Source organism: Theropithecus gelada, chromosome 3, assembly GCF_003255815.1.
Source record: "Theropithecus gelada isolate Dixy chromosome 3, Tgel_1.0, whole genome shotgun sequence".
NCBI lineage: Eukaryota > Metazoa > Chordata > Mammalia > Primates > Cercopithecidae > Theropithecus > Theropithecus gelada.
The window spans coordinates 14,642,849-14,704,991 of NC_037670.1; the positions used below are offsets into that span (position 1 = coordinate 14,642,849).

The following is a 62,143-nucleotide window of genomic DNA, read 5'->3' on the forward strand; positions in this document are numbered from 1 at the left end:
TCTCTGCCAAGGCAACTGTATTCTTTTTCAGGGTCAGCATTCTATATCCACACCGGGGTGACCATGAACACGTGCCTGTTAGACTTCCCACTGCAGGGAGGACAACTGGCCCACAGCCCGAGCTGCCTATTCTGAAATCCATCACCATGTTCACGCCAAGGCCATATGTCTTGCAGGCTGCTCCCAGCCCATGATGGAGTGTGCCAGGGACACTGAGGCAGGCCCGTTCCTAGGCCATGCAGGACTCTTCTGATGAATAACTTTGCCGAGGACACCCCACCTGCTTTGGCAAAACTTTCTTAGTTTAAGATTTTTTATTTTTTATTTTTTTGAGATGGAGTCTTGCTCCATCCCCCAGGCTGGAGTGCAGTGGCACGATCTTGGCTCACTGGAACCTCTGCCTCCCAGGTTCAAGTGATCCTCCTGCCTCAGCCTCCTGAGTAGCTGGGACTACAGGCACCTGCCACCATGCCTGGCTAATTTTTGTATTTTTAGTAGAGACGGGGTTTTACCATGTTGGTCTCAAACTCCTGACCTCAAGTAATTGGCCCGTCTCGGACTCCCAAAGTGCTGGAATTACAGGCATGAGCCACCTCTCCCTGACCTAAGATTTTTCCTACTTGTATTAGTTTATTTTAGGTGCCGAAACACATGACCACAAACTGAGTGGCTTCAAACAACATAAATGTATCATCCCACAGTTAGGAGGCCAGAAATCTGAAATCAAGTTGTGGGTGGGGTTTGTTCCCTCTGGAGGCTTTCAGGGAAAATCTGTTCTGTGCCTCTCTCCAGCCTCTGGCAGCTGCCCTCCATCCTTAGAGTTTCTTGGCTCCTCCGCCTCCATCTTCGTATGCCTTTGCCTCTTTGTGTTTGTGTGTCTGACATCTCCCTCTCCTTCCTCTTATAAGGATGCCAGTCATCGACGTTAGGGTTGACCCCAAATCCAAGATGATCCCATCTTGAGATTCTTAAATTTAATTGCGTCTGCAAATAACCTATTTCCAAATAAAGTCATATGCACGGGTACCAGGGATTAGGAATTGGATACATCTTTTTTGGGGGACAATATCCAGCCCTCTTTGTGACCCAGCCATCCTTCCTTTTACTCCTCCATAGGGACTGTCCATACCCCCCAGCTTCCTCAATGCCCCTCCTCCCTGCCATCTTTCCTTGCAGGCATTTTCTGCAATAAATGTCTTGCGCATCGAATCCCATGTAATTCCACATTGCAGCCTGTTTCTCAGAGGATCTGAGGTGACACAGATAACACAGATATGATTTTTACTTAAAAGGGATTATATGTATATTGTCCTGAAGCTTGTTTTTATTTCACTACCGAGTGTCTTGGACATCTTCCCATGTCAGTACATGCAGATCTACTGATTGTTTGGAAGAGCTGCAGAATCTTCCATCTTCATTTTTTTTGCAGTGTTTCTCGGTGCACATCTCTGTCTAGTTTTTGTAGTGATTGCCCTGGGTATTACAATACACATATGTAATTTATTATAATCTCCTAGTAAGACCTCATTTCAATTTTGGTCTTTTTCTCTTTCCCACTTTTAAATACCTTGGTCTTGAGTATTGGATGGTTTCATAATTTTTGTTCCAATCGTCCAATATGATTATAAAGCTCAGGAGGAGAAGGACAGTCTATTGTATGTGACCCAGATCCCTGCTCTCCTCATTGCTCCTTCTCCCTTCTGATGCTCCAAGATCCTTCCCTTCCCTTCCTTCCTTCCTTCCTTCCTTCTCTCTCTCTTTCTCTCTTTCTCTTTCTCTCTCTCTCTCTTTCCTTCCTTCCTTCCTTTCTCTTTCTTTCTCTCTCTCTCTCCCTCTCTCTTCCTTCCTTCCTTCCTTCCTTCCTTCCTTCCTTCCTTCCTTCCTTCCTTCCTTTCTTTCTTTCNACGATCTCAGCTCACTGCAACCTCCACCTCCCAGGTTCAAGCGATTCTCCCGCCTCAACCTCCTGAGTAGCTGGGATTACAAGCATGTGCCACCATGCCTGGCTAATTTTTGTATTTTTAGTAGAGACAGGGTTTCACCATCTTGGCCAGGATGGTCTCGATCTCCTGACCTCATGATCCACCTGCCTCAGCCTCCCAAAGTGCTGGGATTATAGGTGTGAGCCACCGCGCCTGGCCAGATTCTTTCTTTTATCATTTTCTTTCTGTTACAAAAACTTTTTTCAGCTAAACGTTAAGGGTAAGTCCACTCGCAGCACATTCTTTTTATTTTCCTTCATATGAGAATGTCTTTGTTGCCCCTTCATTCCCAAAGGATGGCTTCACTAAATATAGAACTAATGGCTCACCTCAGACCTTGTTATTGTTATACCTAGAAGTACAATATGAACCTTTTTTGGGTATATCACCCTTATCTCTACCTAAAATGCTCAATCTTTTCTCCAGCTTCTTGAACACATGGAACATGACCTTTTCTGGCCATTCTACAAATTCTGGCTCAGCATTAATTGGTTGCTTTTTGTCCTCATTTTTGGTTGTGTTTCTCTGCTTCTTTGAATGTCTGGTCATTTTTGACTGGGTGCCTGGCATTGTGAATTTTGCCTCACTGGGTTCTGGATAATTTCGTATTACCACAAATGTTCTGTTTTATTTGGGGATATCTTTAAGTAGTTTGGGGGCTCTGCATGGTGGCTCATGCCTGTAGTCCTAGTGCTTTGGGAGGCTGAGGTGGGTGGATCATATATATATATATATATATATATATATATATATATATACACACACAAAAAAAAAAAATTAGCCAGGCATGGTGGTTGTATGTCTGTAGTCCCAGCTACTCGAGAGATTGAGGCCAGAGAATCGCTTGAGCCTGGGAGGTTGAGGCTGCAGCAACCTGTGATCATGCCATTGCACTCCAGGCTGGGCGACATAGCAAGACCCCATCTCAAATAACTGAATAAGTAGTTTGGAAACCATTTTGTTACCAGAAAAGGGGTCTCCATCCAGACCCCAAGAGAGCGTTCTTGGATCTCACATCGGAAAGAATTCAAGGCAAATCGCAGAGTGCAGTGAAAAGAGAGAGGTTACTGAAACCTACTTCCTTAGGGAGTAGGGTGTCCTCAGAAAGCAAGAGGAGGAATGCACTGTCTTTGTTCTAAGTTTTTCTTATATAGAAGTCTTGTCTATGTAAAGACTAAAGCAAGCTGTGTCTACATGTGGGCGGGCAAACAGCATGACACAATTCTATTGATTTAAAGAAAACTATCCTTGACATTTTAGTGGATAAGTACATCAAAGCATAACTGTAATTATTTTGAATGCAGGTATTGTTGTGGGTATTGGGACATCGGGACTTTCTGTTGTTGTAGGTATTTGTCCTTGCAGGCATTACTAATCTGCTTTCTCAGCTGTAAACATCTTATGACCATGGGTCGTAACCGGCAAGGAACGTGCCTTGTTAGTCTCATGATGGAGCTGAACTTTTAAAATGGCGCTACTCTGGCTCTCTGAGGCTCTCGCTTCCCTAACCATCTCATCCTTTCAGGGCTTGCTCTTTAAGATTTGGTAGGTAGAATCAGAGAAGTGTTTAGTGTGGGGCTAATTTTCCCCCACTACTGAGGCAAGACCCTTCTGAATATTCTCCCTGATATCCTGTGAATTATGAGGATTTCTACTGTGGCTGGAGGGAGCAGAAAGTACTCCCATTCCTGCGTGAGCTCCTTGAATTGTTCTTTCTAATCCTTTTGGGTGATTCTTCCCCTGGCCTCAGGTAATTTTCTTTCTTTTTTTTTTTTTTTCTTTTTTTGAGAGAAATCTCACGCTGTCGCCCAGGCTGGAGTGCAGTGGCGCGATCTCGGCTCACTGCAACCTCCACCTCCCAGGTTCAAGTGATTCTCCTGCCTCAGCCTCCTGAGTAGCTGGGACTACAGGTGCCCGCCACCATGCCCGGCTAACTTTTGTATTTTTAGTAGAGATGGGGTTTCATCATGTTAGCCAGGATGGTCTCGAACTCCTGACATTAGGTGCTTCTCCTGCCTTGGCCTCCCGAAGTGCTGGGATTACAGGTGTGAGCTACCACGCCCAGTCAGTAATTTTCTCACATACATGTGCTGGCCAGTACTCAGCTAAAGATGGCTAGAATCCCTCCTCTCTCTCTTGTTTCCTTGTGCCTGGCACTGTATTCCCCATGGGAAGGCCTACTTATTTAAGGGACAAAGAATAGCTCTTGGCTGCCTTTGAAACCAAGAAATTGGTCTTTAACTGGAACAAAAACTGAGACCAGGGCAGATAGAGCATTGTCTACCCACTGCGGGTCCAGGAGCTTACTGTGGAAACAAAGAGACCCTCCAATAGGGAGAAGGAAGGCTGAACCTGGGCTTTAGACATTGCCCGGTTGCTGGGTTGGGAATGGAAGGGGCACGGATCCGTCCTGCAGGCCGTGTGTGATGAGTAAACTGAGCCAGAGTTCATGGCTGAATTGCCCAAGGAGACACAGCTGGAGGGGACAGAGTGAGGCCTGACCCAAGCAGCCTCACTCCGGGGCACCTGCTCTTGGTCCCACAGCAGACAGCCTCTCCGAGAGTGCATGTTGCCATGTAGCCTTGGTATTTCACCAAGCAGCATCTGCCATCATCCCCATAGGTCTCTGCTGTTTGGGAGGCTGAGGTGGGAGGATGGCTTGAGCCTGGGAGTTCAAAGCGGCAGTGAATCAGCCTCAGAATCATCTTGGAGTTCATAAGCAATGCAGAATCCTGGGCCCCCACAGATTCCCTGAGTCAGAGTCCCCAGGGCATGGCCTGGAAACCTGTAGGCAGGTTATTCTGGGCTGCGCTTTGACAGCAGCTGGATCTTAGCCAGTGTGCTTCATGGTGCAAAAGACAGAACACCCGAAGCTCCCATGGAATCGGCTCAGGGCCTTCAACTAGGACCGGGCTGCTGGGCGTGGTGGCTCACGCCTGTAATCCCAGCACTTTGGGTGGCTGAGGCGGGCTAATCACTTGAGGTCAGGAGTTTGAGACCCGCCTGGCCAACATGGAGAAACCCCACCTCTACTAAAAATACTAAAATGAGCCAGGTGTGGTGGCACATGACTGTAATCCCAGCTACTCAGAGGCTGAGGCAGGAAAATTGCTGGATCTTGGGAGGCAGAGGTTGCAGTGAGCCGAGATTGCACCATTGCACTCCAGCCTGGGCGACAAGAGAGAGACTTCATTTCTAAATAAATAAATAAATAAAATAAAAATTAGACTGGTGTGGTGGCACATACCTGTGGTCCTAGCTACTGGGGAGGCTGAGGCAGGAGGATCACCTGAGCCCAGGAGTTGGAGGCGTCAGTGAGCTGTGATTGCACCACTGCACTCCAGCCTGGGCAACAGAGCGAGACCCCGACTTTAAAAAGAAAGAAAGAAAAAAAAAACGAATGTGGAGGCCAGTGGTGTCCAGCACACACACACTATTAATTGCTATGCCAAGGTGGGCGAGAAGTCAGCCGGGTGGTCAGCCTGGAGGAGGGGGAATGAGCTGGGGCCTGAGGATGGGGGCAGAATACAGACAGATGGAGAAGAAAGGGCATCACCATTGAGCCACAGCCTGAGCAGAGACTGATGTCCTGGGATATTTCCAGGGACCTCCCCCAGCAGCTAGTACACAACAGGCACTTAATAATTACACAGCTGGCAATGGCGCCCACATCAGCAGGGGAGCCCCTTCATTTCTTCCTGCTGAGCCAAGTTGTTGCCTCATATTTACAGTTAATCACTCACATCCACCCAATAGAATAGCCTGGAAATCACTCTTGGAGCAGGGCTCCAAGAAAAGACGTGAAAATTTCCATGTTCCTGCAGAAAACATGATTGACATTCCAGTTGGGCTGGCATCAGTCTCATCTTTTCCTCTGCTTCCCAGCTCATTAGAATTTAATATTGGGTTCATCCTTCCCTCAGCCTTCGCCTGGGCGTGCTTCTGAATCTAGCCGGATCCGGATCAATGGAGATGGAAATGGGGAGGACATGCTTGTGCTGAAAAGGAAAGGTCGTCTGGGTCTGAAATTGCAGCTGGAAAAGCTGACCTGGCCTGTGGTCTCCAGGCACTGGGGAGCTGGAGCCTTAGGGACTGTGCTTGCCTGGGGCTCAAAATAGAATGGCCACTCCAGGCCAGGTACGGTGGCTCATGCCTGTAATCCCAGTACTTTGGGAGGCCGAGGTGGGCAGATCTCTGGCCAACATGGTGAAACTCGTGTCTCTACTAAAAATACAAAAATTAGTTGGGCGTAGTGGCAGGCACCTGTAATCCCAGCTACTCGGGAGGGTGAAGCAGGAGAATCGCTTGAACCCAGGAGGCGGAGGTTTTAGTGAGCTGAGATGGCACCACTGCACTCCAGCCTCGGCAACAGAGCAAGATTCTGTCTCAAAAATAAAAAAGACTGGCCAGGCACGGTGGCTCACGCCTGTAATCCCAGCACTTTGGGAGGCCGAGGCAGGCGGATCACGAGGTCAAGAAATCGAGACCATCCTGGCCAACATGGTAAAACCCCGTCTCTACCAAAAATACAAAAATTAGCCGGGTATGGTGGCAGGTGCCTGTAATCCCAGCTACTCAGGAGGCTGAGGCAGGAGAATTGCTTGAACCCAGGAGGCAAAGGTTGCATTGAGCTGAGATTGCACCACTGCACTCCAGCCTGGTGACAGAGTGAGACTTTGTATCAAAATAAATAAATAAAATAAAAAAGACTGCTCACTCCCTCAGGCCTCTTAGCTGCTCCCCCAGCCTAGAAAGTGAGTGTCAGCTGGATTGATCTAGGGGTCATTTTCCCTCTTCATTCTCCTCCACTCACTCTCCAGATACTCATGGGAGAAGTTGCTGAGCCCTGGCACTGGGCTGGGCTCAGGGAGTGCACAAGGAACAAGGCAGACCCAGTCTCTGCTTTCAGTCCCACATATGGGGACAGAAAATACACAAGTAGGCCAGGAGTGGTGGCTCACGCCTGTAATTCCAGCATTTTGGGAGGCTGAGGCAGGCGAATCACCTGAGATCAGGAGTTCGAGACCAGCCTAGCCAACACAGAGAAACCCCATCTCCACTAAAAATACAAAAATTAGCCCGGCATGGTGGCATGCGCCTGTAATCCCAGCTGCTTGGGAGGCTAAGGCAGGAGAATTGCTTGAACGAGGGAGGTGGAGGTTGTAGTGAGCCAAGATCACGCCACTGCACTCTAGCCTAGGTGACAGAGTGAGACTCCATCTCAAAAAAAAAAAAAAAAAAAAAGAAAGAAAACAGAAAAAAGAAAAAAAGAATACACAAGCAGTCAAGAGACACACCAGAGGCCAAGCATGGTGGCTCACGCCTGTCATTCAGCATTTTGGGAGGCCAACGTAGGAAGAGTGCTTGAGGCCAGGTGTTCCAGACCAGCCTGGCCAATGTAGCGAGATCCCAGCTCTGTAAAAAACACAAAAAAATTGTCTGGGTGCAGTGGCTCCCACCTGTAATCCCAGCACTTTGGGAGGCCGAGGCCGGTGGATCACCTGAGGTCAGGAGTTCAAGACCAGCCTGGGCAACATGGTAAAATCCCGTCTCTACTAAAAATATGACAATCAGCTGGCACAGCAGCATACGCCTGTAATTCCAGCTCCTTGGGAGGCTGAGGCAGGAGAATCACTTGAACCTGGGAGGCAGAGGTTGCAGTGAGCCAAGATGGTGACAATGCACTGCTGTGTGACAGACTGAGATTCCATCTCAAAAAAAAAAAAAAAAAAATTAGTTGGAGCCAGCTATTTGGGAAGCTGAGGTGGGAGGATTGTTTGAGCCTGGGAGTTCAAAGCTGCAGTGAACTGTGATTACAACTGTGCACTCCAGCCTGGGCTACAAAGTGAGACCCTGTCTCTAAATATAATAATAGTAATAAACACACCAGATGATGATGGGAAGTCATTGTGCTCTAGAGATCATAAAGCAGGTGTGGTAATAGGGAGGGAAGGATGGGGCACAGGAGAGCGGGAGGTCTGGGAAGGCCCCTCTGAGGCTGTGTCCCCTGAGCATTTTCCTGGGTGGCAGGAAAGAGGGAGTCAGTACATGGAGATAATCTCATTCTAGGCTCTTTGCACCTTCCAAGTGCTTGGCTCCAAAGCAGGTGAATGAAGCAGTGGGAACCAGGTGAGTAAGGAGGCAACAGTGAGGTGCAGCAAAGGAGACAGCTCAGGAAACCCCACAGGGGGTGTGAACAGAGCACACAGGACTGGATTCTTGCAGGGTGATGGCAGCTTCGGAGGGAAATTCCAAGGACAAGAGTGCCCAGGGTGCCCACTCTACCCACTCCAGATGCCTCCCTGCTCTGCGGGGCAGGGACAGGCAGGGTGCAGGGTTCAGCCGGATTCCCGGCCACTGACTGACCCCAGGCTGCCCTGGCTCTGAGCTGGTGGCCTGGCTCCTGCAAGCTCGTATCCTCACTGGGGTCCTCCTCCTGCCGCTTCTCCACCTGGCACGGCAGGGCTGGGCACCAGGTCTCTTTGCCTGGTCCAGGAAATGTGTCTCCATTGGGGCCTGAGGTCCCATTTCTGGGTCTGGTCTCTTTCCTGCATTTCCTTCTCCAACCCTGAGGCATTCTAGGTTCTGGAGTTGTGTACTGTAGAATAACTGTGTCATCTCCCATACACTGAGTATTTGCTGTATGCCGGGTCCTGGGGGAGTCCTTTCCTTACCATGATAGCCAAACTTACAGCAGGAACTGGGGGCCAGAGATGGCCTCAGCCGTCTCTGCCACCTGGTATTCACAGCCTCTCACGTATTGTAATAAGGTTAGTCTGTGTGAGCAGTACAAGACAGCAGAAGTGAGGGCATGTCTTCCAAGGTTAGGTTATAAACCACATTACGCTTTCTCAGATCGCTCACCCTGGGAAGCCAGCTGCCCTGTCACGAGCAGCCCTTTGTGTGTGTGTGTTTTTTTTCTTCTTCTTCTTTTTCTTTTTAGAGACAGGGTCTCTCTCTGCAGCCCAGGCTGGAGTACAGTGGTGCAATCACGGCTCACTGCAGCCTCAACCTCTGGGCTCAAGCAATCCTCCTACTTCAGCCTCCTGAATAACTGGGACCACAGGTGCTCCACCATGCCTGGATAATTTTTTACTTTGTGCACAGATGGGGTCTCCCTGTGCTACCTAGGCTGGTCTGGACCTCCTAAGCTCAAGCGATCCTCTCGCCTCAGCCTCTTAAAGTGTTGGGATTACAGGTGTGAACCGCCACGCCCGGCCATGAGCAACCCTTTGGAGAGGCCCAGGTGGTGAGGAACTGAGGCCTCCTGCCGACAGCCATGCACAGAAGCCATCATGAAAAGGGCTCCTCCAGCCCAGTCCAATCTTCAGAGACTGCAGCCCTAGCCAACTTTTTTTTTTTTTTGAAATGGAGTCTCACTCTGTTGCTCAGCCTGGAGTGCAGTGGCACAATCTTGGCTCACTGCATCCTCTGCCTCCCAGGTTCAAGCAATTCTTGTGCCTCAGCCTCCCAAGTAGCTAGAACTACAGGCTTGCACCACCATGCCTGGTTTATTTTTGTATTTTTTTGTAGAGACGGGTTTTCACCATGTTGGCCAGGCTGGTCTTGAACTCCTGACCTCAAATGATCCACCCACCTCGGTCTCCCAAAGTGCTGGGATTACAGGCATGAGCCAACGCGTCTGATCCTGGCCAACATTTTGATTGTGACTTTATGAAAGATCCCTGAGCCAGAACTACCCAGCGAGGCCACTCCTGGACTCCTGACCCACAGAAACAGTGAGATATTAAACGTTTGTTGTCTTTAGCTGCTAAGTTTTGGAGTCATTCATTACGTAGCAACAGATAGCTAATACGCTCAGCTCCTTCAGTCCTCAGGAGAAGCCTCCGCTACGCAAAACGATTGTTCTCCCCTGGTCCAAGCAGAAAATGGCAGCTCACAATCACCCAAAGAGGAAGTTGTGCAGATAAATACAAACTTGAGGGTTTGCATCTGTTGGAGCCGGTGCCGCATCAGATCTCTGGGCTTTCCATCCATCAGCAACCACACCACCCTACTCAGCAAGCGTGACCTGGGCTGAAGGCTTAACTCCTCGAAATAAGCCCACAAGGGTTCATCGCCCTGATTTCACAGATGAGCAACGACATCAGACCACCACGACTCACTCAGGGTCGCACAGCTGGTGAGGAGGGGCGCCCTGCAGGAACTCAGTCACCTGGGGTTATTGGAGGCTGGTGCCCTGCTGTGCAGGAATGGCACCTCTTCAGGGCTGGGAGGAATGCTGGGGTGTCTCCCCAGAGTGGGTCTTTGTGGTCTCAGGCTGTCCCCCAACTCCAAGGCTGCCGGGCCTGGTGAAAACCTGAAGCTTCCCCTTTCACTTCCCCAAACCCTCAGCTGGCAAAGAGCCTACAGTCTGGGGTGATGAGATGTGGTCACCTGCAGGACCGGGGTTTTAAAAAGCAGCTGTTTACCGTGGTCTTGAATTTTAAAGAGGTTTCAAGTCCAACTTGGACCCTCAGATCCGGGGATGCCTGTAACCATGGCAGCAGCTCACAACAGCAACAGCAAATATTTGCCGAAAGAGAAAGCAGGGAGGGAGGGAGACAGTGAGGGAAGCAGGAGGAGGGCTCAGCCCTGGGCACCTGCAGATGGCTGGGGGGCTATTCCTGGGTTCCCAGGGGGCACTCAGATGCCTCCAGTAACAACTCCTCTACCATCCTGTGCCTGGGTGGAGGGTGTGTCTATGGGGGTGTCGGGAGGTCTCATGCCCCGTCTTAAGCACTATTTCTCCCAGGTCTCTGCATAAAATATGCCCTCAGGACAGCATGTCCAGAGCCAGACCTCAGGTGGGCCTCCCTTGATGTAATTGTTCATGTGGACTTAGACAAGTCCTTTCTTTTACCAGAGCCTCAGTTTCCTCATCTGTGAAATGGGAATAGCAAACTGGCCTGTGTTTTCAGAGGTGTGTGGCTGAAGTGAATTCCAGGCCAGGCATGGTGGCTCAGACCTGTAATCTCAGCACATTGGGAGGCTGAGGCCAGAGGATCGCTTGAGGCCAGGAGTTTGAAACAAGCCTGGGCAGCAAAGTGAGACACTGTCTCTATAAAAAATAAAAATAGATTTTTTTTTTTTTTTTTTTTTTTTTTTGAGAGGGAGTCTCACTCTGTCACCTAGGCTGGAATGAGTGCAGTGGTGCAATCTTGGCTCACTGCAACCGTCGCCTCCTGGGTTTAAGTGATCCTCCCGCCTCAGCCTCCCAAGTAGCTGGGATTACAGGTGCCCACCACCATGCCTGACTAATTTTTGTATTTTTAGTAGAGACAGGGTTTTGCCATGTTGGCCAGGCTGGTCTTGAACTCCTGGCCTCAGGTGATCCACTTGTCTCGGCCTCTTAGAGTGCTGGGATTACAGGTGTGAGCCACTGTGCCTGGCCAAAATAAATAAAAATTTAAAAAATAAAATGAATTCCAGCCATCGCCGTCTAGAGCATCCTGTTGAGGGATTGCTGTAAAGATCCCATGGCTGGCTTCCAGGACAGAGTGATGTCGTGAGCTCCAGGCCACATTCCAGATAGCCCAGAGAGGGAAAGTGGCTTGCCCTGGGCCACACAGTGAGTGCAACGGGACCCAGAACTTAGCTACCTCATCCTGCTGCCATGTCAGGCCATGAGGGCGCCTCCTGCCCAGCTGTCACCAGCTGTGTGGTTGTGAAGGATGGCTGAGCCAGGCTTCCCTGCAGATGTGCTCAGGGCTTAGCTACTATCTGGGTCAACGCCCTGGGTGAGCCACGTGCATGGACAGTGTCTGCTGAGCGAATTTCAACAGAGAGGAGATGGAAATAGAACCCTGTAGGCCTAAGCCGCCGGGAAGGGACCTTGGGTTCTCCCAGTGGGGCGGTCCCTACCACCACAGGTTTCCAGGTTAACTGGTTCACATACAGACTTTGATGTATAAATAGGCCAGATGCTGTATTTATATTTAAATTACATCTCAGGGGTGAAAAATAGACTACATCCTATTATTAAGAGAATGAGATGTGCAGAGCTAGCATGTAGAAATACTACGGAGAGATCCAGGATGGAGCATCCATTTTTTCGGAAGTCTGGGGCCTTGGATCCTCACCTGTAAACCGGGGGTGGTGTCCATGCTCCGAATTCCCCCCACCTGGGAGTGAGTCCGAATATTCTCATGACACACTGGTCTGAAAGTCTCCTTGGAGGCATCTCCATCTGCCTCTTCTCTGCTGAAAGCTCATATATATTTCTCGTTTTCATTTCTCTGTTTTTGCACTGGACATCCCTAAAATAGAACAGGGAGGTAGGGCTGTGAGGAGAGATCCCCAGGCACAGACTCTTCTTGGAGGTCCCCAAGGAATGGTCCAGGCTTCAGGAGCAGGAAGCTGTTTGATGAGGCTTCAAATTTACCCTCCACATCCATGCCATAGAAAGACCTGCAACAAAGTGGCCCTTTCCACTGCAGAATTAAACCAACAGCCCACTAGGGGTGGAACACCCTCCTCATCTATGCCACATCTGGATTCCTGAGCTCTACAGGAGGCCCCTGCTTCTAACAAGCAGCTTGGGGACCAGCTGAAGGGCTGCCCTGGGGAAAATGAATACCGTCTGCAGCAACTGAGCTAGTCCTGCACTTCAGGGTTGCTTGCCTAAGGAGAAGATGCTAGGCATGGTCATCTCCTGGGACCTCCCTACCACACAAAGCCAGCTCAGAACAGGCAGGAGATCCGGGGCCTATAGAGCATGCACCCTGAGGAAGGACATCAGAGAGTTCCTCCACTCAAGCCCACCACCCTTGGGGGCAGACAGCTTGCTCAGTCATTTCACTGTCCCTGGACAGATGTGCAGATGCAGAGTAAAAGATGGCAGACAGACCACACTCAGTTGAGGACTTATCCCCAGACTGGAAGCCACTGAACACTTGCTGGGATAAGGCTCCTGGAAGCCTCTGTCAGGCCCCTGGGGCAGGTGGCAGCTGGCAGACCTCCTCCCTGGTAGGGCTCTGTGGCCTCAGCCAGACCTTCCTTGCCTGCTGGTTGGGGCCTCAGGCCCCACCAGCCAGCTGACCTCAGCCACCTACCACCTGAGAGTGGAACTCTCTCAGCCTATCTCTGCCCCATTCAGCTGTAACACCGACCCAAGCCTTGACCAAAGGCCAACACACATCTTGACAAAGACATCATTATTGATTTGCCCAAAACCAGTAATCAATAGCCACAATAAGTGTAAATGGTCTAAATTCCCCAAGTAAAGGGCAGAGTGTGTCAGATTTCAACCCAGCCATTGCACTCCTAGGCACTGACCCTAGAGAAAATTTTTGCACACTGCATTAGTAGATATGCACCATCCAACAGTCCCTGAGTAGGAGAATGGATAGAGAACCATAGTATATGCCGTCAGAAAAGACTAGATAGCAGTGAAAAATGATGAATTACAGCTACACACATCAGCCTGGAGAAATATCAAAAACATAATATCAAGAAAAAGAAAAGCAAGTCACAGAAGAACTCACAGAGTTTGATCAAGCAATGATATTCATGGCCAATTCTCTCATCTCCATCAAGTCTTGGATCAAATGTCATCTTCTCAAAGAGTACTCCTCCTCCATTGTGAACCCCCAACAATCACATTTCCATTCTCCCTTTGCCAGAGCACTTGTCATCTTCTAACAAATTACATAATTTACTTACTCATCTGTCTAGTAGTTGTCATCATTCTCCTTCCTCCGGAATGTTAGATCCGCAAAGTGAGGAGTCTTTTTCTTTTTTTGTTCATTGATTTCAACAAAGTACCCAGCAAAGTACCTTGTACAAAATAGGCACTAATTAAATATTTCTTAAACTGAGTCATTGGTACGCAAACATTCGTTTATGATTATTCTTTCAACTGTGCATATGCGTATACTTGGTCTGTTGTATCTATAATGTCTCATAATAAAATATACTTTAAAGATGATAAATAGGTGTGATATTTCTTGCAAGATCTGAGTCTTGAGCTGAGACACAGACTCTCCACAAGCTATGCTGCCCTCTTAAGCACGGAAAGCCAGAGTTGACCACATTATTCCCAAAGGGCATGATGGCTTGTGTATGATGATGAGTGACAAGGAAATGGCAACCCGCCCCCCAGCTGCAGTCTTCTGCGATTTATTTCTGCTTGAACAGGGTTTTAAAATGTGCCTGTGAATATTTGCACTGACAACTACAGCGAGCAGAATCGCTTTGTAGAGAAAAGTAAAACAACCTGGTAAATTTGTCTTGTGCTTCTTTGAGAAAACAATGGGAAGCTCGCCGTTCGTCAAGGCCAAAGTCATATAACCCAACGTGCATGATCCCAGCCTTGACAAGCTTCTTTCCATGTTGAAATTCCCAGGAACAATCAAATCATCTGTGTGACTGCTCAATACCAACCCCTTGCAGAGTCATCGGCTGCTCTGTGAGCCACCAAGGTTGAGGTCAACAACTCTTCTTGACTGGTTCGGTGTGTAGCTGAAGGTAGAGCTATGGATGATTAAAGAAGTCACTATGGAAACTGCCCCTCCCTCAGCCTTAGCCAGGTGAAGACTTTCTGATATAGCAATTTGCTTAATTGGCTTCACTGTCTTGTCTCTCATACTGGACTGTGAGGTGAAGACCGTGTCTCATTCGTGTAGACACTACACACAGTAGGATAATGCATGTTGAATTAAATTGGCTTATGCCTGAATGTGCTTCCTACCAGTGAGCAGTCAATGGTCTAAGTAAGGATGAACATGACTGTGTCTGTGTCCTTACTTTCAAACTGTAGGGAGGCTGGGAGTACCTAGAGGCAAGGACTATGCTTTTAATCCAGTTTTCAAAAATTCATCTTTTATTTGTTTTAGAGACAGAGTCTTGCTCTGTTATCCAGGCTGGAGTGCAGTGGTGTAATCGCAGCTCACTGCAGCCTTGAATCCCTGGGTCAAGTCATCCTCCCGCCTCAGCCTCCTGAGTAGCTGGGACTACAGGCACGCATCACCATGCCTAGCTAGTTTTTGTATTTTTGTAGAGACAGGGTCTTGAAATGTTGCCCAGGCTGGTCTTGAACTCCTGGCCTCAAGCGATCCTCCTGCCTTGACCTCCCAAAGCCCTGGGATTATAGATGTGAGTCACTGTGCCCAGCCTACCCCATTTTTTATCTCTCCAGCCCTGACCTCTTCCCAAATCCAATTACCCACTTGACAGTTACACTAAAATACATTCTCACACTGAAGTCCAAAACAGAACTCTTTCTTTTTTCCCACCCCAAAACCTGCTTTTTGCCCGCTCCAACTCCCCATCAGTAAATGTCATCTACCCACCTGGTCCAAAACCTTGTTTTAGAAAATGAGACTGTGTCCAGTGGCTCATGCCTGTAATCCTAGTGCTTTGGGAGGCCCAGGCAGGAAGATAATTTGAGGTCGGAAGTTCGAGACCAGCCTGGACAACAGGGCAGAGACCTGTCTCTACAAAAAACTTTAAAAATTAGCCAGGAGTGGTGGCACACATGTGTAGTCCCAGCTACTCAGGAGGTTGAGGTGGAAGGATCCCTTGAGCCCAGGAGTTCGAGGCTGCAGTGAGCTATGATCACATTACTGCACTACAGCCTCGGTATCAGAATGAGAGTCTGTCTCTAAAAACAAACAACAACAACAAAACCTGAGATATAATTTACATGCCATCAAATTCACCTTTACTTTTAAAATGTATAATTCAGTGGCTTTCAGAATATTCACACCACACTGGCCCTGTCCTCAAACTACCATAAAAAACCCAAACCAGACTGCTTTTCCTGCTCTCTCAAGCCATTTTTGGACCTACCTGGGACCCACCTGCTCTACTCAGAAATCCTCATTACGTGAGTGTATTAGTCAGGGTTCTCTGGAGGAACAGGACTCGTAGGATAGATGTATGTATGAAAGGGAGTTTATTAAAGACTATTGACTCACAGAATCACAAGGAGAAGTCCCACCATAGCCGCCTGCAAACTGAGGAGCAAGGAATCCAGTCTGAGTCCCAAAAACCTCAAAAGTAGGGAAACCTACAGTGCAGCTTTTAGTCTGTGGCCAAAGACTCGAGAGCCCCTGGCAAATCAACCACTGGTGTAGGTCCAAGAGTCCAAAAACTGGAGAACTTGGAGTCTGATATTTGAGGGCAGGAAGCAGCCAGCACAGGAGAAAGATGGAGGCCATAGACTCAGGAAGTCCAGTCTAGGCCTTCCACGTTCTTCTGCCTGCTTTTATCCTAGCTTCGCTGGCAGCTGATTAGATGGTGTCCACCCAGAATGAGAGTGAGTCTGCCTCTCCCCACTCACTGACTCAGATGTTAATCTCCTTTGGCAACACCCTCACAGACACACCCAGGAACAATACTTTGCTTCCTTCAATCCAATCAAGCCGACACTCAATATTAACCATCACAGTGAGTAATCAGCTTTTTCACACTCTCGTGGTGTGTGTACATGTGGGGTCATCAGACTCAACATCTGAACACATTATTTTTTCCACTGAGTGTTCACACCAGCAGTCTATTTTTTTTTTTTTTTTTTTTTTTTTTTTTTGAGACAGTCTTGTTCTGTTGCCCAGGCTGGAGTGCAGTGGTGCAGTCTTGGCTTACCGCAACCTTCACCTCCGGGATTCAAGCAATTATCATGCCACAGCCTCCCCAGTAGCTGGAATTACAGGCGTGTGCCACCAGGACTGGCTAATTTTTGTATTTTTTAGTAGAGATGGGGTTTCACCATGTTGGTCAGGCTGCACACCAGCAGTCTTAACAATATTAAGTCTTCCATTAAGTAAACATGGATAACCTTCCATTTATTTTGGCCTTTAATTCTTTTTAATAATGCTTTATGGCTTTCAGAATATAAATCTTTCCCTGGTTTTATTAAATCTATTCCTGGCTGGGTGTGGTGGCTCATTCCTGTAATCCTAGCACTTTGGGAGGCCAAGGCAGGAGGACTGCTGGAACCCAGGAGTTCAAGATCAGCCCGGGTAACATAGCAAGACTCCATCTCTACAAAAATTTTTTTTAAATTTAGCCAGGCATGGTAATGCTAACCTGTAATCGCAGCTACTCGAGGCAGCAGGATTTCTTGAGCCCAGGAGGTTGAGGCTTCAGTGAGCTACGATCACGCCACTACACTCCAGCCTGGGCAACAGAGTGAGATCCTGTCTCAAAAATAAATAAATAAATAAATAAATAAATAAATGCATCCCTAGGTATTTGAATTTTTGACACTGTTGCAAATAGAAATGCTTTCTTAAGTTAATTTTAGATTGTTCATTGATCATGTATACAGGAGAAATACAGTAGATTTGGTATATCGCTCTTATTTTCTGCATCCTTGATAAACTTATTTATTAGCTCTAGTAAGTTTTTTTGTGGATTCCTTATGATCTCATAAAGAAGATAGTTTCACTTCCTTTACTTTTATATGACAAGAAAATTGTTTTACTTCTTCCTTACAATCTGGATGCATTTTATGTATTTTATTTTCTTGCCTAAGTTCCTTGACTAAAACTTCCAATGCAGTAACAAATAGAGGTGATGAGAATAGAAATATCTGGTTTAATTCTGTTTTTTTTTTTTTTTTCTTTTTTGAGATGGAGTCTCACTCTGTTGCCTAGGTTGGAGCACAGTGGCGTGATCTTGGCTCATTGCAACCTCCACCTCCTGGGTTCAAGTGATCCTCCTGCCTCAGCTTCCCACGTAGCTGGGATTACAGGCGCCCACCACCACGCCCAGCTATTTTTTGAATTTTTAGTACAGACAGAGTCTCACCGTTTTGGCTAGGCTGGTCTTGAACTCCTGACCCCAAGTGATCCACCCACCTTGGCATCCCAAAGTGCTGGGATTACAGGCGTGAGCCACCATGCCCGGCCTCCTGATCTTATAAAACAGCATCCAGTTTTTCACCATTAAGTCCAATGTTAACTTTGGGTTTTTCCATAAATGCCCTTAATCATATTGAAAAGTACCCTACTTTTCCTTGTTTATTGAGTGCTTTTCCCATGAAAGAGACTTGGATTTTGTCAAATGTTTTTCAGTGTCTATTGAGATTATCACTCGGTCTTTTTTCCTTCTTTTTATTAATGTAGTGTATTACACTGATTGATTTTCTTATGTTGAACCACCCTTGAATTCCTGGAATAAATCCCACTTGGTCATGGTATACTATCTTAATTCCTATTAGGTTCACTTTGCTAGCATTTCATTAAGGATTTTGTGTCTATATTCATGAAGGATATTGGTCTAGAATTTTCTTTTCTTTTCTTTTCTTTTTTTTTTTTTTTTTTGAGATGGAGTCTAGCTCTGTCGCCGAGACTGGAGTGCAGTGGCACGATCTTGGCTCACTGCAACCTCTGTCTTCCTGAGTTCAAGCAATTCTCCTGCCTCAGCGTCCTGAGTAGCTGAGACTACAGGCGCAGGCCACCATGCCCGGTTAAATTTTTTTGTATTTTAGTAGAGACCGGGTTTCACCATATTGCCCAGGCTGATCGCGAACTCCTGAGCTTAGGTAATCCGCTCACCTCGGCCTCTCAAAGTGCTGGGATTACAGGCGTGAGCCACCACGTCTGGCCTAGAATTTTTTTCTTTTTCTTTTTCTTTTCTTTCTTTCTTTTTTTTTTTTTTTTTTTTTTTGAGACGGAGTCTCGCTCTGTCACCCAGGCTGGAGTACAGTGGCCGGATCTCAGCTCACTGCAAGCTCTGTCTCCCAGGTTTATGCCATTCTCCTGCCTCAGCCTCCCGAGTAGCTGGGACTACAGGCGCCCGCCACCTCACCCGGCTAGTTTTTTTGTATTTTTAGTAGAGACGGGGTTTCACCGTGTTAGCCAGGATGGTCTCGATCTCCTGACCTCGTGATCTGCCCGTCTCGGCCTCCCAAAGTGCTGGGATTACAGGCTTGAGCCACCGCGCCCGGCCTTCTTTCTTTTTTTTTTTTTTTTTTTCTTTCTTTTTTTTTTTTTTTCTTTTTTGACAGAGTTTCGCTCTGTTGCCCAGGCTGGAGTGCAGTGGTACGATCTCAGCTCACTGCAAACTCTGCCTCCCGGGTTCAAGTGATTCTCCTGCCTCAGCCTCCAGAGTAGCTGAGATTACAGGTGCCCACCATCATGCCTAGCTAATTTTTGTATTTTTAGTAGAGACAAGGTTGCACCATGTTAGCCAGGCTGGTCTCGAACTCCTGATCTTAGGTGATCCACCCCCCTTGGTCTCCCAAAGTGCTGGGATTCAGGTGTGAGCCACATGTCCGGCCTGGTCTAGAGTTGACTTTAATATCTTTGGTTTTGGTATCAGGGTAATGCTGGCCTCATAGAATGAGTTAGAAAGTCCTAACTGTCCTCTCCTACTTTTCGGAAGACTTTGTGAAGGATTTGTGTTAATTCTTTGATTGGTAGAATTCACCAGTGAAAACATCTAGTACTGGGCTTTTCTTTCTGGGAAGTTTTAAAATTACTAATTCAATTTATTTACTAGGTACATTCAGATTTTTTTTTAAGTCAGTTTCAGTAGTTTATCATTCTTAGAATCTGTCCATTTTATCTAGGTTAGCCAATTTATTGGCATATAATTATTCATAGTATTCTCTTATAATTCTTTTTATTTCAGTAAGATCAGTAGTACTGCCCCCTCTTTCTGATTTTGGTTGTGTCTTTTTTTTCTCTTTCTTTTTCTTTTTGAGGCAGTCTTGCTCTGTCACTCAGGCTGGAGTGCAATGGCACTATCTCAGTTCACTGCAACCTCCACCTCCTGGGTTCAAGCGATTCTCCTGCCTCCGCCTCCCAAGTAGCTGGGATTACAGGCATGCACCACCACGCCTGGCTAGGTTGTGTCTTTTTTCCTGGTCAGTCTAGCCAAAAGTTTGCCAATTTTGTTAAATGTTTTCAAAGAACCAAATTTCAATTTTGGTGTTTTCCTCTATTGTTTTTCTATTTTCTATTTGATTTACCTCTACTTTAATTTTTATTATTCTCTTTCTTCGGCTAGCATTGGGTTTAGTTTGTGCTTTTCCTAGTTCTTTACTTTCTAAATATACGCTGCTGATTTGAGATCTTTCTTTTTTAATGTAAGCATTTATAGTTATAAATTTCCCTCTTAGCTCTGCTTTTGCTACGTTCCATAAGTTTTGGTATGTCGTGTTTTCATTTTCATTTCTCTCTAAGCTTTCTGATTTCCTTTGTGATTTCTTCTTTGACCCATTGGTTGTTTAAGAATGTGTTGTTTAAAGCCGGATGCAGTGGCTCACGCCTGTAATTCCACACTTTGGCCAAGGTGGCCAAGGTGGGAGGACCACCTGAGTTCAGGAGTTGGAGACCAGTTTGGCCAAAAGTGGTGAAACCCTGTTCTGCCTTTTAATTGGAGTGTTTAATACATTTACGTTTAATGTAATTACTGATAAGGTAGGGTCTATATCTGCCATTTTGCTATTTTCTATTTGTCTAATTAATGTGTTTTGTGTTCCCTTATTCCCCATGACACTCTTCTTTTATGTTAAATGAGCATTTTGTGGTGTAGTACTTTAATTCCCTTGTTGTTTCTTTTAATACATTCTTTCAAGTTATTTTCTTAGTGGTTGCCTGAGGTACAATTAACATCTTAATTTATAATCATTGAATCTAGATTAACACCAACTTCATTATAATAGTAACAAAAAATTTGTTTTTACATAGCTCCATCCCCTCTCCACTCTTTTGTTCTGTTATTGTTGTACAAATTGCATCTTTATACATTTATGCCCATCAATGCAAATTTATAATTATTGCTTTATGCAGTTGTCTTTTCTTTTTGAGATAGAATCTCGCTCTGTCACCCAGGCTGGAGTGCAGTGGCACGATCTCGGCTCACTGCAACCTCTGCCTCCTGGGCTCAACCAATTCTCCTGCCTCAGCTTCCGGAGTAGCAGGGATTACAGGCGTGTGCCACCACGCCCAGCTAATTTTTGTATTTTTTAGTAGAGACAGGGTTTCACCATGTTGGTCAGGCTGGTCTCGAATTCCTGACCTCGTGGTCTGTCCACCTCGGCCTCCCAAAGTGTTGGGATTACCGGTGTGAGCCACCGCGCCCAGCCTAGAGTTGTCTTTTTTTTTTTTTTAATACTTTAAGTTCTAGGGTACATGTGCACAACGTGCAGGTTTGTTACATATGTATACATGTGCCATGTTGGTGTGCTGCACCCATTAACTCATTTACATTAGGTGTATCTCCTAATGCTATCCCTCCCCACCCCCCTTCCCACAATAGGACCCAGTGTGTGATGATCCCCTTCCTGTGTCCAAGTGATCTCATTGTTCAGTTCCCACCTATGAGTAAGAACATGCGGTATTTGGTTTTCTGTTCTTGCGATAGTTTGCTGAGAATGATGGTTTCCAGCTGCATCCATGTCTCTGCAAAGGACACAAACTCATCCTTTTTTATGGCTGTATAGTATTCCATGGTGTATATGTGCCACATTTTCTTAATCCAGTCTGTTACTGATGGACATTTGGGTTGATTCCAAGTCTTTGCTATTGTGAATAGTGCCGCAATAAACATACGTGTGCATATGTCTTTATAGCAGCATGACTTATAATCCTTTGGGTATATCCCCAGTAATGGGATGGCTGGGTCAAATGGTATTTCTAGTTCTAGATCCTTGAGGAATCGCCACACTGTTTTCCACAATGGTTGAACTAGCTTACAGTCCCACCAACAGTGTAAAAGTGCTCCTATTTCTCCACATCCTCTCAGCACCTGTTGTTTCCTGATTTTTTAATGATTGCCATTCTAACTGATGTGAGATGGTATCTAATTGTGGTTTTGATTTGCATTTCTCTGATGGCAAGTGATGATGAGCATTTTTTCATGTGCCTGTTGGCTGTATGAATGTCTTCTTTTCATAAGTGTCTGTTCATATCCTTTGCCCACTTTTTGATGGGGTTGTTTTTTTCTTGTAAATTTGATTGAGTTCTTTATAGGTTCTGGATATTAGCCCTTTGTCAGATGAGTAGATTGCAAAAATTTTCTCCCATTCTGTAGATTGCCTGTTCACTCTGATGGTAGTTTCTTTTGCTGTGCAGAAGCTCTTTAGTTTAATTAGATCGCATTTGTCAATTCTGGCTTTTGTTGTCATTGCTTTTGGTGTTTTAGACATGAAGTCCTTGCCCATGCCTATGTCCTGAATGGTATTACCTAGGTTTTCTTCTAGGGTTTTTATGGTTTTAGGTCTAACATTTAAGTCTCTAATCCATCTTGAATTAATTTTCGTATAAAGAGTGAGGAAAGGATCCAGTTTCAGCTTTTTACTTATGGCTAGCCAGTTTTCCCAGCACCATTTATTAAATAGGGAATCCTTTCCCCATTTCTTGTTTTTGTCAGGTTTGTCAAAGATCAGATGGCTGTAGATGTGTGGTATTATTTCTGAGGGCTCTGTTCTGTTCCATTGGTCTATATCTCTATTTTGGTACCAGTACCATGTTGTTTTGGTTAGTGTAGCCTTGTAGTATAGCTTGAAGTCAGGTAGCGTGATGCCTCCAGCTTTGTTCTTTTGGCTTAGGATTGTCTTGGCAATGTGGGGTCTTTTTTGGTTCCATATGAACTTTAAAGTAGTTTTTTTCCAATTCTGTGAAGAAAGTCATTGGTAGCTTAATGGGGATGGCATTGAATCCATAAATTACCTTGGGCAGTATGGCCATTTTCACAATATTGACTCTTCCTATCCATGAGCATGGTATGTTCTTCCATTTGTTTGTGTCCTCTTTTATTTCACTGAGCAGTGGTTTGTAGTTCTCCTTGAAGAGGTCCTTTACGTCCCTTGTAAGTTGGATTCCTAGGTATTTTATTCTCTTTGAAGCTATTGTGAATGGGAATTCATTCTACAGTTGTCTTTTAAATCAGATAGAAGAAGAAAAGAGTTATAAACAAAAAAATGCACTTACACTTTTATAATTACACACACAGCTACCTTTAACAGTGCCCTTTATTTCTTCAAGTAGATTTGAGTTACCGTCTAGTATCCTTTCACTTTTGCCTGAAGGACTCCCATTAGTATTTTTTTGTAGAGCAGATCTACTAGTGTCAAATTGTCAGTTTTTGTTTATTTGGAATGTCTTAGTTTTGCCTTCATTTTTGAAGGATAGCTTTGTCAGATATAGGATTCTTGGTTGACAGTCTTTTCCTTTCAGCACTTTGAATGTGTCCATCCCTCTGCCTTCTGGCATCCATAGATTCTGATGAGAATTCAGCTATAAATTTTATTGAGTATTCCTTGTACATCTCTTCTCTCTTCTCTCTTGCTGCTTTCAAAATTGTCTGTCTTTAGTTGGTTTTCAACAGTTTATGATATTTCTAGATGTGAATCTCTCTGTTTATCCTACTTGGAGTTTAGGTTTTTAAAAATTGTATGTTATTTCTCTCCCCAAATTTCCAAATATCAGCAAGTCAGGATGACTACTCCCAAGTATATCCTAAATCCTTCCACTATTTTTTCTGTCTCCCCTGCTACTTCCCTAGTCCAAGCCATCATGACCTCTTACCACGACTAGTATAGTAACCTCCTCACGAGTCTCTCTACTTCCCTTTACAATGCTCTACAGTTTATTCTTCATCCACCAGGAAGAGTAGTGGGCTAACAATATTAATCACATTATCACATTCATCTGCTTAAAACGTCCAGACTTCCCATTTCACTGAGATCTCAACACAGGTTCTTTGTGATCTGACCCTACAATCTCTTCATCCCATCCACCCCTCCCCTCTCCAGTGAATGCAGCCACCCTGGCTATTTCTTCTCTTGAACATCCAAGCTCAGCTCTACCTTAGGCTTTCACACTTCCTGTTCTCTCTGTCTGTCGGTTCCGCCCACGATTGGTTCCCTCTCTTCAATTAGGTCCCAGCTTAAACGTGACCTCAGAAAGTAGTTCCCCAGTTACTCCCTATCACATCACCAGCATTTTGCTTGTTTATATATTTGCCTTCTATCTACACTTCCCACTGAAATTAATCTCCATTTAAAAGCAGAACTTTGCTATGTTGCTCACCATTGCATCTTGAGTGCCTGGAATAGTTGCTGACACAAAGTAGGTGCCCCAAATATTTGTTGATAGAATAAATTATAACATCTGTGCTCAAAAGGAAGTCATCTTTTCTTTCTGAGAGCTTCTGTATAAGGAGAGCTGATGTCAAAGCCCCCAGAGGCTGGGCAGGATCTTGGTCTGCCTTTCCTATTGGTGGAGACGTGGTCCCAGGCTGCCTTTGATTTAGCTGCATTTTATTACTTTTCAATTCATTAATCATTGATCATTTGGCTACAGTTTCCATGACAACCCTTAACCAACCTGAATATTCCATCATCCAGGACAATCTCTACCCCACCCTTCTTGGAGAACCCAGTTTGCTATCAGTATTTTTCCAGCCTTGCACAAAGGATAAGAGTTTTGAGGCCGAGCGTGGTGGCTCACGCCTGTAATCCCAGCACTTTGGGAGTCCAAGGCGGGCGGATCACGAGGTCAGAAGATCGAGATCATCCCGGCTAACATAGTGAAACCCAGTCTCTACTAAAAATACAAAAAATTAGCTGGGCATGGCAGCGGGTGCCTGTAGTCCCAGCTACTCGGGAGGCTGAGGCAGGAGAATGGCATGAACCTGGGAGGCAAGGTTGCAGTGAGCCGAGATCACACCACTGCACTCCAGCCTGGGCAACAGAGAGAGACTCCGTCTCAAAAAAAAAAAAAAAAAGTCTTGAGTGGGGGACACTGAAGCCACAGGTCTCCTTCACATGGGAGGATCAAGGCATAAGGAACTTGCTGGATTGCATAAATGATTCTTGTTTCTGCTTGTATGTCAGGAGGATCAAACTGCCAACAGGAGGACTGGTGTGCAGCTACGATATGGAGAGGTGGTTCTCATCTTCGGGTCAGATCAGCAAGGAACATTTTGATCCCATGTTGTGGGCTCAGAGCTCTTCCAGTTGCAGGGAGGAAGTTATCTGGTTCAGCAGGGTTTCCAAAGCCCTGATGCAAAGCGATGCTCTTGGGGGAGGCTGCACCTGGGAAGCGAGTTGGGCCGGCTCAGCGCCTGGCATGCATATGAAATGAGGAAACCCCTCAGCACCTTTCAGGGGGAGATCTGAGTAGCTGGTGTTTCCAGCATGAAGGGGATTCAAAAAAAAATGCTCTCCACCTGGTCTCAGCACTTTTGAGTTTCAAAGGTCCCTGAGCGGGATATCTGGCCTCATTTCATGCTCTACCCAACACCAGTGGTTTTTAGTTCTTGCCAAGTTATATTTCACAACATCAAAAATAGACTCCAGGAACCTCCATGACCTCCCGGTCTTGGTTTTAGAGGTTACGGCTTCCATTTCAGCCTTGGTATCAAGTACATCTGGCGCACGGTGTCAGTTGGCTCCAAGATTAGGCTCTGCTCCGCGATTATAATAGAAATTGACATTGCTACTTGGAAAAAGGACAAACTAAGTTACATTCTGCAGCTACCAAGACAGAGTAAAGCTACAAAAGTGGAAAGAGGTGGTGGTGGGTGGGGGGGAAATCTAATGCTTGTGGAGGAGGAAAGACCGTCAACACACCTGCCAGGGCCAGGTGGCCACAGAGAGGCCGATCTGGGAGGACACAATGGCACTGGGCGCCTTGGAGTGAGCAGTGGAAGGGACAGAGCCCTCGGAGCCACGGGCCGGCTTTGAGCCCAGCTCCATCCTCTACCGGCTGCATGATCCCAAAATAGCTTTAATTGTTGTGTATTCACCTGTAAAATGGGATTCGCTCATTCAGGGAGGATTCAATGAGATGATGTCTAAAGAACACCTACACAGAGTAGACGCTAAGCAGGTACCACACCTGGAAGGCGGCTGCAGTTCTTCTAGCTAAGCTGGCTCTCCTGATTGAAAAGACAGGGGTGGGCTGGGGACAAGAAGCCCGGGCACAGCCTGCCAGGCACCCGCAGCGTGAGCCAGGCATTGAAACAGGAAGGATGGACGGCCGGACCACACCCTCCTCTAACCATCCTTAGCATCCCCAAACCCACCAGATGCAGGCTCCGGCAAACCAGAGCCATCATCCTTCTGCCAGAAGTTGCAAAGCCCTACCCCTTCCCACCTTCGCCCTTAGAACATGAGGAAGACAAACACAGAAGCATCTTTCAGTGCACTTTAATTGAAATTCCGTCATCAGAAGAGTTCTCGTAGCATACAATGTCAGGATGGGCATGTCGACTTGGTCCTACAAATGGAATATCCACAGATTTGCACTTCAAACATGTTATGAAAAATAAAATATATAATATTTAGCTTTATAAATTTCCCCACTTTGTCACTTTATCTTTAAAATAAATGACCACCCCTGTCCAATACAGTGAGTAGCTTGGAGTCACTCAGCCAGTCTCCAGGCAAATGATCTCTGTTTTCTTGAGGAGTTCTGTAGGGAAATAGTTGATGAAGACAGTCCACTGCTTACAGGAATCAACATGAATTTAAAACAAGCACACTCTTCACAGTGGGCGGAACATCAGAAAATGGGAGCCTTCTTCTAATGGCTGTTCTTTTCTGTCGGGAAAAAAAAAAAACAAAAAACAAATCCTCCGAACCACACCGGATGGTTGTAAAAAGCTGCAATGGAACCTTTGGCACCAGATGAGAAGAGAGACCTTTTAATGCCATAGCTAGTGATGATTCAGTCAAAGCATCCATCTAAGGAAGAGATGATGGGGGAAGGGGCCGGAGATCACAGCCCTTCTCCTTTCTGAGCCCCGCCCCCCCATGCCCCCTTTCCGGAGACACAGACAGCCCCTCTGCTTTGGGGAGGGCAGGGCTTTGTCTGGGCAGGCTGGGCGTTCTTCAGATGGGAAGATTCACAATGTATGGAACACAAAGGGAGAGGCCCTTTTGCAAATCGGGGGGCAGCCGCTTGCCGCGAGTTTAGTCACCAACGGGGACGCACTCAATGCACAAGGGACACGGCCATTCCAGCGGGATGGCTGCACAGCCGTGAAAGGGGACGGACAGAAGGGGTGCACGGGACACCAAGGAACTGGAGGGCGACAGGGCTCAGGCTGCGATAGCTTTACATGGGCTCTGAAGAGGGGCTGCTGGAACTGCCTCCACTTGTAGCAGGAGGGCAGAGATTCGCCCACTCGTGGCTTGGGGCATCTTCCCAGGGGACCCCGGCACTACTTCAAACAGCAACAGAATCTTGGTAGGGAACAAATCAGCCAGTGACAGACACTGCCCTAGCCCCGGTCTTAGAGATTCCTGGGGAATGAGCTCTGGCGACCCTGAGCCCCGACTGGCAAGAGTTTAAGTGGGGGAGTCAATGGCCCTGAACTTCCATGGCAACAGCCTGATCCCGGCCTCCTGGACAGAGGAGAAGGCGGCTACAAGTCAAGGAGACGCTCCTCGCACGTCTCCACGGGCCACTTGGAGGCCCCCCCGAAGACATCGACGTTATTGTCCACCCACGGGATGATGTTGCCCGGCATGTTTGTGGAGCAGTTGGCGATGTTGACAATTTCTTGTGCGCGAAGGACGCGGTCCCATATGTTGAACTGGCTGAGCTCCCCGACAAACGCCTGAGTGGCATCAAACCTACCCCCAACGGTGTCCTGGGGAATGGGAACAAGAGAGCTGCGTCAGGGCTGGCTCACAAGTCCCCCTGCACACGGGGTACAGACAGGAGATTTGGGCATTTCTCTGATGCCCCCCCAGCTCTGACCAACACTACCTGTTTCTGCAGGTTCTGAAGCTCCCAGGCCTGTCAGAACTGGGAGGTGGCATTGCTCAAATCTCCCCATTTTACACAGGGGAAACTGAGGCTGGTAAGGGGAGATACTGCTCAAAGTCCCAAAGCCAGGATCACAGCCAGGTCTCATGACTCCCAGTCCCTCCCAGAGGAGATGTAGCAGGGGAAATTGAGGGAGGAGTGGGCCAAGGAGGAACCAGACTCAAAGCCCCCCAGTGCACCTGGCATCTATTCCCCACTGTCCATCATCAAAAACCCACACACAGACTGAAATGCCAACACTTACCTGTTCTAGACCAGACAGCCAGCTCAGCCATTCCCTCCCCTAGATGGTAAGTTTCTTGAGGGCGCTTTGAGGTGCCACCCTTTCCTCCCTGTCTCCCCCATGGGCTGAGCACCCAGCATGGATTACCTAAGTGCCCCTTGCTGGGTATCAGGGTGGAGACCCTGAGCAGGTACTCCTGGAAGACACCAGCCCCACAATCCTGAGTCAGTCCCACGAGCACTCCAGGAGACTCCCTCACTCAGCCTCCTCCCAGACAGAAGCTGGAGCCTGTGTCACGAGATGACCCATGACCACAGGGACACTCACACCCCTCTGTGCCAGGTTCTATTTGGAATCTGTTTGAACCACACCCACCTGGTCCCTGCCATGCAGGCCATATCCCCATGCCCAAACTCTGACCACAGGACAGCAAGGGCCAGGCTGCTGGGGTTCTTGCTCCCCCGACCTGGCTGTCAGGACACTGTGGCCAGGTCTGTGGGGCCAACAGCTGGGGCCAGGAGCGGGAACAGCTGCAGGCCTGGCCTCGTGCTGCTCGGTTAGCCCCTCCTTGCACCATTCCTGGAAGGGTGCATGGCCACCCTGCACCCACCTGCGCCCACCTGCACCCACCCTGCGCCTACCTGTGTCCACCCGCACCCACCTTGCACCCACCTGCACCTGCTCTGCACCTGCCCTGTGCCCACCTGCACCCACCTGCTCTTGCCCAAGGATCAGCACTCCCCCAGGCTTGATGGGGTGCCAGGGAGCCAGGTTCTCCCCAGTGCCCAGCTTCTCTCCATCCTGGAACGCCTCCCACATGCCATCCCGTGTCGTCCAGGTGACACAGATGTGGTGCCACTTGCCATCACTGACAAACAGGGGCAGCTGCGCAACCTGCGGGCAGCAATGTGCAGGTAAGGACCTGCTGGGCCCATGCCCACGGGGTTCGCCAGGGCAGGAAACAGGAAGGACACCCCGCAATCCCCCTGGGCCACACTGCTCCTCCTGTCACCTGGGGTCATACGTGGAGAACATGAAAAGGGGCAGCCTCGGTGGAAACCCTGACCCCAGAGCGGCCCTCACATTAATGGGATACCCTTGGTGCCTGGCGTGGCTGACAGCCGAGCAGATGTGAGGGTCAACACCCCCACGCTGGCCCCGAGCTCTCCATGCCAGAGAACCTCGGGAAGTCAGGGCTCCACTGGGCCAGTCTCCTTGGAAAACAGACCAGAGATCCTCATTTCTCATGCCAAGTCCCAAACCTCCATGGTGGCATGCAGGGATCTGTCTGTGTGCTGGGGGTGTCCCCTGTCCTCCCTGCATAGTGGCACGTGTGAGTATCTGTGTGAGCAGGGAGCTCACAGACAGCACGAGGAACTGGGGGGAGGACGCTGCCACCGGCCGGATCCCTGGTGGTCCTGCAAGCACTTTCCATGCGGGCTCGCCTGTGAACCAGCCTGTGAACCACCGCGTTGTTGCCACTGGTCTCCTAGCAACCTGAAGCCTCCCTCCCAGGAATTCGATGTTTACAAGCAGTCCAAACCCAGAGGATAACAAGGCTTTCAGCCCCACTATGTCCTAGGGTGTTATTTAGAACAATTAACTCCTGGTTTAGGCAAGGGGGTCTATCTAGGAGGAGCCCAGCAGGCTGATGCCACAGCATTTCTTAAACTTCGACAAACTCCACCCAGGGCAGTTCAGTGAAGACAAACAGAGTGAGGGACTGAACTGCCCCCACCTCCACCAGGGGTGGTCCGGGTGGCAGGGAGTTTGCATAGTCACTCAGATGCCCAAATCAGGCCAAGTTCTGAGAATCCTCTTTTTGTTATATGAAGTCTGCCATTAGAATGAAAGTTTGGAAGTAGGGCTGTGAGAGGTCCCCAGGAGGCCCAAAGTGGACTTTTTTTATTTTTTAAGAGACAGGGTATCACTCTGTCACCTAGGCTGGAGTACAGTGGTGCGATCATAGTTCATTGCAGCCTCGACATCCTGGGCTCAAACTCATCCTTCTGCCACAGCCTCCCGAGTAGCTGGAACTACAGGTGCACACCACCACACCTAGCTAACTTTTTAATTTTTTGTAGAGAAAGGATCTTGCTACGTTGCCCAGGCTGCTCTCGAACTCCTGGACTCAAGCGATTCTCCTGCCTCGGCCTCCCAACGCACTGGGATTACAGGCATGAGCTCCCATGCCCGGCTCTTGGAGCAGATCTCTTGAGAAGACCGCTCCTGAATGCCAAAACCAAGCAGTCTATTAAGAAGGGGCATTTGCTTTGGAAAGGCGATACTAAGGGTATATATAACAGGTCAGCAGTGGCCATGGGCTGGGGCTGGGATCAGAGCTAACTATGAAGGGGTATAAGGGGGTTTTGGGGGGCAATGGAACTGTTTTATATTTTTTCATCGTGGTGGTGGTTACACAACTGTGTGCCTTTATTAAAACCTCCTGAATTGTACATTAAAATGGGTACATTTCCTGTAATCCCAGCACTTTGGGAGGCCGAGATGGGCGGATTACGAGGTCAGGAGATAGAGACCATCCTGGCTAACACGGTGAAACCCCGTCTCTACTAAAAAATACAAAAAACTAGCCGGGCGAGGTGGCGGGCGCCTGTAGTCCCAGCTACTCGGGAGGCTGAGGCAGGAGAATGGCGGGAACTCGGGGGGCGGAGATTGCAGTGAGCTGAGATCGGGTCACTGCACTCCAGCCTGGGTGACAGAGCAAGACTCCGTCTCAAAAAAAAAAAAAAAAAAAAAATGGGTACATTTTGCTGTATATAAATCATATCTCTAGAAACCTGATCCCCACCAAAATATGCTCGTGAGGAATGTCTTACACTGAGACACACATGCCCCCTTAATCAGTGTGGACCTGGGGAACAGCCCTCACTGACCGGCCTGAGGTCCTCTCTCAATCCAGGCCGCACACGGAGACCTGCTCCTTCTGCCCTTCCACAGCCTAGGTGCCTGGACCTTCTGCCGGTTCGTGGTTGGACTCACAGCTCAGACCCCCACAAGCTGCAGCTGCCCCTCCCTGCCCCGCTCCTGCGAGCCACCCAGCGTGTACAAAGCTATCCCCACCTCCAGGAGGACAGCCCCGCAGTCCCACGTCTGGGCCCGTTCGGTGTGGCGAGGACGGCCGGGGTGGGGACTGTGGCTCCCTCTGCCGCGTGATGGGTTCCGGGGAGGGTGGCGGTGCAGGCGGGCCTCACCTTGTCATTGATGAGCAGCTCGATGGGGTTGTTACCCCACTCGATCAGCACGATCTCGTTGGCCTGCCCCGGCACCGCGTAGGAGAAGGGGGTGCCAATGCCCGGCGAGGCACTGGACCGCAGCCACAGGCAGATGGTGAAGGCGTACAGCTCGGGCAGCGTCTTCTTGATCTTGCCGTATAGGTAGTTGGTGCGGAGCGGGAGGGACACCTTGAACGCATCTGGCGACTTAAAGGCACTGTTGCCTGGGGGTGGGGAGGAAGAGAGGCCAGCAGCGTGTTAGGCCACCCACCAGCACTGCCCAGAGCCACGTCTTGCTAGATCCTCAAGAAGGTCCCTCACACAGCCTTGCTGGACCCTCCAGCAAGTGACCAAAGACCGCTCCATGCCAGCCACTGATAAAAGGCTGAAGTCCAGCAGGATTCAGGACACGAGAAGGAGTCCTTGTCCTTAGGGAGCTTACATTAGGGCGGGGAAGGTGACATGAAACCAGCAGCAGGTATGCGAGGGAAGGCCAGGCGGGGGCTCCGGCTAAGACGGGGAGTGGCCGGGGGAGGGAAGGCAGAGGATGCAGGGAAGGCCTGGAAAGACCTGCAGAAGAGAACCCCAGACCCCAAGGACGCCCAGGAAAGGGAGGAAAAGGAAGATTTGGTGGGCACTGCATGGGGCACGTTAGAGAATTTAGCTCCATCTTTTAGGACAGGAAAAGAGGCCTCTTGAAATCTAGAAGAAAAAATGTTCTTGGATGGGTGTGGTGGCTCACACCTATATAATACCAGCATTTTGGGAGGCCGAGCAGGAGGATCGCTTGTGGCCAAGAGTTCGAGACCAGCCTATGCAACATAGCAAGACCCCGTCTCTACAAAAAATTAAAAAATTAGCCAAGTGCAGTGGCTCATGCCTATAATCCCAGTGCTTTGGGAGGCTGAGGTGGGAGGACTGCTTGAGCCCAGGAGTTCGAGAACAGCCTGGGCAACACGGCAAGACCTCATCTCTACAAAAAATATAAAAATTAGCTGGGCAGAGTGGCACACACCTGTGGTTCCACCTACTCGGGAGGCTGAGGTAGGGATCACTTGAGCCCAGGAGGTCCAGGCTGCAGTGAGCTATGACTGCATCACTGCACTCCCACCTGGGTGACAGAGGCTCTGTCTCAAAAAAAGAAAAGAAAAGAAAAGAAAAAGCTCTGGTTCCTTCTAGTTAATACTCTCTTTTCACAAGTCATATTAGATGACTAGAAAGCTTGAGGAAGGAGCAGAGGAAAGGTAGATTTAATTTTCTTGTGTTAAGCCAGAAACTGCTTCCTTAGCCACATCTTATCACTTCAGATATTTGCTTGAAATCTTGGCAGGATCTAGGAACTCTGGACTTGGGCTTAGAAGAAGGAAGTCTTACAGGGATCCAGGAACCCAATAAACACTTGTCAAGTGAGTGAGTCTGTGTCACTCCTCACAGGAAAGAATTACCACTGCCGAGGCGAAGGAGTCAGACTCCCGGGTCTTGACTCCACAACTTAACTCAGAAGTGGCTTTTTGCTCTAAATCCCTGACGAAAAGCACTTTGCTCTTTTCCTCCTCAAGAGAAGATTGAGTTTATTGATCATTTCCTGTCGTCTGGAGCCAGTGGGAGGCAGGGGAACCAAACCGCAGGGTGTCTGTCCTCATTTAGGGGGACACACCTGGCCAGAGCCTTGGCCCTTCCAGACCTTCCTGGAATTGGTGAGAATCCACCGGCCACCCCTATGTCATTGGCGCTTCTAAAATCCTTGAAAACAAATTCTAGAATGGGTTTACATAATTTCCAATGCAGCCTTGGTTGAAGTTCAAAATTAAGTAAACCACAGCAGCAGCCCTTATCCAGGCATCACAGATCCCAAAGTTTGTAGGACACTGTTTGATTGTGCCAGCTGTCATGGCAAAGGCTGCCCTCTTATTTGAGAACCAGACCCTGCCGTTGAAGGAATCTAAACACCCTTCACTCATTCAACAAGTGTTGGTTAAGCATCCACAAGGGCTCAGACAGTCTCTGAGGCCATCAGAGACAGGCGGGCTCTCTGAAGCCAGAACTGCCTGTGTCACTGTGGAGTTAAATCAGTCCCTTCTGCAGAACATGAGCCAGAATAAACTTTTCTCCACCACAATCCCCCAAACTCATTTTCCCTCAAAGTGAATAATACACATGAAAGGCTCTCAGGGGCCACAGTTCACATCTATCTAAGGAGGGTTTCTGCAAAGGAGCACAGCAGAACCCACTATCCCCTTTCTAACTTCTCTGGAACAGGCAGTGTGTACATTCTAGAATCTGGGCTTCACATGTTGCGTGTACTCACATCTGCCGGTGGTGGTCTCCTGATTGCTCCTGACCTCCTAAGGATGGGCACCTCTCGATGCCACTGCGGAGCTGCTGGGCACCTGGTGAGGGCTGGGAAGATCTGCCCACCCAGGAAGCCAAGGGGCCAGGCCAGAGTGAAAGCTGGGACTAGTCCCTCATTAGGCTGAAAAGCAAAACTGAGAGAGAGAACCAGAATGTTCCTACTCTCCCATTTTTGCAGGTTGCATAGTTGAGGCTCGGAGGCTCGGTGAAGTGAGGTGACGTATCCAAGGTCACACAGCTAGTGAATGACAGGCCAGGGGCCACAAGTCCCTCTTTCCAAGACACGTAGGCACTCGCACTTAATCTTCAAGTGGCAAATGACCATGTCCTTAATGAAGGCATCATTGTCTAATAAAGAGAAATGGCTGCTATACTTGCGGGAGGGCAGCCTTGCCAATCTGATACGACTGTGTGGGTAATACTGTCAGCTTGGTGACAACAGATAGGTTTAATTAGAGCTGGGAGAGCCGAGGGGCAGAGGAGGGGGCCTGTACCCTGAGAGCCAGTGCCTTTTATTTAAATAAAACAGCTTGGTGGTTTGGAGGAAACTTGGTTAAAACCAATTAAGGAATTAAAAGGCCTGACCAATAAATCAAACACTGCAGGTGGTGGAAAGGTTCAGCAGGGGGTGGGCAGCCTGGGGCTGGAAGAGACGCAGCTTTGGTTTTCTCAGCAGCAACATTTATTTCAACACTGAGCCAGGCGGTGCCTGGACAGCTGGCCCGGACTCTGGAGGCCCTTGCAGAGGAGCAGGTCTTGCAGCACAGAAAAGCAAGCAACCCGGGGCCCCAGGCGGCAGGGGCGTCCATATGCCAGGGGTCAGGTGTTTGCTGGGGGCTCCAAGGAGCCTCGATCCAGCAGGGCTGAGGCCCACACACTGCTCCAGGCTGCAGCCTCCATTACTCCTCTGTGGGCTCCACCCACTTCACTCCCAGCTCTGCAATCTGCTGGCGACGTGAACGCAGGCATCACTTCAGCTCTCTGACTTGAGTCCCTCGTCTGAACTAATACCTACCTTGCAGGGTCGTGGCAGGGGTTACAAAATGCCAAGTGTGCAACTCACAGCTGAGCATCTGGTCCCCAAGGGGTGGAGGCTGATGGACCAAAGGCCAGAGTCTCCCCACCAAGGCCCCCTGCCTGTCATGAGGTTGAGGTCTAGCTACTCGGGATTCAGTTGGATGTGTCTAAGAAACTTGGCATCGTTTCCAATCATAGTACATTTGGGGGGCTGGGCGTTTACACATCTCTCTACAATTGTCACAAACAGGACAAATTTAAACTCAGAATTGCCCAGAAGATAAACTGGTCTGCAGATGATCACTTTCCTTAAAGCACATCCCAGAGCTGAGTTGGTGGAGCTTACAGGATTCTAGATTTCCCATGGCAGGGTGAAGAGAGACTGAGCTGCCTCTCTGGGGTGCATAAATGGCCAGCAGGGTTTTTGCCCTCGTAGAGGTGAGCTTCCCCTCTGTGCCAGACGAGCTCTGAGGGCTTTCTGGGAAACTAAAGGATCAACAGTCAGGCTGGCGGGGTCTGAGTCCGGACTGTTTCTTTCTGGCTGGTAACGGACAGGCTGGGGACGAAAGGGACAGTCACGAAGTGGCAGTTTCTGGGTGGCCAAAGCCGTGATGATTGCTTACCTTAGGAGTAAGCCCAGTGAAATGACATCGGCCTTGAGTCAGAGAAAGAGAAGGGGGAGGTGCAGGTTGATGTGACTGTCACTGTTTACCAGCTAGTGGCCCAGGCCCCACTTTGGGCCCCTCTCCCCAAAAGATACATGTCCCGCTGAGAACGGATTGTTTTTCTCATCTATGAAACGGGTATACCAGGAGTCTGAGCTCCCGCCTGGCATGACTGAGGCTCTGGCTCAGGATTCTGCTGTTAACCCACCTCCTTGTGGCAACTTGGCCACTGTGTAGAGGGAGATTTACAGCCGTCAAAGTCTCTCACAGAGCCCCCCTCCCGTTCCACAGCTCTCCTTTCGAGAGACAAACTACCTTTAGTGTACCAGGTCCATAGCCCTGGCCGTCCTGAGGATCCACTGTGGCTCAGGCAGGGTCCACGGAGTCACGCTCACCTGTGCCTAGATGCTCCCTCCTCCTGTCATGGGAGGAGGGTCACAGCGGCGACTGCTTTACCTTCAGGGATGGCTCCTGAGGCCACCCAGCAACAGAGGGGAGACAGAGAGGAAGATGTTTTGGAAACTCAAGAATCTAACAGGTAAGCCATACTCACCTTTTTCTGAGAAGGGCAAGGAAGAAAAGATGGGTTTTTCTGGAGGACGAGACTGGGAAAGGGATGAAAGAGACCTGTGGCTTGTGGATGCTGGCTGTAAAATGGAACAGTCACACCAGCCCCTTCTCCATCTGCCCCACCACGGTCAAAGTCATTGGATGTTCTGCTATTGGCCATCCTCCTATCAGTGGATGGAACGGAGTCACGGGGAAGTGGCTTCATCAGGTTAGTGCATCTGGGAAAATGCCAGTCCTATAAACACCCACTACGGGCAAACCTACAACTTCACAGCCAAGCCACCCAGTGGTTTGGGGCTTGATGATGCAATCTGAATTATCCCCGATCCCTCCCTCTCTGTCTCCTGTAGGAGAAACTTACTCACCACAGTGTGAGCAGAGAAGAGAAAGATATGCAGAATCTGCTGCCAGGACTAGTTAAGAAGGGACTGAAATGCCCCTGTGGTTGCTTATCGAAGTTGGTCCCGGGCACATTCGCTTTTCCCTGGATAATGCCAGTGGGGCTGGGGGCTGGCAGCTCATTCCTGAGATGACCATGCTCAGTCACCTTTATTATTTGCTTACACACCCAGGAACCAGGCCCATGTGGTGTCACAACCCCTGCTGTCCGTCAACTGGAATCACATGTCTGACCACAAGCGGTGAAAATCAGGCCACTCCCAGACAGAGAAACAGGCCAGGCACACACCTCGCTCCAGCTCGGTGACCCTCTGCAGCAGCGCGTTCAGGGTGCTCTCGGTCTTCTGCCGGTGAGCAGACGTCTCATTGTGCAGCAGGGACTTCTCGTCCTCCAGCTCTGCCACCTTGCGCAGAAGCTGCCTCTCCAGCTCCCCCAGCCGCCGCTGGAGCACCTCGCGGAAGTCGCCGGGCAGCCCAGCATTGGACATGTTTGCTCTGAGCTGGTGCTTTCAGCCACCGGGGAGAAGGGAGGAGCACAGAAACAGTTAAAAAGAAATTGTGAAATGTGGCTGTGATGGCCCGACCACATAGGGAGAAGCTTCCAAAACTATGAATCGTGCCACTGGCAGGCAGGGGAGCATCTCACTGATGCTTTTTTGGTATGGAAAAGATTTCAAAGCCAGACAAGAATTACTTTGCTGCAATATTTGAAACTTGTGAATCTCATTTTCCCTTCTCAAAAAGCCGTTTTTCTCCTCTTACTAAAAAGTCAACATTCTAACCAACACCTATAATTCTATGTTGGGTAGAGACCAAAACGCAGTTCTAGGATTTTTTTCCTTTTTTAAGAGTAAATCGATGGTTACACAAAGCCAAGGAGCTTTCACCTACAAATGAAAACAGCCCCCAAGTTCCGGTCTGGCACGAAGGTAAATAACTATGCATGCAGAGATGTTTCTGGAAAATGACAGATCTAAAACGTTGCTATTCTGAACTCCAGCAATCTTTGTTTTTAATGCTGTTTCTAAATCCTCACTTCCTATTTCTTTTTCTCCTCTACCATCATGTGGTTCTGGAGGCTGTGGCAGGCTGCCTGCCCATAAGTTCATGGCAAGCTACTTACCCTTCTCCACAAAGTGTTCCAAATTGTGAAATGCACATAATGGGATCTGCCTCGTGCCATTCATTGTTCCAAGGATTAAAAAATTAAATAATGTGCCTGACTCTTATTTAGTGCTCCAGAAATGTTAGCTGTTAGCAATCACAATGAATCAGGAGATATACAGATGCTGGAAATACTGTATTCAGCTCTCACACCAAAAGAAACCCTCGAGTCATTTTTGCAATAATTACCACCTGTAATTTAAACCTAGTTTTGCTGAGAAGTATTTTCACAAAGGCTATTAGCAGCAATGTCCACACTTCTTAAAAAGGGTGGAGCCTAAAGATTAAAAATAATTGAAGATTCTTCTCTCAAAGTTCCAAACTGCACGCATCTTCCCTCCGTGGCGGGAGAGAGAGAGAAGGGAATAAGGTCCCCTCCCTTGAAGGGACCAATCCGGAAGAGCACCTTAATGTGACCCAACTCGTAGGCAGGGGAGTCTTTGAAGTTAACCAGAGGTTACCTCTAATGCGCGCTCTGGGGTCTCCGGCGACCCCCTGCGCTCGCCTCCCTGTAACCCCCACCCCCAGACTTCCGCCCCCTCTAGTCCAGCCTGACCTGATTTATAGAAAGAAACACCAGATGCCCGGGGCAGCTGACCTCTCGCGGCAGCCTCGCAGCAACCCGCACGGCCTGCGGCAGCGCATCCCGGCTCGCAGAGATTTGGACATTTGCAAGAGGATAGAGGCTACCGCGTCCCCGGGTATTTGGCGCCCGCGGCTTGGCCGTCTGGGTTCGCCAGCCCGGACCTCGGGAAGTGCTCCGCGGATCCCGCCGGCAGTCCCGGCGCGCGGGGGTGGAATTTAAACGTTTCCTTCCAGCAAGAGCAGCGGTGTGGGAAGGGATACCACGCAGCGGAGTTCCCGAGCTGGATCTAGACCCCCGCCTTTCATCCTCAAGTCCAGCTCACCCCACGGACGATCACACCCTCCCCAGGGCCAGGCCCGCTTTCCCCATCCTCCCGAGTCTTCCGCCCCCGACTCGGGAGCGTCCCCATTCCAGGTCCCCCGCACTCCCCGCGGGCCGCTACCTCGAGGCTCTCCAGGCGGTCCTTGAGGGTCTGCAGCGAGCGGCTGAGCTGCTCCACGACGTGGCCGGGGTCCCGCGGCAGGTCGCCCATAGTGTCCTTGCCTGTGGCCCCTGTGCCGCGCGCCTTACCGCCCGCCAGCCCCTCGCAGCGCGCTAGCTTGCCCGTGAGCTCGCGGATGGCCTCGCGCTGCGCGCCCAGCGTCTCTTTCTGCTGCACGACGGTCTCGCGCAGCTGCAGCACAGCGGCCCGCAGCTCCTCCTCGGGACTCAGCGCGCCCCCCTGCATGGGCATCGCGGGCAGCGGGCAGCCGGCGTGCACCGCCTCCTGGGGCAGTGCAGTGCACACGAAGCGGCTGCCGGGCGCCGGGCTGTCCTGGGCCCCGGCGGCCACGGCGAGTACCACGAGGGCGGCCAGCAGAGCCAGCATCCCGCTGCCGCCGCAGCGCTCAGCTCCGCATGGGCTGGCGGGCGCCGTCGGGGCGCTCCGCGGGAGGCGCCTTCGCGGCTGCCAGTAGCCGCGCTGTCGTCTCGAGGGTCGCGTGCACCACCCTGCCGACGTCTCCCGCCGTCTCACAACCGCACACTCCGCGCTGCTCTGCGCTCTGGCCCTGCCCGGTCCGCGCGCCCTTTCTTAAGCTGGGGGGCGGAGGGGGCCGGCGCGTGGGGCGCGCGCCGCGAGCTCTGATTGGCTCGGCCGGGTGCGCGTCACGCAGTGGGCGGGGCGCGGCGGGGGCGCTTCCCGTTGCGCGCCTGGCGGCCGGGCGGGCGCGTGGGCCCGAGCCTGAGGCAAGAGCGCGAGGTCCCGCGCCCCACCTCAGGAAAGGAGACCTGAGGTGGAAAACGACCTTGGGGCTCTCGAGCGCCTCGGCTGGCTGTGCCCGGGCGCCCCTCGAACCCTCCCGAGGACGCGGGCGTCACAGGCTGAGGAGAAAGTGGGAACCCCTCGGTGCCCGGTGCCACTTCCTCAGGGTGGCTTCCGGCGCGGCGCGGGCCTCTCTGTGCGTTCGCCGCGGCCCTCAGGGAGGCGTCTTCTCCAGCAGGAGCAGCCCACCAGGCGGGACTCGAACCCCTACTGCCATCGCGAGCCACCCCCGCGGCAGGCGTGGGCCACCTCGTCAAGGCCCGGCCGCCTCACTCTCGAGGCGGGAAGGAGCCGCACGACGGCCGCCTCCGGATGCAGCGGTCCCCGGGACGCGCTCCATGGCCCCGCCTCCATCCCCCGCGCCGACTCGGAAAACGCTCGGGAAGAATCCCTGGGGCCTCGGGGACCGGGACCAGGACCAGGCACCGGACGCTGACGGAAAGGCGGGGACACCTGGAGTTGACAAAGTCACAAGGCCACTCGCAGAGTCCTCGCGCGCGTGTTCATCGACTGCCCCCTGGGCGGTGACCTTATTCAGCAAGACCTGAGCTCGGGGAGAGGGGTGACATCTAACTGGAGTCATGACGATGGAGCCACGTGGTCAAACAGTGCCCCGTCCGTGTAACCAGGGGGCCTGCAGTGTCACCACTTCCTCAAAGTGAGGCCACTGACCTCAGCTTCTTGGAGACAGTAGATATGAGCAGAAACCCCCAAAAGTCAGGAGCAAATTTGTTTCAGAATCTCTCTAAATCTGTGGCTTAAAACAAGTTCAGAGGGATTTTGATGCACAGCTACAGACTGAGCTGGTTTACTGCACATTTATAAATGGAAATCTTTATTTCTTTTCCTCTCTCTGTTTTTAAGAAATCCTGTTGCAAGGTCATTAATCACGTTATCCATTATACCAGAAACAAATGGATTTGTCACTTGTGCGCAGAAGCCGAGGTTGATTCTGAAAGCAAATTGTATCAAAATAAATGAAATTATTATGATAATATAAACTAGACTGCAGTGATTAATCTCTAGAAACCAAATTCTGACCTGCTTTGCACATTAAACAATAGCTTCTGTTATGTAAATAGTTGTGGGGTTTACAAGGACATTATTGCTAAATTACAAGAAAAGTTCTATTCATGAAAATCTCTTCGTGGATAAAAATGAGAGACAGGAACCTGGTCTACAAGGTATCCAAAGCAGAGGACAATGGAAGTAATGATGGTCCAGGTAAGAATATTCATTAGCAGAAAAAGGTATGGATGGGAGATTTGTGGTGAGTAATGGGCTCATGTTTCTGTTAGCCTGCATCCCCAGGAGGTGTCAGTTTCACCTTGTAAGTATGACCTTGACTGGACTCATTCTTCCCACATCCTTTTTCAGCTGGATGAAAACTTGAAAAAGTTCAAATAAACCTACATATGCACAAATTACAATAATGAAGGCAACAGGGTTGCAAAGCGCTTTATGCCTTGTTACATTTCAGATGATTCATAAGGCACCAAATCCAGACGTTTTCAAAATTATTCAGATAACGATGTGACTTTTCCATTTTCACTCATAGCTTTGATGTTCGTCTTTACTTGTAGACCTAGGTGGCCCTTAATTGGATGTGACAATAGAGTATTATCATTCCTATATTGTTTCATATATCTTTTCTTGACACACAGACTGATACATTCATATTTGCAACTACTTGAAATAGAAGCTTGTTCCTTTAATAATTAAACAAAATCAAGTGTATTTCCAGAATTCTAATTTCCTCCTAAACAAAGAAAGCAGTGTACAAGAGTAAAAATAGCATACATCCCAAAATAATTACTCCTAAACGTCTTAAAAGAGATTCCAGTATGAGAAGTGATCAGTGAAATTGCCAAAGCTCAAATGGAAAGACCCAGACATTTGAAATGTTATTTTCTTTGGAGGCAGTATAATTAGAGGCTTAGTTAACAGAGTACCATACTATTTACAGTTTTATCTTCTTGGTGCAATGAAAAGCCTGCTGGCTTAGGAATGAGGGATCCAGTGCTAATTCTAACTCTGTCACTAGCTAATTGGTTTGGGGCAAGTCATTTCTCCTCTCTGGACTTCAGTTTCCTTGCATACAAGATAAGGGCGGGGGTGGGGGGCCAGGCACAGTGACTCACGCCTGTAATCCCAACACTTTGGGAGGCTGAGGCGGGCGGGTCACAAGGTCAAGAGATTGAGACCATCCTGGCCAACATGGTGAAACCCTGTCTCTGCTAAAAAAAAAATTAGCTGGGTGTGGTGGCACCCGCCTATAGTCCCAGCTACTTGGGAGGCTGAGGCAGAAGAATAGCTTGAACCCGGGAGGCCGAGGTTGCAGTGAGCCAAGATTGCAGCACTGCACTCCAGCCTGGCGATGGGGGGTGACTCCGTCTCAGAATAATAATAATGATAATAATAATAATTTTAAAAAGGTAAGACGATAAGACTCAACTGTCTAAAGGTGCTTCAGCTGTACTCAAGAGCTTGGTAGTTTGGAAAAGAAGGAATCACTGTTGGTGTGAGGAACGTTTCAGAAACTTCTTTTTTCTGTGTGTTATGAACCACCTGTAGCCAAAGGTGAATGTGGAAAGGCAGGGTCGTTGTGTAGTAGAGCAGGTAAACCTTCATATGCGGAGATGCTGTAGCTGTGGTTAAAACCTGCTCTCCACGACATGAAAGCTCATACTGGATTTACTCACAGCACAACAACTTTGTCTACCTGAAAGATCCTGCATGTATGACTCATGCTACCCATGAGGATGGTTATGTGAGTGGCAGAGACCAGGGCCCACAGATTTTCCTCCACTTGAAAAGTCGTGCAGATCTGCAGCAGTGAATCAGCTCCACCTAATCTCTTAGTGTAACTGATGCTGCAGCATAGTAACCACCCACTCATTCACTATGTCGGCTGGTCCCAGGTCAGCTGTGAGCCCAGTATGGACTTAAACCATGTGCTGGGAATCCTGATGAGCTCATTCCGCCTCCATTTTATTGCCCCATCTGTTTGGTTCTCTTGTTCTTCTCACATGCATTTTTATCTTGGTCTTCTGGGAAATGTGCTAATTTCCACCATGGTGTGAGAGGATCCCATCTCATACTTTCTTACATTTCCTCCTGTCTTTCTCAGTGCCACTTGGGAAGTCAAGAATGAGAGTGTGAGCTCTAACAGAATCCAAGGACAGCTTCCTGCAAACATGAATCGGGAACTGTCCTCGGTGCTGAATTTCAATAGGAAGGGGGGAAATAAGAGACGTGTGTGTGTGTGAACTTCAGTGCAGATAAAACAGAATTTGGAAGCTCCAGAGGATCCTTACTAACACACTTTTATGCTTAAAATGCTAAGACGCTTTCAAGAGTGATTTTTTTTTTCACTAGATTGAACTGCATGATAGTGTAGAAAGGGCTTGAACTTCGGAGTCAGATAGCTTTACTTTCAGTCCCAGTTTTATGACTTACCACTTTATCTTGAGAGAGTGATTTAACCTCTCCCCGCCTCAGTTTCCTCATCTCTAAAATCAAAGCTAAATTTACTACAGAATATTGTTGTTAGGCTTGAGTGAGATAATGTAAGTGAACATGTTTGGCATATAGCCAGTTCACAATAGATGATAATTGTCCTTTTCTTCCCCTTTTCTCCATTGAATTTAGACCAGGATTATGTAAGTCCCTTTAAAAACAAAGCTGAAGAAAATTCTTCACTTTCTGCAATATTCTTTAGAATTAAATAAGGCAAGAATACTTGAGAAAGAACAGGCCAACCTCCCAAGAGGAAAGATAAGGGACGAAAACTTCAGGAAAATATACTGGTGTCTCAGCAAGATAAAGATATACTACTTTGTGGGGTTTTTTGTTTTTTGGTTTTTTTTTTTTTAAAAAAAGCATAAAGCATGATGTTATTGAACTTTAATCAGAGAATTCAGTCAAAGTGAACTATTTCACACCTCCACTTGGGATATATCACCAGACTGTGTGCCTGGACCCCACTAAAACATTTGTGATATTTAACATCTCAATGGTTCTGAATCTGTATTGCTACGAGATCCAAATAGATAGAAGCCCCTCGGATAAAGCAAAATGTTCTTTCTTCAGTGCATCTGGGTTCTTCTTGAATAACATATTTCTGGCTAAATTTTGGGAGCATGTGAGATGAGACACTGAGTTTCAGGAAGTGGTGTCCCTGTACAAGTATATTATCACATGTGGCTAGAGAGCCGTGATTTAGGGGAATTGGTTGTTCATATTACTCAACTGATTCAACAAACCAAAAAAGGCTTTTGGTGGCATCCTCTGATTTCAAGCAATAGAACAAGTCACCGGATATACCAGGGATAATGTCTTACCTCAGTTTTTAAAAGTAAAAGGATAATAGACTGGGAGTGGGAGGAGGCTGAAGGAAGGAACATCATCAACTTGGTTTGCTTTGAGAAAATCTTCATGAATGTAGTCTCAATTTCTCTATATTAGGAAACACTAAGAAAGTGCCCCACTTTCACACAAGTTACAAGTGGTGAAATTGGCCTATTTCTGATAAAGACATGTGGCTGAATATCTCTGTATGATTCAGGCACACAGGTAGCTTGTATGAATCTTTGAAAGTGAGAGTTTGAAGATATTTTATAGAATTTTTAAGACTAGGAAACAGTTTGAGAAAGGTTAAAAAGTCATATGGCAGCTAGATAGGAAGATTAAGTTCTGGTGTTCCACAGCACTGTAGGGTGAGTATGGCTAATGATAATTTATAATGTATTCTCAAACAGCTAGAAGAGAGGATTTTGAATGTACCCAACACGAAGAAATGATAAATGTTTGAGGCGATGAATATGCTAATTACCCTGATTTGATCATTATGCATTGTATGCATGTATTGAAATATTACTCTGTGTCCTATAGATAGGTACAATTATTACATGTCAATTAAAATTATTTTAAAGTAAAGACTTCCCCTCCCCACAAAATAAGTTCAAAACCATGCTTAAAAGATCATATGGCTACTTAACAGCACGGCCATGCTGGAACTCAGGCCCTCTGGTTTCCAGTAAGGGCTCTTTTCTCTGTAGCACTCCCTAACATACTCATTAACCTATTAGAATGCTTGGTTTCTTCTTCAATAACAGCTTTCTTAAAAATCAATAATTTGCCATTAATTCCAATGACCCCTTTTCTGTCATTCTCCTGGAACTCATGGAGCATTGAACATTGTTGGCTAAGTCTTTTTTATTAGAATTTTCCAACATTGGTTTCTATGATATTGTATTCTTCTGGTTTTCTTCTTTGATTTCTGAACATTTTTTCCTTTATTTCTTATTTTCTGGATCTTCTTTCATTACCTGCCTCCTCAACACCCCTATTCAAAGTTGAACTGTCCATAGGTCTCTCCTTTCTCTCACTATACTCTCTACCTTAACAGTTTTAAGTTTTAAGTTTTTAAGTTATATTAGTGATTCTGTCTTAGTTCATTTTCTGCTTCTATGACAGAATACCACAGGCTCAGTAACTTGTAAATAAAAGAAGTCTATTTGGCTCATGGTTCTGGAGGCTGGGAAGTCCAAGAGCATGGTGCTGGCATCTGACCTATAGTGGAAAGGTGGAGGGCAGAAGCAAGTGCACATATCTGAGAGCAACTGTGGGAGAGAAAGCACCAAGGGCTGGGCTTGCTTTTATAACCACCCACTCTAGTGATAACCCATTCCTAAGATGATTGCAATAATCCTTTCATGAGAGCTCCCTCCTCATGACCCAATTAATCCATACTTGGCCCCACCTCCCAACACTGTTGCTTTGGGGGTTAAGTTTTTAACACATTAACTTTTTAAATTCTAATTTTAAGTTCTGATATACATGTGCCGGATGTGCAAGTTTGTTACGTAAGTAAATGTAATACAGGAATTTTGAGGGACACAAACCATAGCAGAAACTATCTATACTGAGTTCCAGATTATACTAAACCAATTGCATGTTGGACATCTCAAAGATAAACTACCCATACTTCTAACTCAATATGTCAAGTAAACTTATTGTTCTCTTTATTTTCCCTCTATTCTTCCTCCTGTTTCCTATTTCTTATGTCATTAATGCTTTCCAAGTCATTCAAATTCAAAACTTTGGAGACATCTGTATCTCCTCCACCCCCAATTTTATTCAAATTCTAGTTCATTTCTAAGTCCTAATTCTGCTTGTACAATATGCCAACTCTATTCTCACAGCTACGATCTCATTACTTCTGTTCTAAACTATACAGCTGCCTCTAACTGAACGTTCCAGCTCTACAATGTCCATTTCAGCTTGTATATTCTATTGCCAGGTCCGTTTTCCTGAAGTACAGCACTAAAGCATTGAGCTGCACTGCTCAGAAACCTTCATTATTTCTCTATGCAAATGTGTAAAACTCTTTAGTCTCCATCATTTTCCCCCACACCCTCCTATTCAGTCCAATTTTTACTATATCCTTTGATCTACCCTCACTCCAAAGTAAACTTATGCTTTTCACACATGACCCATATTTTTCATCCTCTGGCATTGGGACTCAGGTTGTTTCTCATATCTGGAGACAGATCTGGAATGATCTTTCTTCCATCTCTAGAACCACAAGACCCACTCATCCTTCACGGCTCTGCTTACACACTACTTCCTCCACAAAGCTTGCCCTGATTTTGTTCAGTTTGAAATGACACCATAACATTCTTTATTTCTCTTAGTACTTTAAGCCCTGTATTATAATTATCTTTTCTACTGGATTATGAGCTTTTTAATGGCAACATCTAGGTCTGATATACTTCCTTCTTTCAATAAATATCTCTTAGATGTCATTGTACACAGCCATAATAGCATTGTGGGAAAGAAATGAAGGTTTTGCTCAACATGTAATCAATCCATTCTGCAATTTCATAAGAACAAAGTCACTGTGTTAGAAAACAGGGGACATTTTCATGGAGAAGTTGGAAATTAGCCCTTGAAAAGGGTAATGGAGGGTATGGTAGATAGGAAGTGCTGGGTATCTGGAAGAGGGGGCAAAAGAAGGGAAAGTTGAAGCCATTAGAGAAAATCAAGATATGTAGTTAGTAATCTCTGACTTTCAGCCCTCTGTTCAAATTGGTTCTCTGTTTCCAAGGATACCTTAGGATAAATTTATCTCATTTCCAGCAGCTATCACTCACCTACCATCGTAAGGAAGGACAGGGCCATTATTTTAGACAGGTGACCAAAACATCTACTTGCAAGAATGAACAAAGTGAGTAGTAACAATGTTCAGTTTTTAATTGAGCAAAGGGAAGTGGGAATTTGAGTCTGAAATGTCTACACATTCCAGACTTTCTGAAATTCTTCCATCTGGATTCCCAGATGGAAGTGTCACAGAAATGGCGGGGAGATGTTTAGCTTTTTTTTTTTTTTTTTTTTTTTCAGGCTCTATAACACCACTTGGTAGGGGTTAAAGTGAAATTATAAAGGAACAGACCTCTCTCCCAGCACTATTACAGGTTCTGAGACTGAGAAGCAACTGAAATTAGAGGGTCAGAGCCAAGACAAGTTCTCCAGTGGTATATTCTCAACAGATTAGGTTCAGTGCAGCTTTGAGCTTTGAGCTAAAATTCTTATTGGCCCTTTCATCTCGTTTAATCATTTATTCCCCCCAGAATCCTGATGTTCACACCTGGGATAGCCTTCTCTTAGCTGAATGAAAAATGCAGAAAGACTGCATACTTGAGACTTCTATCAGAGAGGAATTGTACCATCACCAGCCTGCATCAGGAAAATATGTTCATCTATGTTCCAGATGTCCCATTGCCATCTCCACTCAGCCCTAGACCACAGGAAGTGAATTAAACCCCTCATGTACATTTGCTGCCTTTGTTGCAGAAGTAGCAGCTCATTCCATCCGAATTCTTTCTTCTTTTGCTCTGTGATTCAGTCTAGCTAGTGAACAGCCCATCTGGGTTAAAGGAGGTAGGAGACATTTCCCTTAAATATAAGCAGCCTAAATAAATCAATTCTCCAACTATGACTTTCTTCTCTCTTCAACAAGAATCAGTTAAGCAATCTTTATTTTACTCCCTAACTCAAATGAATCCCAGTTGGATTCATTAGGAAATAGTTTAAAACCCTTAGAATGAAGAAAAAATATTTTGCGTAAAGAGATACTGTGTTATGATTGTTTTTAAGTCTAGCTTCCTGAAAACTACATAAGATAGTAAAAGGATTATGAGAACAAAGGCATCATAATGTATTTGCAGCCTTGAGTCTTTGGGTTTGACAGAGAAGGTCAATTTAATAATAAAAAAAAATCTTATGGCATATGAAAGCAAAAAGAATCTGAGTCAATGTGTGGTATTTTAGGCCAAAGCTTAGACTTCATTCTTTTTATTGTATTTCATATTTTCCTGTGCCATTTTGGCACTAAAAAGAATTCTCTCAACATCGAAGCCCTGTAATAAAATAAATATGCATTAAGGATGCTACTTGAAACTGCAGTGAATGTTTTGATGTTTAATCTTTATCTTTAAACAAATAAGTGGTATCGTGCGTTCTGGTTTGAAAACCACCTAAGCCAGGAAGTATAAAGAATGTATGTGTTTGCTGGTGAGCGGGGAGAATGTCATTTCCTTTGCATTTGAAATCAACATTAATCCTCAGATTATTATATAATTGCAATTCATGATGCTTCAAATCTTGCTGAAAGTTATGCTGATAGAGTAAACTGGCCAGGAAATATTATCTCCACTGGTAGTGATAAAGGATAAATACTTTGATTTTGTTTACTTCTGTGTCTCCAGCACTAAAACAGTGCCTGTATATTGTAAGTGTGGCTTACACTTACACAAGTGTAGCACATTGTAAGATTCTGGTGGTATAGTGTCTTAGAGTAAAAGGTTCCTAACTTCCTGGTCTAGAAGCTTACTTAATGACCTAATTTGCTTCTGAAAATTGCAGGTGAGACTACTATATTGGAATTTTAATTTTACATTGGAAATCTCTACATCTGGGAAAAACAACAGAAACAAAAGCCTGCCTTTTGGGGAATTAGACAATGAGGGAATGGCCTTGCCCCAGAGAAAGAATGAAAACCTTAACAGGAGATGTTATGAGGAGAAGCAGCCAAAAACAGAGACTATCCCTAAAAAGACCTTTCCATTGGAATAAGCCTCAGCTATTCTTTTCATATCATTGCAATTAACATTCCTTGTGGAACCTCAACCACCACCCAAGCCATACAGACACACACATACACACACACTCTGCAAATGGAATCTTAGGAATACAAAGCAAAAACGTGAAGGCATTCATTTACCTCCCACATTGCTTATGTGCTGATTGTCATAATTCTAGAGCTATAATATTTGCTGTAAGTACAACACTTGCAGAATCTTTGGACTGGCCTGACTTGAACAGGAGTTATTTCTATGATGCTCCCACGCTTGTGGGCTGATATTGATAACTAGGTTACACAAAGGGCTTTTTGGTCCTCTTAGCCAAATTGAAAGTGACCCCTCTGAAGTTTTGTTGAATCATCAATCATCATTATAAGCATATGCCTTTAAAAGACTATTTTGACAAATCTAAAATAGAAACGGCTTTGTCAAAAGATAGCACATTGACCCACTCTGTGATCAGTATCTGAGCTGACGGATTGGAAAAGAATGAAATTGAAACTCAATTTCACAACAGGCCTTACTGTTGGAAGAAATGAGAAGCAACCAGGAACATAAGTGGCAGAATGAGGGGGAGGGCCTGCCCAGCACATTTTCACATCTTTTCTAGTACCTATGGTAAGACCAGAAAATATGGTTTAAGAAGTTCTTGTTGTGAAATAAGATCTTGGAGGTCATGTGAAATAGTTTAATGATCTAAAAACTCAGCTTGATCCCTATTCTATTATGATCAGTTTTATTCCAGAGAGAACATCCTAATCCTTAGACACAAGAAATATTGAATAAGGAATTCATTGTGGAAATGGATGCTGTTCTTTAAGTTACTATCCTATCCATTGGATGGCAATAAATTATGTCATGAAATCCCCAGTTCTAAAGATGGAACATCCCCATCTTTAGAAATTAAGATTTTTTTTTTTTCTCTTTGAAAGACACTGTTAAGAGAATACAAAAACAGTTAAGCAAAAGACTTGGAGAAAATATTTTCAGATTACAGATTTCACCAAGTACTTTTATCCAGAATATATAAAGAACTCTCAAACTCCAGCACAAGAAAACAAACAACACAACTCACAAATGGTAGAAGATTTAAACAGATGCCTCACCAAAGAGGATCTACAGGTGGCTAATAAACACAGGAAAAGATGTACAACATCATTAGTCATTGGAGAAGTGCAAATTCCAGCCACAGGATACTGGTGCACACCCACTAGACTATCTAAAATAATAAACAGAGGAACACACCAAGTGTTAGCAAAGATGTGGAGAAACCTGAATGCTTGTCTATTGCTGTAGGAATGTAAAATGGTACAACCACTGTGGAAAACAGTTTGGTGCTGGAAAACAGGTTTTAAAAAATTAAACATATGCTAACATTTCCTGACATTCTATTCCAATGTATTTACCAAAGAGAAATGAAAGCTACCTTTATGCAAAGACTCGTACATGGATGTTGATAGCAGCTTTATTTGGAATAGCTGGAAAGTGGAAACAATCCAAATATTCACCAATAAATGTGTGGATAAATAAATTGTGCTAAATACTCAGAAATGAGATGGAATGAACTATTAATATGTGTAACAACACAGATGAATCTCAAAACAATTATGATTGAGGAAAGGCAGAAAAAGAAGAGTAGTACTCATAATTCTACTTATGTGAAATTCTACGAAATGCAACACAAATCTGTATGTCTATAGGGACAGAAAGCAAATTAGCAAGGGAGGGTGGAGAACTGGAGAGAGCCTGGGAGGAATTACAGATGGCCAAAAGGAAACTTTCAGGAGTGATGAAATCTTAGTCCATTTGTGCTGCTATAAAGGAATGCCTGAGGCTGGGTAATTTATGAAGAAAAGAAGTTTATTTGGCTCATGATTCTGCAGGCTGTACAGGAAGCATGGCACCAACATCTACTCTGGTAAAGGCCTCAAGCTGATTCCACTCGTGGAAGAGGAGCTGGTGAGGGCAGAGATGACATGGTGAGAGAGGAAAGTGAGTTAGGGTCTTTTTTTGTTTGTTTGTTTTTGAGACCGAATCTCACTCTGTTGCCCAGGCTGGAGTGCAGTGGGGCGATCATAACTCACTGTAGCCTCCAACTCCTGGGCTCAAGCAGTCCTCCCACCTCAGCCTCCTGAGTAGCTGGGACTACAGGCATGTGCCACCATGCCCAGCAAATTTTTTAAAACATTTTTATAGAGATTGGGTCTTGCTCTGTAACCCAGCCTGCAATGCAGTGGTGTGATCATAACTCACTGCAGCTTCAAACTCTGGGGCCCGAGTGATCCTCTGCCAGAGTCTTTTTAGCAGCCAGCTCTTGTGGAAACTAATAGTGTAAGAACTCACTCATTAGCCATTCATGAGGAATCCAACTCCATGACCCAAACACCTCCCATTAGGCCCCACCTCCAACACTGGGGTTCAGATTTCAACATGAGGTTTGCAAGGACAAACATTCAAACTATAGCTGATGGATATAGTCATTATCTTGATTGTAGTGATGGCTTCATGGATTATACATCTGTAAAAATTTACCAAGTTGTACACTTCAAATATGTGAAGTTTATTTTATGTCAATTATATTTCAATGAAACTTAACAAAAATAGAAAAATAAATAAGCCAGTGATCACCAAAGAAGATACAGAAATGACTAGTAAGTACATGAAAAGGCACTCAACATTGTTAGTCATTGGGGAAATGCAAATCAAAACCATTACACACCAATTCAAATGGCTAAAATAAAAAATACTTAAAGTCCTGAGGGCTGATGAAGACATGAAGCAACTGGAACCCTCATACATTGCTTGTAGGAACACAAAATTATGCAGCCATTTAGCAAAACTGTTTGGTGGCTTCTTATAAAGTTAAACACACGCTTGCCATGTGACCCACCAACCTCAACTCCTAGGTATCTGCCCAAGGGAAATGAAAACATTTGCTCACACAAAAACTTGCACACAAATGTTCATAGAAGCATTTTTCGGAATAGCCAAGAAGTAGAATGATCCAAATATCTATCAACTGGTGAAAGGATAAACAAAATGTGATACATCCATACCATGGAATACTACTCAGTAATAAAAGGAAAGGAACTTCTATGACATGGATGAACCTTAAAAACATTACACTAAGTGAAAGAAACCTACATAACATGTAATTGTATGTATAGGAAGAGTCCAGGAAAGACATTTATAGACAGAAAGTAGATTAGTAGTTGCCTTGGGCTGGGGTGGGAATAGCAATTGATTGCAAATGAGCGCAGTGGTCTTCTGGGCGCAATGGGAATGTTCTGAAACTAACTTGTGATGATGGTTACGCAACTGTAAATTTATTAAAAATAATTGAATTGCATCCTTAAAATAGGTGAAATTTATAGTGTGCAAATTATATACTAATAAAGCTGTTTTTAAAAAAGGTGATATATCTAACCTGGGCAACAAAGTAAGACTCGTCTTTAATAAAACTATAAAAAATTAGCCAGGCATGGTGACGTACTCCTGTAGTCTCAGCTACTTGGGAGGCTGTGAGAGGATGGCTTGAGCCCATGAGGTCAAGGTTGCAGGGAGCCATGACTGGGCCACTGCACTCCAGCCTGGGAAACTGAGCAAGACCCTGTCTCAAACACAAAATTGTTATCACCAGTAGCTGGAATGTAAGGCCCCAAGAACACCTGCTGGGATAACACCGTTATACATAGACATGTGTCCATGTGATGTAACACAAAGAAATGATTGTACAATTGAGATCACGTACATGAGATCACATTTTTGTACATACGAGAATGTATAGATCTAAATAATGCAAGCTTATGATGTAACTGTACATATACGTTAACAGATACACCTGAAAAATTGTAATTGTGCATTTGAGATGACATATACACAATGAGATGGCATTCATTTTGTTCTGTTTTGAGACAGGGTCTTGCTCTGTCTTGTGCAGGATGGAGGGCAGTGGCGCTATCATAGCTCACTATAACCTCAAACTCTTGGGCTCAAGTGATATTCCTACCTCAGCCTCCCGAGCAGCTAGGACTATAGGAGCATGCCACCACACTCAGCTAATATTTTTAATTTTTGTAGAGACAGAGTCTTGCTATGTTCCCTAGGCTAGTCTTGAACTCCTGACCTCAAGCGTTCCTTTTATCTTAGCCTACCAAAGCACTGGGATTACAGGCATGAACCACTGCACCTGGTCATGAGCTGACATTTGTAATGGCCTAGCATGGAAATGTAATATAATTTTAGTGGAGGAAAGACCAATAATACATTTTCATCTATTAAACATTAATTTATTTCCTCCCTTCTGACCATAGAGTCCTGGCTTATGACATGAGTAACCTATTTTTTGCTCTGAACCATCTCGTCTTATTACTCACTTTGACCTCAATAAGAAAAACATAATCGTTAAGCCTTCTGTGGCTCTCAGACTCATAAACTCGTAGTCCAAGGCCTTGTTTATGCAGCACTCCATTTATTCTGGGACATTTCAGGTGAAGCCAAGAAGATTTCTTTCTGAAACAAGATACTTTCAATAAAACTGCAAAGAAGAAAACCACGACCTCTTAAAGAAGTAGATTGGGTAAAGATATGGAAATTTTAAATGTATATATTCTTTACTTTCTGCAAGAGGCCAAGGCCAGAGCTGGAGCTGAGTTAGTAAAAAAATCCGCGAGGAAGAACAGATGAGCAATTTTCAACAATTCATTTGGACCTTGACTGCTTTTTTTTCAAGGTTAAGTAAAACTGATCCTTAGAGAACCTTCCTGACGTAATATAGAATAAACCAGCTACATAAACCTGTGAAAGTAATACAAGTATTTTACAACACTCATTCTCCCGCCCTCCTTTCCTTCCTACCTCCCCTCCTCCTCTTCCTCTTCCTCCTCCTCCTCGCTCTCTCTCTCACACACACACAGACACACACACACTCTCTCTCTCTCTCCCTCTCTTCCCTCTCACCCACCCTCAATACAGTAAATCTGTGAAAAAATCCTCCTGGGTGATATTTCCTCATCTGTAAAATGAAGACTTGCATGATCTCTAAGGCCCATGAGAGAGCATCTGTTTCAAAATGCTATGAGATATACTGCTCGGTTGATCACTGTGGTTCTAGCAAAGCCAAAACTAGGCTATATTTTAAGACTCAGACTAAAAACTTGCATGGTATTGTGCTATACAACGTCAGAACGTTGAATAATTTTTAAAAATCTAGTAAAGCAATCTGTTCATAAGGTCTGAGTGACACCAGAGTGCCAACGTCTTAGTCCATTTTCTGTTGCATATAGCAGAATACCCGAAACTGGGTAATTTATAAATAAAAGGAATTTATTTCTTACAGTTATAGAGGCTGAGGAAGCCCAGGGTTGAGGGACTGCATCTGGTGAGAGCCTTCTTGCTGAGGGGGACTCTCTGCAGAGTGCCTGGATGGAGCAGGGTATCACATGGGGAGGGGGCTGAACGTGCTAGCTCAGATCTTTCTTCCTCTCCTTTATAAATCATGGCCACCAGTCTCACTCCCATGACAATCCATTAATCCATTAATCCATGAATGGGTTAATGCATTCATGAGGACAGAGCCCTCGTGATCTAATCGCCTCTTAAAGACCCCACTTCTCAACACTGCAGCATTGGAGATTGCATTTCAACGTGAATTTTGGAGGGGACACATGTTCAAACCATAGCAGCTAGTTTAACTGACTTTTAAACACTGATCAAAATTCCATTCATATAAATGAACATCAACCTTGGCTGGACATTAGAATCACCCAGGGATTTAACCAGTCTGAGGCTGGGGCAATGAGGAGTTTTGCTGTCTTTGGTGCTGTGATTGTTGACGAGTTCAGGCTATGCAGTCAGGTGTGAGAACTCCTCATTTATACTGTACCAGTATCAAGATGGAAACAGGCTGAAGTCCAAGCTTCACATACTTGAATATTTGGATTTAGCTGGTTAGGGGTAGGTCCAGCCTAAACCTGAGACAACATCAGGGAATTAGGAATTTTTCTTCCCTGAACTCCTAGGTCTGCCAACCCCTGGGTGGGGTCACTATGTGAATTTTTTTTAAATGGCCACTTGTTGCAAAGCAAGTATATTTTCAATATTTTTAATTATACAAGCAATACTCACTCTTCATAGCAATTTGAATAGTTAAGAGGTAAATAGATCTTAAAATAATAGTCCCTTCCTCGTTTCTCCTCTAATACAACTTCCTGGAAGCCTGAGATAAGTTACCTTAACAGTCGGGAGTATATATATCCTTCCAGTCTGTGTATTAAAATACATGCACAAACATATACAAATATATAAACTCATATATCATGGTTTTGTGATTTTCACTTCCTTTCTTTGTGATATATGGAAAATAGATATTTCTGTATTTTTTTTTTTCTGTAGTGTTCTTTATTCACTCAATCTGTATCGTGAGACTTTGGGAAAACCTGGTAGATTAAATACCCTCCTGCAACCTCACTGAAAGTGGCAGAAAAGGGATTAAAACAGATATGAGCTGCAAGGATAAAGAGAACTACAAAGGAGAAGAGAACAATAACACCTTAGAACAATAAAATCTCAGAACAGGAAAGCAGATGGACTAGCTGAAATTGTCTTAGGGGATGAAAGAAATAAAAACTGGACATTGGAGAGAGACCCCAGTTCACTGCTTTTTTTTCTTTCTTTCTTTTTTTTTTTTTTTTTTGAGATACAGTCTCACTCTGTTGCCCAGGCTAGAGTGTAGTGGTGCAATCTCGGCTCACTGCAGCCTTCACCCCCCATGTTCAAGCAATTCTCCTACCTCAGCCTCCCAAGTAGCTGGGATTACAGGTGCCCGTCACTGTGCCCGGCTAATTTTTGTGTTTTTGATAGAGATGGGATTTCACCATCTTGGCCAGGCTGATCTTGAACTCCTGACCTCGTGATCCACCTGCCTCGGCCTCCCAGAGTGCTAGGATTACAGGCATGAGTCACCACGCTCAGCTTTTTTTTTTTTTTCTTAAGACAGGATCTTGTTCTGTCACCCAGGATGGAGTGCAATGGTACAATCTCGGCTCACTGCCACCTCTGACTCCCGGGTTCAAGCGATTCTCATGCCTCAGCCTCCCTAGTGGCTGGGATTACAGGCATGTGCCACCATGCCTGGCTATTTTTTGTATTTTTAGTGGAGACAGGGTTTCACCATGTTGGCCAGGCTGGTCTCGAACTCCTGACCTAAAGTAATCCACCCACCTCAGCCTCCCAAAGTGCTGGGATTACAGACGTGAGCCACTGTGCCCGGCCTACTGCTTTCTAATACAAAATCTCCGATGGAGGCACTGGGGACCCAGACACCTCTCACAGTGGGCGTGGAGTTCAGGCTGGACACTGGAAGATCAGCTGAGACACTGCAGGAGAAGCGCTTGGATCCTCAAATGCCATTCCCCAGTTTGAACTGAATGGCTGTGCTCCGAACCCAGTGGAAGACTAGAGGAGTAGTTCTCAAAGGCGAGCCAGTAGCCCAATGCCTGGAAGGCTTGTCCAGGGGCAGGTGGCTGAGTCCCCACCTTCCAGAGCTTCTGAGGCAGCAGATCCAGGGCAGGCCCCAAGAACTTGCATTTCTAGCAAATTTCTAGGCGCTGTTGATGCTAGTGCTGATTACACTAGATATTTACACTCCGATTCTAGGCACAGGCACGCAAGGCACAGTTAAGTGTGCTTCTTTTTCTGGTTTTGTTTTTTTGAAATTTATTTTAGAGACAGGGTCTTGCTCTGTTACCCAGGCTGGAGTGCAGGGGCACAATCATAGCTACCTGCAGCCTCCAACTCCTGGCCTCAAGTGATCCTCCCATCTCAGCCTCCCAAGTAGCTGAGACTGTAGGCACGCACCACCATGCCTGGCTTATTCTTAAAATTTTTGTAGAGTGAGGTCTTGCTATGTTGCCCAGGCTGGTGTCAAACTCCTGGCCTCAAGCAATCCTCCCGCTTTGGCCTCCCAAACTGTTGGTATTACGGGCATGAGCCATCATGACTGAACAAGTGTGCAACTTCTATACAGACCGCAGGAATAGCACGAGCATCTACTTACCTATTTTTTTTTCTTTTTCTAGACATGGAGTCTCACTATGTTGGTCTCACTATACTGGTCTCAAACTCTTGGCCTAAAGCAATCCCCTCACCTCAGCCTCCCTAAATGCTGGGATTACAGGCATGAGCCACCGCACCCAACCCCAGCATTTCCATACCTACATACTGATTAAAGAGACTCTCAGCCACTTCCCCCAATAGGGTCATAGAACCTTAGACACCTACCCATAAGGTGGGAGATTGAAAGATTCTCTTCCAAGGAATCTGATAAGCCTAAAGAAAAAAAAGCATATCCTGTGTATTGGTAGTTGAGGTCCCTCCCAGTGAAGGGGGCCAGTCCCCAGCTAAGGTTCTCCCCCCTGGACAATGGAACCATCGGAGATGCTTTTAAATATATGAATGTCAGGGATCCAGCCAATTAAACCACATGCTCCAGGGCCGGGGCCCTGCATTTGTGTTGGTTTGAAAGCCTCCTGGGTGATGAAAACATACTGCCAGGGCGGGCTTGGAACCACTCCTTTGCGGGAAAGATCACCAGCCAATGAGTCACAGCCACATAGACCGGAGGACTTCTGAGCGCTTCATTCCCAAGCATGAGTCTATAGTCAAGTATCACCTCATATTGAGGAAGCTCTACTATGAAAGTCAGAGACCAAAATAAATAGAAGAAAGGAAGAGCTTAAAGGAAACAATGCAAGGAGCAGAAGAAACCTTCAAGTGAGATCTTCAGAGACTTTTTTAAAAAAAAAAAAAAAACAGGATAGTACATCTATGAAAGAAGAACAGGCAGTTACTAAAGGACATTCAGAGAACAAGGAAACAAGTTAAACATTTCATAACAAATAAAATCTTCAATGGAAGGTTTGGAAGCTAAGTTGGGGAACTCTATTTATTTATTTTATTTTATGATTGTTTTTTAAAAAATAGAGACACGGTTTCACCATGTTGCCCCAGGCTGGTCTCAAACTCCTGGGCTCAAGCGATCCTCCCGCCTCAGCCTCCCACAGTGTTAGAATTACAGGCGTGAGCCACCGTGCGCGGCCAGAGGTCTCCTTTCGAGCAGAACAGATGAAAGGAGAGAGATGGAAATTGGAGAGGAGATAAGAAAATTAAAACATCACTTGGGAGATCCAATACCTGAATAATAGCTGTTCTAGACAGAGGACAACGAAAATGGAGGGCGTGGTTATTAAAGTAATAATTCTGAAGAATGATTCCCTAAGTAGTTTGGTGGTTACTTAGGGCTGGTGATGGGGAGATTGGGAAATTATGGCAAATGGGTAAAAGGTTTGTTTTGATGATGATGGAGATATTTTGAAATTATGATGATGGTTGCACAACTCTGTAAATATATTGAAAACCATTGAATTGTACACTTTACATGGGTGAATTTTATAGTATATAGGTTGTATCTCAATGAAACTCTTTTATAAATGTCCCCAGAGATAAAGGACATAGGGGCTCAGATTGAGGGGGGCCACCAAGGGCCCCGTGCAAAATAGACCTTCGGTAAGACTCGTAATAATGTAATTTCAGAACACTAGAGGCAAAGAGAAGTCCCCAAAGCAAAACTTCCAAGACAGTAAAAATTCACATAGGAAGGATCAGGGATTAGAACGGCATCAAGTATCTCAGCAGCACCACTGAACTCTACAGGGCAGGGCAGTGATGCCTTCAGAATTCTAACAAAAATCTAAAACTAGAACTACCATAGAACCCAGTAATCCCACTACTGGGTATTTATCCAGAGGAAAAGAAAACAGTATATCGGAGGGATACCTGCATTTAAATGTTGATTGCAGCACTGTTCACAACAACAAAGACATGAAACCCACCTAAGGGTCCATCAATGGATGAAAGGTTAAAGAAAATATGGTATACCTGTCTCCACACACAAAAAAAATTGAAAATTATCCAGGTGTGGTGGTGTACACCTCTAGCCTCAACTACACCAGGGAGGCTGAGGCAGGAGGATCTCTTGAGCCCAGGAGTTGGAGGCCGCAGTGAGCTATGATCATGCCACTGCACTCCAGCCTGAGTAACATAGTAAGTCCCTGTCTCTAACAAATGAAAAATAAGAAGGGAATTCAGGGTTTAGATCAAACAAACCTGTGTTCACTACTAATCTTATAACTTGAGCTGGTGACCTTAAAAACAGATTTAATTTCCTTTTCCATAAGATGGTACTAATCATATCTTTTCATGGGGTCATTGTATTAGATGACATACTACTTATTTGTTAAGTGATGACTGTGGGACTTGGTACACAGCAGCACTCACTAATGATTATTATTAGTGTCATGATAAAAATGAAGAGGTCTAATAAAGTGATGAAAATGATACATTTGGTGATTCATAAATATCAGACTTGTACATGCTCGAAGTTCAGTTTTCCCTGTATCATACTAACACTGTGTCCACACAAAAAATCCTGTTTCTTACTTTTCTTTCATCCATGCTGAGATAGACTTTTCATTCTACTCACGCTCTTTTGGGAAAAGGCCTAATAGCTTATATCTCTATCTGTAGCTATTTCTGAAATGCAGCTTCAAGGTTTAAAAGACTTCTCTCTTATCGGCTTCTCATTGTTAAACATCATACTTATGGCATCTGGAAAAAATTCAAGTTTAATTTATAGATGTGACTTGTCTACACCAGGCATATATATTCATTCAGAGAGGGGCAGAGAGGTAGCGTGGATTCAGAAGAGGATTCTAGGCCTTCATAGCAATTCATGCTTTTAGAGTTTGTCCTTGTCTAAGTTGCAATACTGAAAGTGTCACCAGCAAAATAACTGGTTAATGTTGTGGAAGCAATTTAGGTACAAATATCTATGATCAAGAGGTGGCAAAAATGCCAGGCGTGGTGGCTCATGCCTGTAATCCCAGCACTTTGGGAGGCCAAGGCAGGCAGGTCCCTTGAGCCCAGGAGTTCGAGACCAGCTTGGTCAACATGGTGAAACTTCATCTCTACTAAAAATACAAAAATTGGCCCGTCGTAGTGGTGCGGGCTTGTAGTCCCTGCTACTCGGGAGGCTGAGGCAAGGAGAGTTGCTTAAACCTGGGAGGTGGAGGTTGCAGTGAGCAGAGATTGCACCACTGCACTCCAGTCTGGGCAACAGAGTGAGACTCTGTTTCAAAAAAAAAAAAAAAGAGGTAGCAAAAAACACCCTAAGTAAGAGTGAGTGGGCCAGGTATGGTGGCTCATGCCTGTAATCCCAGCACTTTGGGAGGCTGAGGAGGGCAGATCGCCTGAGGTCAGGAGTTCAAGACCAGCCTGGCCAACATGGTGAAACCCTGTCTCTACTAAAAATACAAAAATTAGCCAGGTGTGGTGGCAGGCACCTGTAATTCCAGCTACTTGGGAGGCAGAGGCTCAAAAATTGCTTGAACTCAGGAGGCAGAGGTTGCAGTGAGCTGAGATCACACCACTGTACTCCAGTCTGGGCGACAGAGTGAGACTTCGACTCAAAAAAAAAAAAAAAAAATCCTAGCATTTTGGGAGGCTGAGACGGGAGGATTGCTTGAGGCCAGGAATTCAAGACCATCCTAGGCAACATAGCAAGACCCCATGTCTACCAAAAAAAAAAAATTAAATCTTAGCCAGGCATGGTGGCACATGCCTGTAGTCCAGGCAACCTGGGAGACTGAGGTGGAAGGATCACTTCATACCAGAAAGTCGAGGCTGCAGTGAGCTATGATTGCACCACTGCACTCCAGCCTGGGTGATAGAGCAAGACTCTGTCTGTCAAAAAGCAATACAAAATAAAAATAAAATTTAAAAAACGGGGTTGCAACAATCCTCAGATGTCAGACCATGCAAAGCCTTAATGAAGAACCATTTGACAGCAGCTGGGCTTGACTCTGAGGGCACTGGGAAGCCAGGAAAGGGTTTTAGGCAGGACATGGTCATGTGATGAGATTTGCTGCGGTTTCCCCACTCTGGCTGCAATAAGCAGGGGCCCCGGGTGGAGGGAGGTGATGAGGGGTTGTCTGCTGCTTGGGGAGTGGCAATCATCAGTCCCTATCTGGAAACTGTCCTCACCCAAAGTCACACTGCCTCCCCAGGACAACCACCTCCCATGACTGGCTCATGGGACAGTCTGAAGATTCAGGCCCCGTCATCTCTAGGACAGACAGCCCGGAGGGGACTGCACTGCTCTGGAGCTTCCGCAGAATGTGTTGAAGCATTTGTTGCAACTGCCTTGTAGTTTAGCCCCTTCAACCTTCATTCTCCCACTGGTGATGGACTCTAGACCTCCCCAATCAACATCCTGCATGCACATTTCAGACTCAGAGCCTATTTCTGCAGAAACAGACTTCAGACAGTTGGCATCAGGAGCTGTCCAAGGAAGCTGACTCAAAAGTAGGCTATGGGGCTGGATGCAGTGGCTCACACCTGAATCCCAGCTGTTTGCGGGGCTGAGACGGGAGGATCGCTTGGGCCCAGAAGTTCTAGGCTGCTGTGAGCTATGAACATGCCACTGCACTCCAGCCTGGATGACAGAGTGAGACCCTGTCTCAAAAAAAAAAAAAAAAAAAAAAAAAAAAAAAAAGCAGGATATTTGAATCCCAGCCCCCCAGGTGAGGCTGTGTCAGTGGCAAATGGGGTGTTGGTAATGCTTGGTGGGCTGTAGTGATGCAAGGGTGAAACTCACACAGGTGGTGAAGGGAAAGGGGCATTCTGGCTGGGGCAATCTCTCTGGCTTTTGAGAGGTTAAGGGAATGAAGTAATATAATGAAATGAATGATCCCAATGAAATGGGATGCTTTTTAATGAGTACCCACCGATGGCTTGGAAGAAGATCATAAGGGTCGAAGTGTGAGATGTAGAGGGCTTTCTCCATAGCATAGAAAGAGACTCTTATCTCCTGCAGCCAGAAAACAGGAAAAGTCAAGCCCAGGTCTTCATTGTTCGATCAGCCCCAATCTTCCAGAATGGATTGTATTCTCAGTTCCAGCAAGTCTGCTGAGTCAGCTCAGAGCACGAATGGGAAGGGATGGGACCCTGAGGATTGAGATGGGATCACCTGGGTTGATGCACTTGAGAATCTTGAAGCCCCAGACCCCTCGAAACCCCTAGATCCTGCACCTCTAACCCCTTCCTTGTTAGAGGCTGCTGGAAGACTGTAGAGAAGTGTCAACTTTTCAGGGTGATGTGCACCCTGGTGAGGAGGTGCCTGATCTCCCCCTCCTGGCACCAGACACATGTCAAGGATTAAGCCATCACAGCGCCATCTGAGGAGGACTGGACCTGCTAAGGAACCAGAGGGATTGTTCCCAGGGGGTGAATAGTATGCATGGGATTGGATTCTTGGGGTGCTGGACCAAGGGGAAGGATTGGATGTGGGAGAGTTTGTTGGTGTGAAAACACTGTCCTGTGTATGTATACTGCATCAGACACCCTGCAAAGATCCCTGGAAAAGGTGCTAACATGCTGCTAGGATAAATCTTGGAATCTTGGAGAAAGTAGAGGCTCACATTAAAGGAAGCAGAAATGTCAGAACTACTGTGGCAGATGATGAAGAAAAATTCAAAGGCTCAGAAGTGACAGTCCCCAGTAAACTACTTGCATGCAGAAATCTGGCTTACGACAGTAATAAGAAGGTGTCTTTCTTTTCTCTTTCTCTTTCTTTCTTTCTTTCTTTCTTTCTTTCTTTCTTTCTTTCTTTCTTTCTTTCTTTCTTTCTTTCTTTCTTTCTTTCTTTCTTTC

General features: G+C 46.5%; 1 protein-coding gene across 1 annotated transcript; it reads right to left on the reverse strand.

The window, feature by feature from the left end:
* Window positions 1–26,075: 26,075 nt before the first annotated feature.
* On the reverse strand, window positions 26,076–38,966 carry NPTX2 (neuronal pentraxin 2). The gene is made up of 5 exons (XM_025379595.1): window positions 38,370–38,966; window positions 36,467–36,683; window positions 31,154–31,398; window positions 28,656–28,835; window positions 26,076–27,539 (listed from the first exon to the last, which is right to left on the reverse strand). The coding sequence occupies exons 1-5, from the start codon at window positions 38,793–38,795 to the stop codon at window positions 27,312–27,314; spliced, it is 1,296 nt and encodes a 431-aa protein (XP_025235380.1). The 5' UTR covers window positions 38,796–38,966; the 3' UTR covers window positions 26,076–27,311.
* Window positions 38,967–62,143: the final 23,177 nt, after the last annotated feature.

Excerpts from the sequence above, each read along its gene's own strand:
- NPTX2 (XM_025379595.1), bottom strand. The coding sequence starts at position 38,795 with ATGCTGGCTCTGCTGGCCGCCCTCGTGGTACTCGCCGTGGCCGCCGGG. Across the intron at positions 28,836-31,153 it reads AGCTGCTCATCAATGACAAG|GTTGCGCAGCTGCCCCTGTT; the intron begins GTGAGGCCCGCC and ends TGCTGCCCGCAG. Across the intron at positions 27,540-28,655 it reads TGATCCTTGGGCAAGAGCAG|GACACCGTTGGGGGTAGGTT; the intron begins GTGGGTGCAGGT and ends CCCATTCCCCAG.